Genomic DNA, 69,553 nt, shown 5'->3' on the forward strand with positions numbered 1-69,553 from the left:
TCCACCCTTTCCTGCATCCCAGAGCATCCTGCCATGCAAGGGTGCCTGCGAGGCAACCCTCAATGCACGTGAGTGCCTCAGAACCGTGAATCGAGGGTCTTTGTCCCTCCTTTGCCCCTGCTCTTCCCTCCCCAGGCCGTGCTCTCTCAGGGGCTGGCTCTGCCTCCACTAAGCCCTTTGTCTCTCCTCCCTTCCTCAAACAGATCTTAGGGAACTTTGAAAACTATGGCAACGATGAGCCCACAGATTTCAACCTGCGCATCCCCATCCTGGGCAAGCTGCTGGGCCACCTCTTGCTTTTCAGCAGTGGCGATGATTCCATGAGACACTCAGCTTTGGAAAGTCTTCATCGCATGTACACAGTCGTCAGAGAAGGAAGAGGTAAGAAGGTGGGGTAGGCAATGTCCATCTGCACACAGACATCTGCTGGTTTGTCTGCCTGTTCTCCCTGAGTATTGTGAAGGATTGTTTTTGTGCTTGGTGGAGGCTGCCCACGGAATTCTGCCAGGTTCCCTGGCCTCCTCTGCTCCTCACAGCAGCTTCCCGCAGCATTCTGGCTATCGTTTTCCGCAGAAGCTAGACGCTCACCTGCCGTCCAGGAGCAGTTCTCTGCTGCTGTCCTTCCCAACCCTCCCCAGATCACCTACCACGCTGTTTTGTGGTCTCCCCCAGTCTAAGCCATCAATCGATGAGCACTTCCCAAACCGCATCTTCCCCGAGGAGTGAACAGCAGAGCCAGCCGTGCATCACCAGGGATGGTGACGCCCTCCAGAATGCTCCCTGACTGTTTGCTCCCTGCCGTCTTAAAGGCAGGTGTCAGGGGGCTTCCTGCACATCCTGACCCCGAGCAGAAGGGGGTCTGTGACACGCTGCTACCCCCACGGCACCCAACACCATTGCTTCTCCTCCTTCTGCATCATCCCTGAGGTCCCTCTTGCTCCCAGCACTCCTCACCTTGTGCTTTACATCCCTGCCCACCACTCTCCTCGCCGTGGGTCTGAGCCTCCCTCCTCAGCCATTCCTAGTGAAAGTGCTTTTCACCATTTGGCAAGCTTGTTGGCAAAGATGCTCTTCCCTACTGACTCTTCGCTGTTTCCCCCTGTTTAGAATGCATATTGAGAGAGGACATGGTAAATTATGCAGAGAGACACAAGAAATTGGAGTATGCAAAACTTCCATTTTCTATAACATCAACTCCGTGTGAAATTGCCAAGGTAATGAGCTCTGGCCTTGCTGGGGATCTTGTCCGCAGCATCAGCAGGCATCTCGTGTGAGCAAAGGGGTCCAGAACCGGTGGGGCTGGCACGGCCTCACTCGCCCTGCTGAGAGGGTTCCTCTTGTCCCCAGGCTGGGGCTATGCGAAGGCTGCTCCCCTGTGTCCCGGCAGCAGCTCCAGCCCTCCTGGCCACCAGCAAGCCCTGGTTACCTGCAGGGCCAGCACTCTGGCCCCATATGCCCCATCCTCACCCCTTCCCCCGAGGGCCCTCTCTCCAGAGCTGCCCTTGCTGCTCAGCTAAGCAGCACCCTTGGGACACTCAGTGAGGCATGTCTTTGCTTCTCCTTCTTCCCACAGGGGTTTGGAGGATACCTCTTCCCTGCTGAGAGGCTGGACATCATCCTCACAGCCCTTGAAGCTTTACAAGACTCCAGCATCCATGACAAGAAGAGGGCCTGCAGCGTGCTGGACGCAGCCTTGGAGGTCCCTGACTACTGGCTGACAGATGTAAGTGGCCTGTGGCCATGGCCCTGCCCTTGAGCTCTTCCAGGCGTGGTTCCTCTCTCCTTCCCTGCCTCCCTCCCTGCCTCCCTCGCACATCGGGGTCTCTTGGGCTCCAGAAGCCACCTGAAGCCAGCAGAGAGCAATGGAAGGCGCCAAAGTTTGAGTGGCAGCTGTGGCAATGGCTGCGGTCTGCTGGCAACACCATTCCCACTTTGTCCCCCAAGGTGCCAACGATCGTGGAGTGCATCAGGAGAAACCTGGGCAGCATCCACACGGCATCGGCGCGGCAGTGCCTGGACTCCCTGCTTCTCCAGCTGACCAAAAAGATGCCCTGGAGAGAAGTCAAGAACCTGCTGCAGTTCTCTCCGCCACGTGACAGGTCCTGGCCTTAACATCCTTGAGGGCTTGTTCCGCGTCGGGAGATGCACCTGGAGACTCTCTGCTTGCCACACCAATGGCAAAGGGCAGGACATCCCCAAGGAGCACAGCCCTCCTTCCCACCAATGTGTTCCAGCCCTACTGGGCCAGCCAGGGCTGCAGCAGCCCAGCTGTCCAAGGCAGCCCAGAGTCCCCCTGCCCCCAGGGAACACCAGCTCAGCCCCCTCCTGCCTGCCCAGGCTGGGCCCTCAGTGCTCCCCAAGTCACAGGGGCTGCAGGACAGCCTGGGTCCTCTGGGGCTGGCCCAGTTTGTGGCCCTGCGGCTGAGGCAGCCTCACTGACAGAGGATTCTGGGCTTGCAGCACTGACCTGGCCATGTGGGAGGTGATCCTGGCCATGCCGAGGACCTTGAATTGGGTTTTAAACTTCATGATGGGCTTCTTGCAGCTGTGCTACTGGTGCATCGGAGACACCGAAGACACCTGCATCCGTCGCTTGGCTGTGAGTTCCCAGATGAAACCTTGCTCCCAGCAGGGCTACGTGTGCCCCTTCAGGCACACAGGCACAGCCCTGTGCCCATCTACCCCCAAACTGCCAGCTCCCGCAGGACGTACGGACACATGGTCCCTGGGGCCGGCAAGCCCCCGTAGCTCCCCGCGCCTGGTGCCTCTTTGGTGCCAGCTGGCGCTGCCCCATCCCTGCCCAAAGGTGGGAGAAGAGGCTGCAGGGAGCCCTGCAGGCCCTGCCAGGCTCTCATTGCTCTTTCTTGCAGATGCTGGCCCAGAATGAAAGTTATGAGTTTGGTAACCCGGTGCACCTCCAGAGCTACCTGAGGCACCCAAGCCCAGAGATGCGCTTTTTGGTTCTGAAAGGGCTCTGCACCGTGTCAGAGAGCCCTGAGAAGGTGAGCGGGCCATCGTCAAGCAAAGCCATGTTGGCAGCCTGGGGCTTTGCTCTTCTGCCCTCCCGTCCCTCCCCGCTGCCAGGAAGCAAGGCAGGAGGCTGGTGCTCAGGAACCAGAGCCCTTTGCCCAGGGTGGTCTCTCACTGCCTCACGGAAGGGAAATGGTGTCTTTCCTACAGGCAAGGAAAATTCAGGTCGTGCTGCCAGACATCCTGGAGGCTCTGCAGGACACCAACACAGACGTGGTGCTGAAGGCCCTGCTTGTGCTGAGAAACGTGATGGCTCATGTGGAGAGGAGGGAGGCCAGTGGCCCGGCTCTGCAGCTGGCTGAGAAGCTCCTGCCATTCTTTGACCGCGTAAGTGTGCTGCGGGAGCCCGAGCCCTCAGCTGGGCCCCCTGTAACGAGGGCTGCCCTTCAGCCCGGCCCTGTGGGCAGCACTCAGGCAGGGCCTTCCCAGTCTCCTCGTCAGCCCAGGCGCTGGGGAGCTCTGCTTGGGCATGGCTGGTGCGGCTGGTGGCGAAAGTGGGGTGGCTGGCGGGCAGCCTGCGATGGCAACCGATTGCGTTGCCCTTCACGGGCACCAGGCCTTGCAGCTGCCCCTGAGCAGCTCCTCTGGGAAGGATCCAGCGCTGAAGCATCTCACAGTGCTGGGAGCTCCCTTCACATCGGCCACGCTAATGCTGAAATTCCTCCTGTCCTGCTCCCTGCCAGGCGTCCAGCCAGGTGCGGGAGCACTCCATCTGCCTCTTCCAAGCCATGGTGGAGGCTGTGCTGCGGCAAAGGAAGAAGGAAATGAAGAGGAGAGTGCACAGGAGCCTTCTCCCACTCTACTTTCACATGAGAGACCAGAGTGAGAGCGTAGCAAAGGTACAGATCTCAGAGCTGAGCAGTTATGTGGGCAAGGGTGTGCTGATGCCACAGGGTTGCTCTGGAGGATCTCTGGCCGGCAGCATGAGCTGCCTCCGATGGTGGCTGTCCCGTGGCCTTGCCTTGGCCACTGAACCCAGTGCACGCTGCCCCCCACCACAGCCTCCCATAACGCGCTGGGAAAGGCTCGCAGCCCTGCCAAGAGGAGGGGACAGAGGGTCTCCTTCCCAAGGCTGTGCTGCTACCTCCCAACCTCTGCTGCTCCGCAGGCCTCTGGGGAAGCTCTCGCCGTGACTGCAGAGTTTCTGCGATGCAAGGAGCTGAAGCGCTTGGCCCAGACAGAACAGACGTGGAGGATCGGGGAGTGCTTGGTAAGGACCCAACTTGGTTTGCCCCAGCTGGGCAAACGCGCCCGGCCAGAGCCCGCTGCCTGCAGCCGCATCCTCGCTCCCTTCCTGCCAGCACAGAGCCCCAGGGGGCTCTTCTGCAGGCCCCTCTGCCCTCCCTGCCCCCAGGATGCTGGAGGAGACCCTGGAGAGGGTGTGCAAGTCCCGTGACCCTGCGTTCTCTCTCTCTCCAGCTGCAGCAGGACAGAGGCAGAGTAGAAGAATACCTGCAGCAGAGCCAGCCCTACCTGCAGGCCACTCAGACCCTTTTGCGACTTGAGGCCGTCAGATTCATTGGTGAGCCCAGCCCCTGGGTCCCTCTTGGGGCAGCCTTTGGCAGCCCCAGGCACTGCCCTGTTGCCCCCAGAGCCCCCCGACTGGGCCCTTGCTCCAGGGTGCAGGAGGGGGCACAGCCTGGCTGGCCAGGCCAGGGGCTGCGCTGCTGGGAGCGTGCTGGGGAGCGGGGCTCTGATGGGATCTCTGTGTCTAGGTCTTGCTGCGCGCTACTGCGAGGACCAGAGCGAGGAGAAGCAGAATGAAATCCTCAGAGGTGAGTGAGGGCAGTGGGGGGTGTGCTAGGGCTGGGGGGACAGCGGCAGAGGCCCCCGTGCCTTGCCCTGCTCCAGGGAAATGCTTCGGGGCGGAGGAGCAATGCAGCCATAGGAACGAGGGAGAGGAGACGGGGTAGCCTGTGGTGTCAGGGAATGGCCTCCCAGCCTGGAGCTGGGCAGTGCCGCTGAAAGGGTTGAGTGTCCCTGAGGAAGAGTCAGGGGAAAGGGCAGTAAGGCTGACAGAAGGTGGGAGCCTGTTGTAGAGCACGCAACCAGGACGAAGAGGGAGATGAGACAGCCTACAAGCAGCTAGGAGCAGGGTCACGATTGCTAGCCCTTGCTCTCATGGGGAAGCACAATAGCGAGAGGAAAGAGTCCAGGAGATTCCTGGAGTGTGTGAATCCTCCCAAGGGATGGAGGCAGGTGGTGAGGGAACCAGCTTGTGAAGGTGCCCCACTTGACCTGTGGTGCGCAGGTGGGGAAGGACTGGTGGCTGCATTTGGGACATTGCTGAGCAGCAGCTTTCAACGGATTCCTTTGTCCCTCTTGCTCCTCCTGGCCTGGGGAAGAGTCGAGTGGGGCTGGCATGGTCTGCAGGGGATGCCTGGGGATCTCTGCAAGGAGTGGGTTTTCATCTCTGCTCTTCTTTCTTTTGCAGTCCTCCAGCCTTCATATAAAGACCCGGAACCCATGGTCCGTTCCCTGGCATTTCAAACCATCCTGATCCTGGCGTCAAGGCATAACGCAATGTCAGGACGGAGATTTCCACTGCCGTGGTGCCGCTAGCCCCGCAGCAGTCCTCAAAAGAGCAATATATATTTTAATAGAACTAGGTTGTTGTCTCGTTATTCCAGCAGCTCCTTCACAGTGACTCGGTGCCATGACGCTGAGCCATGACGTCTTTTCCCTGGGCCCGGTGACTGCATGGCGCCTACTGAACCAGTGAAAGAGTCACAGAACCCTTGCGCTTGGAAAAGGGCCTTCAGCTCAAGTCCAAGCGTCAGCTAACACCACCAGGCCCACCACAAAACCACGGCCCTTAGCACCAAGTCCACGCATTTCTTTAATAGCTCCAGGCCTGGGACTCCAGCAGTGCCCTGGGCAGCCGGTTCCACCCTTTGCATGAAGAAATTCTTCCTGACATCCCATCCTGTGAGTCCACCTGTGGTAGGTGCGCCCAGGTAGAAGAACTGCTCAGCCTCCTGGCAGAGCTTCGGGAGGAGGTGGGCAGGCTGAGGAGCACCAGGGAGTCGGAGAAGGTTGAACTGTACTGTGCCAGCCCTGGGACAGATGCGTCAGGCAGACACAGCAGAGGAAATGGAGGATCCCCTACCCTCTGGCCATCAGGCAGAAGGAGTGCATCTCAGTGACGAAGGGATGGAAGTTTAGATCTGCTCGGGGCAGCAGGCGAACCCCTCCTTGCCTACCTCACCTTCCTTTCAGGTGCCCTGAAACAACAGACTCTGGAAGTAATGGACACACAAACGATGATGTGCATGAAGGTCCATCCAGGTTGGAGGGGTTTTCTAGGGCAAGTCAGCCTTCCCCAGTATCACGACCACCTCCATCAAGAAGAAGAGAAGGGTTACTGTCATAAGTGACTCCCTTCTGAGCAGAACAGAGGGCCGCATATGCCGACCTGACCCAACCCATGGAGAAGTCTGCTGCCTCCCAGGAGATCAGGGTAAAAGGTGTTTCTGGAAAGCTCACTTGCCTCGTAAGGCCCTCTGAGCATCATCCATTATTGTTCTGTCCTGACAGAATCTTCTAAGTGGCACACCAAAATGGGAGGGAGTGTGCGCTAGCGAGATCCTTCGGCCTGCTCCATGCCACGCTGGGTACACTGGAGCACATTTGGAATGTTTCTGCACCGATGCACCCAGCATGAGGGACAAGCAGGAGGAGCTGGAAGCTTCAGCTCCATCCCAGAACAAGCGAGACTTGGTGTGCTGTGATGGACGGGTATGGGCTCTTCAGGAAGGATAGGCAGGGCAGGCGAGGCAAGGGGCTGGCACAAGGATGTGGCCGAGAGCTTCTGGGTAAGGATTAAGGGAGAAACCAATCACTTGGATGTTGCAGTGGGAGTTTGCGATACCAATGAATTATTCGCTAAGGAACTAAGAGAGACCTCTCTTAGCTCAACTGCCCTTGTCCTGATGGGGGACTTCAACTTGCCAGACGTTAACTGGGAAGACCACACAGCTGATACAAGCAGGTCCAGGAGATTCCTCACACACCTTGATGACAACTCCTTGGTACAGCTACTGAGGGAGACAACAAGGAAAGGTGCCATCCTAGACCTGTTGCTTGTGTTATAAATGGCTCAGTCTTCAAAATAGGATTATAATCAAAGTTTACAATTTATTAAAGGAATAGAGGTAAGCAAACAGCGCTGGGTGCGCCGGGAGTCTCTGCTCCACCAGGACGCACACCAGTTACATCAAGCAGCTGATTTTTATGCTCCTAGGCTGATACATATTCATTACTACTTCTAAAAAAAATGGGTTATTATAATTAGCTTCCGGGATCCAAACCCTCCTACTGGAGCATGCGCATCAGTCTCTGGTGGTCCCCCTGGGGGTCTCTGGGGGTCTTTCATGCTGAAGGCTCGTAGTCTTCCTCTCCGTTTTTTTTCTTGTCCTTCCCCTTTGTACTCCTTGGCAGCATGTCAAAAGCTTACACAGCGTTCCCTGCAAGTTTTGTCTTCTAGCCATCCTTCAGCTTCTTTCTTCTCCTTAATCTCCTGGCCGCCTGGCCAGATATCAGGGGCTTGCATAGTGTCCCATTCAGAAGTCATAACAGTTACTAGTTGTTAGCAGTTGTTCTGAAACCCCCAGACAGCAGAGACTTCAAAGAAAGAACATACAAACACAAATAGCTCTCTGTTGACACTTCACATTTAAAAATCTTTGGCGTTTGGAGGAAAACTGCCAGTACGCCTGCTTTTGGCAGGGGGGTTGGACCCAATGATCTCTTGAGGTCCCTTCCAACCCCTCCAATTCTGTGAACTTTGGACACGGGGAGGGCAGAGTTCAGGCTGCTCAGGGAACTAGTTCGGAAGATCCCCTGAGAAGCTGTTTTGGAAGGTATCGGGGTCCATCTTTTTAAGCACGACCTCCTAAGAGCACAGGAGCAGGTGATTCCAAAATGTTGGAAGTCAAGGAGGCGGGGCAGGAGGCCAGCTTGGCTGAGCAGGGATCTTCTTCTAGAGCTTAAGTGGAAAAAGAAAGCGTGTGGCCACTGGAAGCGAGGTCGTGTGACATGGCAGGGCTACAGAGGTGCTGTTTGCCTCTGTTGGGAGAAAATTCGTGTAGGCAAAGCTCAGGGGTGACGCTGGCTAGTAGTGTGGGCAACAACGCAGATATATACATTAATATGTGTATTGAAGATGTGAACTGCTAAAGGAGGGCTAGAGGAAACATTGGTCCGTTACTTGCTGAGGATGGTCACCTCACAAACACAGACATAGGCGAAGCAGAGCCATTTAATGTCTCTTTTGCCTCTGTCTTCAAGAGCAATGATGGGCTCTGGGACCCAAGGGGCCCAGAGTTGGGGGGCCATGAGTGCGGTAACAAAAACCTCCTAGCCAAACCCACACTGGATGCATATGAGTCTACGGGGCCTGAGGGGATTCATTCCAGGGTTCTCAGAGGGCCGACTAATGTCCTTGTGAGACCTCTCTCAATTATTTTTCAATGGTCTTGGGAGCCCAGAGAGGTCCAAGTTGACTGTAGGCTGGCAATCATTGTGACAGGTTTCAAGAAGGGCAAGAAAGAAGAGCCCAATAATTACAGACCCGCCAGTCTCTCTTCAGAGCCTAGTAAAAATACGGAGAAACTCTTCTGGGCATTACTGAAGAACACCGGAAAGACAACGCAGTCGTTGATCACAGCCCACCCAGGTTCATGAGGGGAAAGTCCTGTTTAACAAACTTAATTTCCTTTTATGACAACATCACCCGTCTAGTTGAGCAAGGGATGCCAGGTTTTGGATTTCCATCAAGTTTTCAGTACTGTTTCTCTCAGTATCCTTCTGGACAAAATGTCCATTGTACAGCTAGATAAATACATGCTGTTTAGGGTGAAAAGTTGGCTGATGGGTTGGGCTCAAGGGGTTACAGAAATGGGGTTGCATCAGGCTGTTGACCAGTCCCTAGTGGGGTTCCCCAGGGTTCCACTTAGGGCCAGCAGAAGAGGCTGGAGAGCAGCCTTGCAGAAAGGGATCTGGGGGTTTTGGTCGACAGCAAGTTGAATACGTGTCAGAAAAATAAAGTGTGTGGCCACTGGAAGCGAGGTCGTGTGACATGGCAGGGCTACAGAGGTGCTGTTTGCCTCTGTTGGGAGAAAATTCCACCACACACCAGCCACAGGACTCATCCCACCAGGTTTCACTTATGCCGATGATGTCGTAGCTGTGGGACAGGGCCAAGACTTCTAGCTCATCCATTTGATTCCTCATAGTGCCTGCGTTTGTGTAGAAGCACTTCAAATGCGCCTCCCTACACACTGCGCCTTGTGGAGCTGACCGCAGGACCTCACTAGCACACCGTCCCTCTGATTCTAGCGCACCATCCCTCAGCTTATCAGCGGTGTGTCTGGTTTTATCCCCTTCCTCCTTCGACTCTAGTTTAAAGCCCTATCTATCAGCCCTGCCAAGTCCTGAGCAAAAATCCTTACCCCTCTCTGAGAGAGTGTGGTGGTTTTACTTGGGTGGGCAGCCGAGCTTCACCCCTCCTCAAAGAGGAACGGGGAGAAAATACGATGAAAAGAGCTCAAGGGTTGAGATAAGGACGAGGAGATGGCACAGTAATTATCGTGACGGACAAAACAGACTCAGCATAGGGAGATGGTAAGATTTATTGCTTATTACTAACAAGCTAGAGAAGTGAGAAACAAAGGAGAGAAGCCAAAAGCACCTTCTCCCCCGTCTACCCTCTTCCACCTCCTCCCCCCGAGCAGTGCAGGGGAACGAAGGAACGGGGGTTATGGTCAGTCTATAGTGCTTCTTCTCTGCCGCTCCTTCTCGGTCACTCTCGCCCCCTGTGCTGTGGGATCCCTCCCACGGGATGCAGTCCTTGATGAACTGATCCGGCGTGGGCTTCCCACAGGCAGCAGCTCTTCCAGAACTGCTCCAGATATGGGTCCGTAGCACGGGGTCCATCCCTCAGGAGCAAACTGCTCCAACCTGGGTCCCCCATGGGCAGCAGCTCCTGCCAGACCCCCTGCTCCTGCGTGGGCTCCTCTCCACGGGCTACAGGTCCGACCCAGAATCTGCTCCGGCAGGGGTCTTCCACAGGCCGCAGCCTCCATCCGTGCAGGGCCACCTGCTCCACCGTGGTCTCCTCCACGCGCTGCAGCGTGGAACCCTGCTCCACCGTGGTACTCCATGGGCTGCAGGGAGACAACCTGCTTCACCAGGGTCCTCACCACAGGCCGCAGGGGACTTCTGCTCCGGCGCCTGGAGCACCTCTCCCCCTCCTTCTTCACTGACCTTGGCGCCTGCAAGGCCGTTCCTCACTCCTCTCACTCTCCCAGCTGCTGTGTGGCGCAGCGTTTTTTTTCCCTGTCTTAAATATGCTTTCACAGAGGCGCAAATCGTGGGACCAGCAGGGCTAGGGAGATGATTGTCCCCCTGTACTCGGCTCTGGTGAGGCCGCACCTCAAGTACTCTGTTCAATTTGGGCCCGTCGCTACAAGAAGGACATTGAGGTGCTAGAGAGAGTCCAGAGAAGGGCGACAAAGCTGGTGAGGGGCCTGGAGAACAAGTCCTACGAGGAGCGGCTGAGGGAGCTGGGCTTGTTCAGCCTGGAGAAGAGGAAGCTCAGGGGCGACCTTATCGCTCTTTACAGATACCTTAAAGGAGGCTGTAGTGAGGTGAGGGTTGGCCTGTTCTCCCACGTGCCTGATGACAGGATGAGGAGGAATGGGCTAAAGTTGCGCCAGGGGAGTTTTAGGTTAGATGTTAGGAAGAACTTCTGTACCGAAAGGGTTGTTAGGCACTGGAACAGGCTGCCCAGGGAAGTGGTGGAGTCACCATCCCTGGAAGTCTTTAAAAGACGTTTAGATGTAGAGCTTAGGGATATGGTTTAGTGGGGACTGTTGGCGTTAGGTCAGAGGTTGGACTCGATGATCTTGAGGTCTCTTCCAACCTAGAAATTCTGTGATTCTGTGATTCTGTGACTTATTGGCTCAGCTCTGGTCAGCAGAGGGGCCCTTAGCAAACATGGGGCAGCTTCCAGATCCTTCTCACAAAAGCCACTCCTATGGCCCCGTGCTACCAAAACCTTGCCAGGTAAAACCACTACAGGGAGGCGCATCTCATCTGGTGGTAGCAGGCCAGTGTCACATAGACCCTCCCATGATCAGCAAGCCCAAAGTTCTACCAGTTGCACCAGTCCCGAAGCTACGTGTTAATGTGGAGTCTGCTTGTCAGCATCGATCCCCCCTATCGGAAGGACAGAGGCAAACACAACCTGTGCCCCTGATCCTTTAAGTAGTCGCCCCAAAGCCCTAAAGCCCCTTTTTTTACTAGGCATTAGTAACAAAAACTTGAACAAGGTGGAGATAAATTAACTTGGCTACAGCATTAAAGATGAGCTTTGCATAGTGGTCAATTGCTGGCTGGCTTGAGGCGCGTGGCTGAGGGTCTCTAATGAATTGTATGACTGATTCAGGCGCGTGGACAGCGCAAGTGGTTACGGGGAAAGTATATGTAGCAGAGAAAAATGGCAATAAAGGCCTTCTGCTCAAGAGGCATCGGGAGACCGTGTCTTTCATCCCTTCAGGTCTGCCCCCTTCCAACTCAGGATATTCTATGATTCCAAGTGTGGAACCCAGCATTTGGCCTTAAGTGCCACGCAGCTGGATGCGGCCCGTTGATCCAGCCTGTCCAGATCCCCTTGCCCAGCTTGGTGTCGCCCACGAACTTACAGCGCCCGGTGGGGCCCATCCAGCCCAGAAACGTGTCACATGGGACCCTTGGTGACCTCCCTTGGTGACACCCCAGGGGTCCGCCTTATATGACTGCAGCTGTGGCTCGGACCCTCAGCGTCGGTGCACGGCAGTGACGGACAGGGCAGGAGCACTGGGCCTTCGAGGAGTCCCCGAGCATAGCCCACGCCTGCCCGAAGGAGCCTCCGTTTTCTATTTGAGAACTCTCCCACTCCAGAGGCTCCTTCTGAATCTGATGAGGAGGGAGGCATGCCCCCCAGGCAGCCCAGGCTGGCCTGGCAGGAGACCTGGTCTTCTGAGGGCAGCAACCGGCCAGCAGAGGACAGCTTGCTGGCAGAGGACAGCACCCCGGTAGAGGACATTTTGCCGGCAGAGGACAGAAGCCCAGCAGAGGACAGCTTGCTGTCAAAGGGCAGCAGCCCGGTAGAGGACAGCAGCCTGGCAGAGGACAGGAGACCAGCAGAGGACAGCTTAGTGGTAGAGAACAGAGGTTTGACAGAGGACAGCAAGAAGGAGTCGCAGTTGCTGGATCCCAGTGAGTCGTGAGTCCTCTCTGTACCCCTCCCTGCCACTGTAGGGGTGGACAAAAACACCACCTGAACTCCCACTCCATCCACTACCCGTCCCAGTCCCCTAAAGTCCCGCTTGATAGTCTTCAGGCTTCTATCTTCAGTACTATCACTGCCGGCCTGGACTATCAAAAGACGATAGTAATCAGAGGGGAAAACCAGGTTGGGAAGCTTTCTGGCAACGTCCATGACCCTAGCCCCAGGGAGGCAGCAGACTTCCCTACGGGTAGGGTCAGGCTAACAAATAGGGCCCTCTGTTCCCCTCACAAGGAAGTTGCCTTCTCAGGGCAACAGAGGGAACTTCTCAGGGTCCTTGGTGGCCTCCAAGTTAGCTCAGCGTCATGGCACCGAGTCACTGTGAAGGAGCTGCTGGAATAACGAGACAACAACCTAGTTCTATTAAAATATATATTGCTCTTTTGAGGACTGCTGCGGGGCTAGCGGCACCACGGCAGTGGAAATCTCCGTCCTGACATTGCGTTATGCCTTGACGCCAGGATCAGGGTGGTTTGAAATGCCAGGGAACGGACCATGGGTTCTGGGTCTTTATATGAAGGCTGGAGGACTGCAAAAGAAAGAAGAGCAGAGATGAAAACCCACTCCTTGCAGAGATCCCCAGGCATCCCCTGCAGACCATGCCAGCCCCACTCGACTCTTCCCCAGGCCAGGAGGAGCAGGAGGGACAAAGGAATCCGTTGAAAGCTGCTGCTCAGCAATGTCCCAAATGCAGCCACCAGTCCTTCCCCACCTGCGCACCACAGGTCAAGTGGGGCACCTTCACAAGCTGGTTCCCTCACCACCTGCCTCCATCCCTTGGGAGGATTCACACACTCCAGGAATCTCCTGGATTCTTTCCTCTCGCTATTGTGCTTCCCCATGAGAGCAAGGGCTAGCAATCGTGACCCTGCTCCTAGCTGCTTGTAGGCTGTCTCATCTCCCTCTTCGTCCTGGTTGCGTGCTCTACAACAGGCTCCCACCTTCTGTCAGCCTTACTGCCCTTTCCCCTGACTCTTCCTCAGGGACACTCAACCCTTTCAGCGGCACTGCCCAGCTCCAGGCTGGGAGGCCATTCCCTGACACCACAGGCTACCCCGTCTCCTCTCCCTCGTTCCTATGGCTGCATTGCTCCTCCGCCCCGAAGCATTTCCCTGGAGCAGGGCAAGGCACGGGGGCCTCTGCCGCTGTCCCCCCAGCCCTAGCACACGCCCCACTGCCCTCACTCACCGCTGAGGATTTCATTCAGCTTCTCCTCGCTCTGGTCCTCGCAGTAGCGCGCAGCAAGACCTAGACACAGAGATCCCATCAGAGCCCCGCTCCCCAGCACGCTCCCAGCAGCGCAGCCCCTGGCCTGGCCAGCCAGGCTGTGCCCCCTCCTGCACCCTGGAGCAAGGGCCCAGTCGGGGGGCTCTGGGGGCAACAGGGCAGTGCCTGGGGCTGCCAAAGGCTGCCCCAAGAGGGACCCAGGGGCTGGGCTCACCAATGAATCTGACGGCCTCAAGTCGCAAAAGGGTCTGAGTGGCCTGCAGGTAGGGCTGGCTCTGCTGCAGGTATTCTTCTACTCTGCCTCTGTCCTGCTGCAGCTGGAGAGAGAGAGAACGCAGGGTCACGGGGCTTGCACACCCTCTCCAGGGTCTCCTCCAGCATCCTGGGGGCAGGGAGGGCAGAGGGGCCTGCAGAAGAGCCTCCTGGGGCTCTGTGCTGGCAGGAAGGGAGCGAGGATGCGGCTGCAGGCAGCGGGCTCTGGCCGGGCGCGTTTGCCCAGCTGGGGCAAACCAAGTTGGGTCCTTACCAAGCACTCCCCGATCCTCCACGTCTGTTCTGTCTGGGCCAAGCGCTTGAGCTCCTTGCATCGCAGAAACTTTGCAGCCATGGCGAGAGCTTCCCCAGAGGCCTGCGGAGCAGCAGAGGTTGGGAGGTAGCAGCACAGCCTTGGGAAGGAGACCCTCTGTCCCCTCCTCTTGGCAGGGCTGCGAGCCTTTCCCAGCGCGTTATGGGAGGCTGTGGTGGGGGGCAGCGTGCACTGGGTTCAGTGGCCAAGGCAAGGCCACGGGACAGCCACCATCGGAGGCAGCTCATGCTGACGGCCAGAGATCCCCCAGAGCAACCCTGTGGCATCAGCACACCCTTGCCCACATAACTGCTCAGCTCTGAGATCTGTACCTTTGCTACGCTCTCACTCTGGTCTCTCATGTGAAAGTAGAGTGGGAGAAGGCTCCTGTGCACTCTCCTCTTCATTTCCTTCTTCCTTTGCCGCAGCACAGCCTCCACCACGGTTTGGAAGAGGCAGATGGAGTGCTCCCGCACCTGGCTGGACTCCTGGCAGGGAGGAGGACAGGAGGAATTTCAGCATTAGCGTGGCCGATGTGAAGGGAGCTCCCAGCACTGTGAGATGCTTCAGCGCTGGATCCTTCCCAGAGGAGCTGCTCAGGGGCAGCTGCAAGGCCTGGTGCCTGTGAAGGGCAACGCAATCGGTTGCCATCGCAGGCTGCCCGCCAGCCACCCCACTTTCGCCACCAGCCGCACCAGCCATGCCCAAGCAGAGCTCCCCAGCGCCTGGGCTGACGAGGAGACTGGGAAGGCCCTGCCTGAGTGCTGCCCACAGGGCCGGGCTAAAGGGCAGCCCTCGTTACAGGGGGCCCAGCTGAGGGCTCGGGCTCCCGCAGCACACTTACGTGGTCAAAGAGTGGCAGGAGCTTCTCAGCCAGCTGCAGAGCCGGGCCACTGGCCTTCCTCCTCTCCACATGAGCCATCACGTTTCTCAGCACAAGCAGGGCCTTCAGCACCACGTCTGTGTTGGTGTCCTGCAGGGCCTCCAGGATGTCTGGCAGCAAGACCTGAATTTCCCTTGCCTGTAGGAAAGACACCATTTCCCTTCCGTGAGGCAGTGAGAGACCACCCTGGGCAAAGGGCTCTGGTTCCTGAGCACCAGCCTCCTGCCTTGCTTCCTGGCAGCGGGGAGGGACGCAAGGGCAGAAGAGCAAAGCCCCAGGCTGCCAACATGGCTTTGCTTGACGATGGCCCGCTCACCTTCTCAGGGCTCTCTGACACGGTGCAGAGCCCTTTCAGAACCAAAAAGCGCACCTCTGGGCTTGGGTGCCTCAGGTAGCTCTGGAGGTGCACTGGGTTACCAAAGTCCTCCTCATAAATGTGATTCTTTGCCAGCATCTGCAAGAAAGAGCAGTGAGAGCCTGGCAGGGCCTGCAGGGCTCCCTGCAGCCTCTTCTCCCACCTTTGGGCAGGGATGGGGCAGCGCCAGCTGGCACCAAAGAGGCACCAGGCGCGGGGAGCTACGGGGGCTTGCCGGCCCCAGGGACCATGTGTCCGTACGTCCTGCGGGAGCTGGCAGTTTGGGGGTAGATGGGCACAGGGCTGTGCCTGTGTGCCTGAAGGGGCACACGTAGCCCTGCTGGGAGCAAGGTTTCATCTGGGAACTCACAGCCAAGCGACGGATGCAGGTGTCTTCGGTGTCTCCGATGCACCAGTAGCGCACCCGCAAGCCTTCCATCATGTCGTTTAAAACCCTCTTCAAGGTCTTCGGCATGGCCAGGATCACCTCCCACATGGCCAGGTCAGTGCTGCAAGCCCAGAATACTCTGTCAGTGAGGCTGCCTCAGCCGCAGGGCCACAAACTGGGCCAGCCCCAGAGGACCCAGGCTGTCCTGCAGCCCCTGTGACTTGGGGAACACTGAGGGCCCAGCCTGGGCAGGCAGGAGGGGGCTGAGCTGATGTTCCCTGGGGGCAGGGGGACTCTGGGCTGCCTTGGACAGCTGGGCTGCTGCAGCCCTGGCTGGCCCAGTAGGGCTGGAACACATTGGTGGGAAGGAGGGCTGTGCTCCTTGGGGATGTCCTGCCCTTTGCCATTGGTGTGGCAAGCAGAGAGTCTCCAGGTGCATCTCCCGACGCGGAACAAGCCCTCAAGGATGTTAAGGCCAGGACCTGTCACGTGGCGGAGAGAACTGCAGCAGGTTCTTGACTTCTCTCCAGGGCATCACGGCGGTCAGCTTGAGAAGCAGGGAGTCCAGGCACTGCCGCGCCGATGCCATGTGGATGCTGCCCAGGTTTCTCCTGATGCACTCCATGATCTTTGGCACCTTGGGGGACAAAGTGGGAATGGTGTTGCCAGCAGACAGCAGCCATTGCCACAGCTGCCACTCAAACTTTGGCCCCTTCCATTGCTCTCTGTTGGCTTCAGGTGGCTTCTGGAGCCCAAGAGACCCCGATGTGCGAGGGAGGCAGGGAGGGAGGCAGGGAAGGAGAGAGGAACAACGCCTGGAAGAGCTCAAGGGCAGGGCCATGGCCACAGGCCACTTACATCTGTCAGCCAGTAGAAAGGGTCCTCCAAGGCTGCGTCCAGCACGCTGCAGGCCCCCTGCTTGTCATGAATGCTGGAGTCTTGTAAAGCTTCAAGGGCTGTGAGGATGATGTCCAGCCTCTCATCAGGGAAGAGATGTCCTCCAAACCCCTGTGGGAAGAAGGAGGAGCGAAGACATGCCTCACTGAGTGTCCCAAGGGTGCTGCTTAGCTGAGCAGCAAGGGCAGCTCTGGAGAGAGGGCCCTCGGGGGAAGGGGTGAGGATGGGGCATATGGGGCCAGAGTGCTGGCCCTGCAGGTAACCAGGGCTTGCTGGTGGCCAGGAGGGCTGGAGCTGCTGCCGGGACACAGGGGAGCAGCCTTCGCATAGCCCCAGCCTGGGGACAAGAGGAACCCTCTCAGCAGGGCGAGTGAGGCCGTGCCAGCCCCACCGGTTCTGGACCCCTTTGCTCACACGAGATGCCTGCTGATGCTGCGGACAAGATCCCCAGCAAGGCCAGAGCTCATTACCTTGGCAATTTCACACGGAGTTGATGTTATAGAAAATGGAAGTTTTGCATACTCCAATTTCTTGTGTCTCTCTGCATAATTTACCATGTCCTCTCTCAATATGCATTCTAAACAGGGGGAAACAGCGAAGAGTCAGTAGGGAAGAGCATCTTTGCCAACAAGCTTGCCAAATGGTGAAAAGCACTTTCACTAGGAATGGCTGAGGAGGGAGGCTCAGACCCACGGCGAGGAGAGTGGTGGGCAGGGATGTAAAGCACAAGGTGAGGAGTGCTGGGAGCAAGAGGGACCTCAGGGATGATGCAGAAGGAGGAGAAGCAATGGTGTTGGGTGCCGTGGGGGTAGCAGCGTGTCACAGACCCCCTTCTGCTCGGGGTCAGGATGTGCAGGAAGCCCCCTGACACCTGCCTTTAAGACGGCAGGGAGCAAACAGTCAGGGAGCATTCTGGAGGGCGTCACCATCCCTGGTGATGCACGGCTGGCTCTGCTGTTCACTCCTCGGGGAAGATGCGGTTTGGGAAGTGCTCATCGATTGATGGCTTAGACTGGGGGAGACCACAAAACAGCGTGGTAGGTGATCTGGGGAGGGTTGGGAAGCACAGCAGCAGAGAACTGCTCCTGGACGGCAGGTGAGCGTCTAGCTTCTGCGGAAAACGATAGCCAGAATGCTGCGGGAAGCTGCTGTGAGGAGCAGAGGAGGCCAGGGAACCTGGCAGAATTCCGTGGGCAGCCTCCACCAAGCACAAAAGCAATCCTTCACAATACTCAGGGAGAACAAGTAGACAAATCAGTAGATGTTTGTGTGCAGATGGACATTGCCCACCACACCTTCTTACCTCTTCCTTCTGTGAGGAATGCGTAGAAGTGATAAAGAGCATCCAAAGCTATGATTCTGGTGGTATCTTTGCCACCGCTGAAAATGAAGAGGTGGCCCAGCAGCTGTCCCAGGATGGGGATGTGGACCTCTTTGTGGGTGCCAGGGCTGCCCTTGCATTTTCTAGCAGTGAACAAGGTCTGGGCGAGGGAGGGAGGAGAGAAGGGTTAAGTGGAGGCAGAGAGCAGGACCTGGGGAAGGAAGAGCAAGGGCAAAGGAGGGACAAAGACCCTTTCTTCAGGGCAGAGCTCTGCTGAGGCCCCCACCTGTGCCCGGTCTTGCTGCACAGGCACCCCCAAGCTGCAGGATGCTCTGGAATGTAGGGAAGGGGAGACAGGCTGGCTGAAGGGTTCCTGGCATCTTACCTTCCCCAGATATGTGACCAGGAAATCACTCATCCTCTCAATATTCTGCAGGGCAATCTTGCGCACAGCTGTGTTATGGGAGTTGGCATAGTGCAGCAGCGCCTGTGAGCAGAGAAGCTGCTGGTCTGCCCTTGGAGCTGATGCCTTCTCCAGCAGAAGCAGCACTGCTGAACCCCTGGCTGTGCTCACGCCGTCCATCAAAGCTTCCCCCAAGGTGGAGCAAAGCCCTCAGCAGGGCTCCTGCCCCTGCGTTCCTGCCCTTGCAGGCTTGCCACAGATCCACCAGCCAACTTTGTGGTCAGGCAGACAGGCAGATGCCACCTGCCAGCGCAGCCTCAGCTCCTTCCTGCGCCCTCCCCCAGAACGCGGCCCTCTGTCCCCCCTCCGTGAAGGCTGGCTTCTGTGGCTTGAACCAAGGGTCCGCAATGGGGCAGGGATACAGCCACTGGGCAGCCAGGAGATCAGGGCATCAGGGCCACGCTCCCGTGCAGGATGGGCATGTCCCTGGGGATCTCTGCCCCATTCACACCTGGCAAGAGAAGACTGGAGGGACTGGGGGAACGGAGGAGAGCAGCTCCAGCTGCCGCCACTGTGGTGCCCAAGGAGTGGGCTAAAATTCTCCCACTGCTTTGGCACACGGTGATCTCTTGGGGTCTGCAGGGGCTGGCCCAGAAGTGCCATGGGCAAGGTTTTGCTGTGACATGAGAGGATTCTTCAGAGGGGAAAGGGTCTTTGACCACAGCCAGGGGATGCCAGGCTCCCAGAAGAACTTGGTGGGCTTCCCCAAAGGAGGTGGGCGCCTGCCTGCAGTATGCTCAGTCCTAGCACTAGGGGTGGGCCATCCACTGCAGCATGGACATTCATTACCCCCCCAGCTGTGGAACCACTCCTGGGAAACCGACTATTTGCAAATGCCAGACCTGCAAAATATTCTGCAACTCCTTGCCGACACTGGAGATTGGACAGTTGCGTACAAAGGCCTGCAGCATGATTTCCATGGCGTTCATGGTCTGCAAGGAGGACAGAGGATCAGAGAAGCATTTCTGAGCTCCTTCTCACCCCCAGGAGCTGACTGAACCTCCAGCAGCAAGGGAGGACACATGCACCGCCTCACAGAGCCCGGGGGTGACTTTGGGGCTAAACAACTCCTGTGTGGAGACCTCCTGGATCAGGCCAGAGAAGGGGAAGGGGAAGAAGAGATTAGGCTGGGAAAGCAAATCTGGGCCCCGGCCCTGCATTCGTTGTCCGGTTGCCTCAGCACGTGGGAGCATGGCAGCAGCCCAGCAGGACTGAGGGTGTCACTACCTCACCCAGCACATACCTTGGTGTAGAGATCTTTTTCTGCCGCTGACATGTCCAAATAGGGAGGCAGAAAGAAGACGCTCTTGAAGCAGGCATGCAGGAGACTCTCCTTTTTGCCATCCAGTGCTGACTCCACTGTGGCGCTAAGAAGGGAGATAGGAGCTTGTTGGACGTTGGTGCTGGAGTGGTGCCTCAAGGCTTAGGGAAGGAGGACAGGCATCCATGGGAGGACAGGCATGTCCCTGGGAGGACATGTCTTCCCATGGACAGGCATCCCTGCGAGGGATGGGAAACCTTCCTGTCAGCTTCAGGGCCACCAGGACATTGCCCAGGGATGTGCTGGCCAAAGTAGGGGCTTAGCAGGTACCTGAGCGTGGCAATAGTTAGCATGGCTTTCATTCGAAACGCTGTGTGCAAACTGTCTGTGGGCTCCTCTTCCAGCAAAACCTGCAAAGCACAACCAGGATGGGACGTGGCAGACACCAGCCCCCCGTGCCTGCTGCTGAAGGCCCAGCAGCACACCCAGTCCTGCCTTGGGCAGCTTGGTGTCTGTGCATGGTTTGTCTCCACCTCCCCCTGCCCCAGCCTCACAGGGGGCTGGCGCTCAAGGGGCCTTGCCCCTTCCCCAACCTGCCATGCGTCCCCTCACCTTGATGTTCTCTGCCAGCTCCATTTCGCGGCAGAAGGCATCCATGTCCTCCAACAAGGAACAGTCTCTGCACATGGTGCAGATGCTCTCCAGGAACTTCATTTTCTTTTCCTCATCCTGGCAGCCACAAAGAGAACCACGGGGAGCGTGAGGGGGGAGAACCAGAGCCCACAGCACCGGAGTGCTGCGACGTGCGGTGCTGTCTGAGACACACAGAGGGCAGCAGCTCTGCCCAGCCAGCAGCGCTCCTGCTGCCTGGCAGCAGGGCCAGGGCCCTGTCAGGACACACCAGCACAGCCACGACAGAAGTGGCTGCCCTTACCTTCTTTGTGCTGACAAAAATCTGGATGAAGTTCTTGGCTTCCTCTTTGCCAAAATCCCATAACCAGGCATCTAGCAATGGAGAAGAGCGAGGAGTGCTGCAGTGAGGGGCTGAAGGCAGGAGCGAGGAGAGGAAGGGCCCCCAGCACGAGAGACACACGGACCTGCTGGAGCAGGTCCAGAGGAGGCCCTGATGCTGATCAGAGGCCTGCAGCACCTCCCCTAGGACAGGCTGAGAGAGCTGGGCTTCTTCAGCCTGGAGAAGAGGAGGCTCCAGGGGGCCCTTAGAGCGGCCTTCCTGTACCTGGAGGAGGGCCTGGCCGACAGGATAGCTGGGGAGGGACTCTTTATCAGGAGTGCTGTGACAGGACAAGGCCTAACAGATTTAACCTCACGGAGGGTAGATTTCAATTAGGTATTCAATTAGCAACAAATTCTATACTCTGAGGGTGCTGAGGCAGCAGGATCTGGGCCCCCTCTAAGCTCCCTCCCAACCCGGGGCGAGGCCATGCTGGGTTGGGCTCCCAGCACCCCCAGCATCCAGGTGCCATTCTGCCCCCCACCCACAGGATCCCACTGCTGCCGTGCCAGGAAAGACGTCCTGGCTTCAAGCAGGGATGCTTGCCTGGCCCCAACCTTCCCAACCCCACGGGATGCTCACTCACTGGGATTCGGTGGCAGGAAATCCAAGGAGTGCAGCGGAAATCTGCTCTCCTCAGGAGACCAGGTCTCCTGCCAGTTCGTCCTGGAGCAGGACTGGATTCTCCTTACCGCCCTGCGGCATGGAGGAATGAAGCGATGGTTGCAAGGATACCTCCCCAGGACAACACGGTGTCTTCTCCAGTGGCGGCAGCGTCGGAACCACATTTTGGGACGTGGGCTGTGCACTTAGACTCCTTAAAGGCTCTGTGCTCCTGCCCTGTCCCGTCACTGTCCTGCACGGACACTGAGGGTCTGGGTCACAGCTGCATATTTGGTAGCAGATGGGGGCGTCATCAAGGGAGGTCACAAAGGGTTCCACTGTGACACGCTTCTGGGCTGGGCGGGTGAGCAGCTCAGCACTGCACAGCCACTTGCCCACCCTGTCCCAGCAGGATGGCGATGGGAATCAGAAGGGCAACGATGAGAAAGCTCATGGATCGAGATAAATATAACATTCTAGGAAAAGCCAAAGATGCACATGCAAGCAAAGCAAAAGAAGGACTCCATTCACTACTTCCCATTGGCAAGCAGGTGCTCAGCCACTTCCAGGAAAGTAGGGCTGCTCAAACCTCGGGGTTTCTTGGGAAGACAAATGCCATCCCTCTGAACTTCTGTCCGTCCTCCTTTTTTCTCCCAGTCTTATGGCTAAGCATATTCTCCAATATTCTCCAAGGGACAGTACCAAAGTACAGGGAAGATAGCAAATTCAAGGCCCAAATGCAATATTAGGCTCAAGCACAGTGATCTGAAAAAACACACGCAGCCTTAGCAAACTCTCAGATCTCATACATAGTAAAAGGAAATACATGTTATGGACCATAAAAAACAGGATCACAGAAAAATATTAAGTGCAAAGCAGACAAAATTGTGACTACTGTTAACTAAGTATGATAACTGTAAATTCCCTCTGAAGTGCTCTGGTCAAATCTACTGTTATCTCAACCCTTTGAGCACCATGTTGGGCACCTAAAAGGACTGTGGTGGTTTTACCTTGCTGTGCAGCTAAACTCCACCACAACCACTCTCACTTCCTCTCCTCAAAAGAAGAGGGGCAGAACAATGTATGATGGAAAGAAAAAAGCTCACAGGTTGATATAAGGATAATTTAATTAAAGGGAAAAGTAAGAGAAAGAAACATATTCTCTACTTCCCATCAACAAGCAATGTTTGGCCATGTCTTGAGAAGCAGGGCTCCGATGTATGTAACAGTTGTCTGGGAGGACAGATTCCTCCAGATTCCTCCCAGCCCCAATCCACCCCTTCTCCTTACCATTTCCCACCCTTTATTGCTGAGTGCAACATCATATGGAATGGAATATCCCTTTGGTTGGTTTGGCTGCCCTGGTGATGTCCCCTCTCCGCTTCCCGACCACCCTCAGCCTACTGGCTTTGGGGGATTTTGGAGAGTTTTAATGCTGTGCCAGCACTGCTCTGAAATAGACAAAACACTGGTGTGGTATCTGTGATAGCAGGGCTGTTTTAGCTACAAGTGCAGAGCACAGCACTGTATGGGCTGCTGCAGGGAAAAGCTGACTCCATCCCAGCCAGATCCAGCACACCCCCCCCTTCATCCCAATTTTGTTGACCCTGTGATCCCTCCCCATCACATCACCCCAGCCCTGTGCATTGTTCCTTCACACAGCTGCTGGTTGCCCTCTCTCTCCTCTATTTTTCATAGTTTAAAGTCTTCCTTAAGAGGTCTTAAAAGTCTTCCCTTGCCATCCATTCTATTGGCAAAAATGTCTTTGCCCTGCTTAGAAAAGATGCACCCCATCTCTCCATGGCAGACACCGGTCCTCAAACTGGATCCAGTTGTCATCAATACCAGTTCAGCAGCCAATTGTTGAGCTGTCCTACCAGTGCCGTCCTTTTCACACCTTTCCCCTCACCGTCAAGATTGAGGGGAATAGCACCTGGGTCCCTGTGCACTTGACTACTGCCCTCAGAGCTCTGTAGTCCATTTTGATACTGCCCAGGTTTCCCCTAGCAGTATCATGTGTGCCCATTTTTGGCAATGAACAGATGGTTCTCCTGATCTCCATGAGCTTTCCAAGATGGTACAGAATGGTCTGTGTGTCATTGATCTGTTCTTATATCACCCTTGGATGCAGCCCTTCCAGACCATGGTCTCCTCATGGCTGAGAGCTCAAGTAGCCCCTGAATTGATCCTCATCCACTGCATTTTTCTCTTCCTTGAGTCTTCTGTGTAAGAACAAAAGCCTGAAGGACCTGGCTGGTAAAGACTGAGGCAAGGACACTGAGTACCTATCTGCATCTCCCCCTGCTACATTCTGCATCCCATCTAGCAGTGCACCCACATTTTCTTTGTTTCCTCTTTTACTGTAAAAGAAACACTAGCAGCTCATATGCACACCATGGATGTCCTTTGCAAGTGCCAGCTCTAGGAGAGCTTTGGCTTTCCAAATTCTGTGCTCAAACAGTGGTTCTCAGTTCCTCTTTTTCAGCTGTTCCCTGCATCCACCTCCTATAGATTGCCCTTTTGCACTGGAGCTCAGTCATGAGTTTCCTGTTTAGCCAAAAGCTGTCTCTGGAGATGAAGGCTGTCAGTATCTTAACAAATGCACCAGAGTGCTTATTAAAACACACACACACACACACACACACACAAAAAAAAAAAAAAAAAGTCCTAATTAGCTACAACTCTGCCCATAATTGCCTTCAAGTCCTGTGTGGCCAATTGGAGAAATATCAGGAGAGTAGCTAAAAAGGGAAGATATCAATGCATATACAAACCAAAACCAAAACAAGCAAACAAATAAACAAAAACACTTCTCTGTCTTTGTTAAATATCTTTATTTTACAACTTAAAGAATAAGCAATACCAGCTTTCTATAATTGTTATTGATTCATAGTATCTCCTGCTGAATTCTGAATGTGGAGGAAAAGGAGGACCCTCGCCACTGGACAATGTATGGGCACTCTTTAGCCACCCCTTCACCCCACTTTTATCATCCACCTGCAACTCAGAGAACTCTCTCACATCTGTGCATTTTCTACTGCAGTCCATAGCTGAGAGTTACAGCTCTATATGCCTGTTCTTACCTTACTTAGAGAACTACCTGCACACAGAAGGATTTCTCTTGGCTGTGAATGAACAAGGAGAAAACATGGTATAGCTGAATAAAATGTAAGGTGCATTCCTCAATGGTACATGAGGTACAAATTGTCTCCATGGAAGGCCACTTTCCATGGGGAATAACAGTACTGGAAATGTTTTAGAGGTGGGAAGAGGAGAGGAGAGGCAAGATGAGGCGAGGTGACGAGAGGAGAGAGACCTCATTGCATCCTTTTAGTAATCAAAGGTAGTTTGTAAAAAAGATGGAAAGTGATTTTTCACATGGGCAGATAGTGACAGACACCCAGCCTCCTGGTGCCTCCTTGCAGCTCAAAGCAAATGCCTCTAAAGCTCTGCCCGAGCAGGACGAGTTGTAGGTACAAATGTGTCCATGTGCAGGGCTGGGGCGAGGAAGATGCAGGAAGAGTCTAAGGTAAAGAAACAGAGACCTTTTCACTGCTGTATTTCATTATGCGGAATCCAGATTAGAGAAGTGTTAGTGAAGACTGGAACAGCCCTGACATGGATAAGAGGCAGGATAACGCACAGAAGCAGGTCCTCTGGTACATCCCTCTAAATATGGAGGGTAGCTCCCCTTCTGCAGTGCCCTTCCTACTTCCACAGCAGCACCTGGAGGACAGCGAGTCCTTGACATGCTCCTGTGTGGGACAGAAGTTGGCTTTTGAGGCTGTGGTCTTGGGTGAGAAGTCCTTTCCACCCAAGAAGGTATGTTAGTCGCTCAATGAGATTTGAGCATGGGACATAAAAGACGTGGGTGGCAGAAGTCTAAAGGTTTTATCTGATGTTTTGCTCTGCCTCTTCACGCTGGACAGTCTCTCCTTCCTCCCCGAGAATACTGAGATGCCCATGCAAATGGCTGTAAATAACACAGGGGAATCTGCTGCCACATCAGAGACCACCTACCCCACTGGATCTTGCAAGTGTTAAAAGGAGGCAGCTTCCTCATCTGTTTTCACAGAATGACAGAGCCACGGAATGGTTGAGGTTGGAAGGGACCTCTGGAGGTCATCTGGTCCAACCCTGCTGCTCTAGCACCAGCACCTAGAGCAGGTTTCCCCGGACCATGTCCGCACGGCTTTTGAAGATCTCCCAGGAGGAGACTCCAGCACCTCTCTGGGTAACCTGTTGCAGTACTCCACTACCCACACAGCACAGAAACACTTCCTGACATATACACAGAACCTCTTTTGTTGCAGTTTGTGCCCAGTGCCTTTTCTCCAGGCACTGGGCACCAATGAAAAGAGCCTGGAATCTGTGTTCTCTGCACTCTCTTCAGGTATTTAAGGACATTGATAGGAGCCTCCTTTTCTCCAGTCTGAGCAGCCCCCACTCCCTCAGCCTCTCCTCTTCATAGGAGAGGTGCTCCAGTCCCTCAATCACCTTGGTGGCCCTACATGGGGCTTGTTCCAGTATAGCCACATTTCTCTTTTGAATTTGATAGGGGAACAGTGTCAAAGGTCTTTCTGAAGTCCAGGCTTTTCTTTGGTGAAAGAATTTCAGAAAACAATCATAGAATGCCTTGTGATTGGCATATCACCATGCAAAGACCAGGAAAATTTCCATTTTCAGGAAGCTGTAAATAGGCATCCATAAGCAAGAAAATGGTTGTAGGTGGCCAGAGAAACAGAAGGCCAAATGCTAAGGTATGTCCAGAACAGCACCTTCCACAATAATTATAGTGAATTAAAGCAAATCTCAAAATTAGGATGAAACTTTACTTGATGAAGTAGGAAATGGACTATGAGATGGATATGAAATTCGATGTTACAGGAAAAGGACAGTACCAGAAACAAGGACAGCATCTTGGTCCCTGCTTCGAGGGCAGATCTCTCCCAGGGCCAAGCTGTAGCTGTTTGGTCCCAAGGGTAAATGAGATGTGTGTCTGAGTGCCCACCACTGCCATCAGTGTCTGCCCTTTGCAGCAATGCCAGTGTTAAGAAGGGAGGATGTGAGTTTTATAGTCCTAAAGTCCATATAAAATGCAATACAAAGACAGTCGGTGCCTGTTTAGAGCTAGATTGACCAACCTGTGCCTTGCACTGGATTTCTGTGCAGGCAGAAACCAAAGTAGAAAGCTGTTTAAAAAACAAATAACAAAGAAATAAATCATCAAACTACAACAAAAACTACCAACATGTGCTATGCCACGTTTATTTCTATGGATGTAAAGGATAAATATTTCCGTCTGAATCACCTTTCATCTCTGCTGGGAAGCACAGGCACAAGCAGCACAGGAGCACTCGTGGCTGCTCCAGCAGAGGCCTGGTGCAATGGGAACTCTAGCTGGTAATGTCTGTTTCTCAGGGGGTTCTTCAGGTGGTTCTGCTGAGCTTGACGTTTTAAAGCCAGCTATAAGCAGGGACATGGCCAAGCTCTGGCATGCAATCAGCCAGGCACAAAGTGGAACGTGCCAACATGGCCAGAGCCCTACTCCTACCTCCCCATGCTCCAGCCCCTGTCCACCTGTCCAAAAGGCCAAGGGCAGACCTATCCTTCAGATCTGAGCTCAGCAGGCTCCTGGACTTTCTTTTTAAACAGAGTCCTGTCAGATTTGCACAAAGCAGGCTGAATTTTCCAGGGCAGCACTGGCACACCCCTGTCCAAAGCTCCTCTTCTCCTGACTATGCTCACTGCCTGTCGGTATCAGGCTACTTTGATGGGTTTTTCTCTCTTTCTTATCCTTCCCTTCTGAGATCTGTCTCACCAAGGGTTCCTGTGCACTGATGGGATGAAATGGGGAGACAACAACCCCACACAACCTTCCTGACATCTTTCTGTGCATTTCTTTTTGTACATCATTGTCTTGGTCCCTATGAAATCAGTGTAGTGTTTCATATCCTGGATGTTAGACCCTGGAAGTCTGCCTGTTCCTCAAGCTATGGCTGGGCCAACAAATATATCTACTGGTCTGTGCAAAGTACAATGACTTTTACCCAGTATTTGTTTGTTGGTTTGTTTTTTTTTTTTTTTTTCTTAGTTCTGTTGAAAGCACATTCAAGTGGTGTCCTCTCACTTGCAGTAACAATCATGCACAAATGTGCTACTACTGAGCAACACTTCCTTCATTTTTCATTCTGAGTACAGAAGAGCACTGGTAAGTTAATTACTTATTACAAAGCTATTAATTAAAGCAAGTGGATTCAGAGATGTCCCTGTCTTGTGTCTGGAGCCCTGGGAGAGAACACAGTCCTGCTGAAGTTACACGTATGTCATGGGGGGAGAAATTATGCCTGAAAATCAGTGTTCAGAAAAAACGAGGTATTTTATGATTTTGCACCTATCCAGATGTAGGAAAACTGTTTAAATGCTTGCTTGTTTTTGCATAAACAGGAGTGCAAATACCTGGAGAAATAAATAAATAAATAAATAAATAAATAAATAAATATTTTTATCTCAAACAAAATCCTTATACTCTAAAACTACCTTTTTAAATCCACACCTAAATTCCTTAGAGAAGGGAGTTTTTCAAAACAGCAGAATAGTAAAACGTGTTTGTCTTCAAGCGAGCACTTATGAGTTTGCAAATTGTCAAAAGCTGAACAAGACAAAAGGGAATCAGTCCAAAGCCTTCTCAGGCCAGCTTCACAGTCAGCACCAGAAGAGACAAAGTCATGCTTAGAGGATCAGTCAGAGTGCCTATGGTGGGGACAAGAGCCTACTGCACCAGGTCTCAGACAGTCACCTGCTGCTCCTCAAGAAGTGGCTCGTGTCTCCCCTGGGAGTGTTGAGAGCTTTGTCCACTCTTGCTTCTGCATGACGCTGAATTTTCAGCATTAAAAGTTACACCTAGGTGCTCCAGCCAAGCCTTGCAGTGCAGCCTGTGATGCCCACTGAGTGCAAAAGGTGTCACATCTGCAGGAATGAATCATTTGCCTGGAAAAAAAGTATGGCTATTCTTTCGAAAGCAGCAAGGAACTACCAAAGGAAAATAAATAAATAAAAATTAGCAATAATCACTCCTGTAACTGAAACTAGATCCTGGACAAATATTTGCATTCCTGATGATGAAGCTTTTCTTCAGAGATTTCCAAAAGGCATTTTTTAAATCTTTGTTTCGCAGACTAAAAATGATGGGGCTCAGGAAGGGGGTGAAGACAGTGTAAGACACATCAATCAGAACACTAGCTCCTGCAGCACGGGGTGACTGGTGTTTCAAATAGATGACAGAGGCACAGCCATAGTGCACCACCACTACGGTGATGTGGGAGGCACAGGTGGAGAAAGCTTTGTGCCTCCCCTTGGCTGATGGCATCTGCAGGATCCAGCCAAGGATAAAGGCGTAGGAGAGAAGGATGAACAGAAAGCATCCCAACAAGGCAGTAATGCAAAAGATGCCAACTACAGTGCCAACCACCTCGCCACCAGCACAAGCCAGCTGGAGTATGGGGGGCACATGGCAGAAGAAGTGGTCAATGCGGTGGGACTGGCAGAACGGTAACTGGAACACAGCGCTGGTCACCAGCAGCCCCAGGAGACCACCCCCTGCCCATGAGGCAGCCACCAGCTGGGTGCAGGCTCGGGAGGTCATCACGGTGCTGTAATGCAAGGGCTGACAGATCGCCACGTACCGGTCATATCCCATCACCGTCAGGAGGAAAGAGTGCGTGAATCCAAACATGAAGGAGAAATGCATCTGTGCAGCGCAGCCCAGGAAAGAAATGGTTCTAGTTCCCAGCACTAATCCGGACAGCATCTTTGGGATGATGGAGAAGGTATAACAGATTTCTGAGAAGGACAGAGCACTTAGGAAAAAATACATGGGCATGTGCAGCTGCTGATTCAGCCTGATAACAAACATTATCATAACATTTCCAACTAGGGTCACCACGTGCATGAGGAGAAACAGCACAAACAGCACAGCCTGGAGTTTAGGAAAGTAGGAAAACCCAATAAAAACAAACCCTGGTGGAACGGTTTGATTCTCCCTTCTCATTTGTGCTTTGTCTGAGAAGAGCACAAGAAGAGCAATATTTTAACAGCAGCAGCTGTATCTTGGTGTGAGGACGGCAGTGGTGAAGATTTTGAGCATTCCCCTTTCTCTCTGCACTCTCAGTCCTATGCCGAGCACAGCATGCCTTTTTGTTCTCCACTGCTGCTTGCCTTCAAGGGTTGTGCTGCATTAGCTAAAGGAGTACACTGGCCTATCGGTGTGCAGCAGCACTGATTGCAGCTGGAAAAGAAAGAAGAGAACAGAAGTGGCATTAGTTCCTCAGCAGGCTTAGGGCACACTGCACACAAGGGAGAAGTGAGGATTTCTTACTGGCATTCATCCAGGGAGGAGCAGAATTGAACCCTGGCCACCATGGGCTGCAGCTCCAAGGGCTTTGCATGGACTGAGAGGGATGAACCTACCTGCAGACACCTCAGGCAGACAGCTCACCCTCCCTCCCGCTCTCTCCCGAGATGTTTTGGCCTTGTTCTCTCCTAGGATCTGCACCCACTTGTAGCTAACCATGGGTCTTGATGGAGAGGACAAGGGTAGTCGCCTGATTTATCCTGAGCTGTAATGAAAGCGTCTTTCATCTCATTAGCAGATCTGGGCATGGTTAAGGGAAGAGCAGCATGTTCAGCACTCCCACAGGACTCTAGGAGAGTCAACCGAGCTGTATCTTAAGGGGAAACTTGTCTCACCTGCCTCTGGATGTCCACCATTCACGTATGTGTGTTTTTCTCCTAGATGGGGACAGACATTTCTTGCGATGTCTGATCACATCAGTCTTTTACCTTCAGAGGGTGTGACCCGTACTGCTCCAGGGGTGCTCGTGCTCCAGGAGGTGCAGCTCCGGGGATGCCTAGAGACATTGGTGGTGCTGGAAATTGGGGGAGATGCCATTTGATGTGATGGCCTTGGAACTGTAGGGATACCTTCCTAGAGCTGTGTTGTTTCAAGGTGCCCCCCTAACACGGATGGCATGTGTGGGGTGGTCTTGATCTCAGTGAGAACAGTGGGATATTACCCTGGCTTCTTCAAACAAGGTCTGACCCAGGCTTTAACACAGGACCGCACCTGCACTGTCGGCTCCCAGCTCTGTCCCGTTCGCTGGACATTTTGCACTGCTTCAGTTTTTAATGCGTCGTTAACCACAAGTCAGTGCAATCCCGGATCAGACAAGACGCAGCAAGAAAGGGTGAGGAAAATACCTTTAAAACTTCCTCCAAGTCAATGTCTCCTCCTGCTGCTTTTGACCCGCCGGCTGCAGGAGGAAGAGGTGTTCACTGACCTTCAGCAGGACTCTGCCACCTGCCCAGGCAAGCATCTCCCTTGCACACCGATGAGGAGGTGATGAGCACTCACTCTCCCAGGAAGGACGGATGCACTGCACCACACTGCAGCCTGTCAGCCCCGTGATGACCCCGTGTGCCCCTTCTCTCTGTGCTCAGCCACAATCATGGCTTTACAGAGGGTCTTAGCTTGTGGGCACCCCCGGTGGATTGAGCACCGTTATCCAGGGCAGGATTCTGCTTGGCTCTTACCTGCAGGCAGCGCAGGTGCCAGGCTGGCAGCGGGGGCTGCAGATCTCCTTCTCTCTTGGTGCAGGAATGGAGGGAGGAGTAGGAGCTCAGCCCCTGTCCCTCTTCCCCACTGCAAGCCTGGCACTGGGGCTTGAAGAAACAGGCTGGGGAGGTGGAGACTCGGCTCCCTCCTTCGTGCCTCCTGAGGGGAAGCATCCCACAGGAGGCCACGTTGTCAGGAATCCCAACACGTAGCCAAACAGAGGTCAGTGCAGTGCAGCCCTGGATTTTTAAGCAGCAGTTAAACATCTGCATGGGAAGAGGGTCTGGAGCTCTCCTCAGAAAGAAGCACAGGACTGTGCTCAAATAGCCCAGCTCGGAGGTGCCGTCCCCCATCTCTTGCCGTCTCCCCAACCCCTCATCACACAGAGCACCAGGCACTCTGCCTGCAAGGCCCGGGTCTCTCTGGGGTGGCACAGGGCCACTCCTTGTGTCTGAGGTCATTTAATACTTCGTTTTAGGACTACTTCTGAAAAACGCAATAAGAGACCCAAATCACAAGGGGGGGTTCTCACAGCTGTTTGTCTGGGCGACTCAGTACTACAGTGGAAATCCATGGATGGGCAGGCGAATCAGGCCTCTTCAGTTTCCCTCTCCTGCCATAAGGTTAGGATTCAGCGCACCTAACTCCAGAAGTCTTGCCTGGAAGTATCTCCACCTGGGCTAGATCCCCAGGTCCTCAGCCAGGTGGGAAGGCCTCGGCAGGGGACCATGGGCACACCTCCCTTCGTTCCACAGCAGGGTAGGATGCGGAGGACCTCATGTCCCTGTGCTGACTGTGTAGGGCGTGTGGGCGACCAGCTCATAAACAGACCATGTGCACAGAACAAGCCTCTGGACAGGGAGAATGCCATGGCAATCAGCATGTTACCCAGGGAGGAATATTAGCCAGATTTGTAGAGCTTAGGGATATTGATATGGTTTAGTGGGGACTGTTAGCGTTAGGTCAGAGGTTGGACTCAACGATCTTGAGGTCTCTTCCAACCTAGAAATTCTGTGATTCTGTGATCACAAATACCTCCAGTATCGGTGAGAATATCTGCTCAAGCTCTCTGGGACTGGGTTTAGTTATCCAGTGCCCTGCTAGGAATAGGACATCCTGACAACTTCTCCAAGGTTGTCACAGAATCGTAGAATCGTAGAAACATAGGGTTGGAAAGGACAACCTTTCAAGATCAAGATCACCTAGTCCAACCGTCTTCCTATCACCAATACTACCCACTAAGCTACTAAATCCTATCTCGTTAAGACCAGCTCCATTCCAGCGAGTGGTCCTTGGAAGGTGCATTCATCACTACGCCACCTTTACCGTAGACTTCATGGACAAATGACAGCATTGCTCTGTGAACCCCCCCACTGCCCAAACCTGCAGGACAGAGCTGAGAGGGAGCTGTAGGAGCTGGGCTGAGCTCCAGTCCTTCCCCTGGAACCACAAGAAATGGATTCCCCAAAGAAGGGACAGCAGCGTAGAACAAGATCTGGGCCACTGCTCATGGACAGTCCCTCTGCAAATATCTTCCTCTGTCAAAAATATATAATGGGAACGAGCATGCCGAATGCACATGTGGGGTGCCAGTCTTTTTTAGGGGTGATACAAAGAGCTGGGGAAATATTTATCATCGCAGCATGCAGGGAGCAAGCGGTTCTTCCTGAGCAGCCTCCGGCTGGGTCAGCAAGAGCAACACTGGACTGTGACGCTGTTGGTTAGCCCCGGTAGGCAGCTAAGCACCACACAACCACATCCCGTGGCACTGAGGAGAGAAGGAAAGCAACCAAAGTTGTGCGTTGAGATAAAAATTCTTAAGCAAAGGAAAAGTGGAAGAAGAAGGACACACAGCACCATAGAAGCTGCTGTGAAGACAAAGAAGTCCTTCCCAGACAGACTCAGTACAGAAGCGTTGCAAGATTTTGTCACATTTACAAATGGGTAACGCTTAAATCTTGATTCGGGAATGATTTGCTCTATAAAAGATTTTATTGATTCATTTATTTGCTTAGGACTGTTTGCTTATTCCCCCGGTAAGAAGTTAGTCTGGTAGATGGCACTGGACCAGGTTGCCAGAGAAGCTGTGGATGCCCCATCCCTGGAGGTGTTCAAGGCCAGGCTGGGTGGGACTTTGGGCAGCCTGATCGAATGGGAGATGTCCCTGTCTGTGGCAGGGGGGTTGGAGTTAAATTATCTTTAGGGTCCTTTAGGATTCTGCAATTCTGTGGATGAAATGGCATTAAATACCTGGTTGAGAAGCAGCATCCAACAGCTGCATTATTGAAACCCTTAACTAGGACTCGATGCAGGAAGACATTAAACAAGGGAAGGACTTGGCTGGTTTGATTTTGATGAACAGAAAGGAGAAGTTTTTCCTTCTGCAAGCTGTTGGGTTCTTGCTGTGTGGGTGAAATGCTGTTCCTTCACCACCTCTAGCTTGAATCATTTTTGCAGGTGCGTCTTCCTTATGCAATCCTTTCTTTTTTTTTTTTTTCTGACCGAACATGGACTCAAGTTGCTGTTGCTGGTGCCCGATTTTCACAGTGCCCTTTGTAAAGCACCCCACCAAAGGCCACCCGAAGTTCCCAGGTACCTGCCGGGGTTGTGGCACCCTGCCTGCCATTCTCCACTCCACCTCCTATTTGCTGCGTGTTCTGATTCTAGACCCACAAAGAAAAAAAAAATGAAGGTCTAATGGCTTAAAAGAAAAACACCGAAGCTACAGGATTACATACAAGAATATCCTCTGTGGGGGGGGAATGCTGGCACAAAAAGGGCTCTCTATGACAAGCAGCTGCAGTTGTGCCAGGTTAAATCCAGACAATGCAAGACTTCACAACCTCGCTGGGCAACCTGTGAGGAATGCTTGGAATGGAAAGCTGAGTATTTCCCTTGGGGGAAACGTTGACCCCCAAAAGGCTCTTTGCTCTGTGGAGACGCAATTCTGGGAGGTTAAAACGAGAAAAGTCGCAACGTGACACGCAAAGCTTTGGAGGAAGCCTGCCCGTTACACGGTGACCAACCCTAGAAATAAAAAGTCCTCAAGATCTCTGCTTGGGAGGTCACCGGAAGCTCGTGGGCAATCTCATGGATGGAGAGAGGGAAACACTTGGCTGTACACGACAGCAACTATAGGAGACGGAGCACGGTTTTATAACCCAGCCACGAAGTCTTTACCTCCTGAAAAAACTTCCTTTCCTGGGTTTTCTAACCCCACTTTTTCAGCTGGCTCCATTGATCCAGAGAAGAGGCCGTCGTTTTGGAGGAAAATCCTGCTCTTCCAGAGATCTTGGTCATTTATTTTTCTAGGAGAGCTCTTCCTGGAGGTCCCCTTCAAAGGACATCTTTGTTCTCCCTGGGGTTGCTGGACGCATTTTGCAAGTGTCTGAGGGCTGACGTTCGGGGTCAGCTTCACACAGGCCAGAAAATGCAGCAGCTGAGATTTGGTTCCTGACCGTGTGAATGAAGTCAGCCCATAGCAAAGGGCTTCCAAATTTGGGTTTCCAAATTTAGTAATAATGATAATGATAATAATAATGATAATAAATAAATAAAAATAATAAAAATAAATAATAATTATTATTATTAGATAATAATAATGATAATAATAATAAAGATAAATAATAATAATAAAGATTTCATTGAATTTCGTATTTCCAATCTCAATGGGACCGGAATTTGTTTTTTTTTCTCGGTGTCGTGGGTTTAATTGGCAAGGTTTTGGTGGCAGGGGGCCATAGGGGTGGTTTCTGTGAGAAAGATCTAGAAGCTGCCCCATGTTTGGGAATCCCCCCCCCCTCAATGCCCCCCCCCCAAATTGAGGCGGCTCCTCCCCCGCTTTACAATAATAACTTTATTTATTTTAACATCTTTAATTACAGACAGTAAAACCGCCCGGCCTGGGGGGGGGGGGGGGGACGACACAGCCGGGGGGCACGGCCCCCCCCCCCCTATTGCTTATCAGGGGGAGCAGCCCCCCTCCGGGGGGGGAGGGAGGAGATCCCAGCAGCCCCCCCCCCCCCCAAGTGCCACCCCCCCCTCCCCAGAGCAGCCCCCAAACTGGGAGCACTGGGAGGAGGTGGGGGGGGGGAGGGGAGGAATAAATACAATCTTCCAATATATTAAAAACGCCCTGGGGGGGGGGGAGGAGGAGGTGCGGTGGGGGCGGGGGGGGTGAGGGGGGGCACCCCTGGGTGCCGCGGGGGAGTCACATCATGCCCAGCTGCAGCAGGGTGTTGGCGTACATCATGGGCTTGACATTGGGGTGAGGCTGGGGGGGCGGAAAAAGGAGAAAAAATGGGGTTGGGGGGCCCAGAGGGGGCACCCCTGAAACTGCCCCCCCCTTCCCCAAATCCCACCCCCTCCTTGCACCCCCCAAAGTCACCCCCAAGCCCCCGACTTCCCCCAAAGCCCCCCCCATAGCCCCCCACACCCCCCCGAACCCCCCCCCATAGCTCCCTCTAGACCCCCCCACAGCCCCTCAAAGCCCCCCCCATGCCCACAAACCCTCCTGTGCCCCCATCGCCCCCCCCCCCCGTTTGCCCCATAGCCTGCTAACGACCCCCACGAGCATCCCCTCCCGCCCCCCCCCCAAAAAAAAAAATCACCCCAAGCTGGGAAAAGGAGGGAGAGGGGGGCTGGAAATTTTGGAGGGGGCTGGGGGGATTTGGGGGGAATTTTGGTTACCCGGGGGGGGTGTCTCAGATTTGGGGCCCCCCCCCAAAACTCACCACTGCTGTGAACTGGTGGAAGTCGGGGCGCAGGTCGCCGCCTCGCAGGTGGATGTAGGAGCCCATATTGCCCATCTGGTCACTGGGGGGGGGGGGACACAGAAATTGGGGGACACCGAGAGGACCCCGCAGAGGGGGGGCAGCGAGGCCGAGCGGTGCTGGGGGTGGGTGGGGGCACGAAACCCACCCAATCCCCCAAAAAATAGGGACACGAGGACACGGGATGGGGACTCCGCCACCCCCCTGGGCAGCCCATCCCAATCCTAATATCCGTAATCCAGGGGTCCTAATATCCAAAATCCGGGGTCCTAATATCCAAAATCTGGGGATCCTAACATCCATAATCTGGAGGTCCTAATATCCATAATCTGAGGGTCCTAAAATCCATAATCCGGGGGTCCTAATGTCCATAATGTGGGGTCTTAATATCCGTAATCTGGGGGTCCTAATATCCATAATCGGGGGGTCCTAATATCCATAATCGGGGGGTTCATAACATTCATAATCTGCGGTCCTAATATCTGTAATCTGGGGGTCCTAACATCCATAATCCGGGGTCCTAACATCCACAATTTGGGGTCCTAATATCCATAATCCAGGGTCCTAACATCCACAATTTGGGGTCCTAATATCCATAATCCGGGGTCCTAATATCCATAATCCGGGGGTCCTAACATCCATAATCCGTTTTTTAACCCAATTAAGAAGTCCCAGCCGAGAGCAGCCCCTTTTTTGAGGACAAAACTGCGGGAAACGGTGCCAAAACCCTTCCCGAAACCAAGGACTCCACGCCCGCAGCCTTTCCCTCACCCACCCAGCCCCTTGCTATCCCAGGAGGAGCTCGGGGGTCTCCGCGGGTCCCCCCGGAGCTGGAGGGGGGGGTGGCACTGCCCCCCCAGTGCCACTCACCAGTAGTTGGGCGCGGAGAAGACGGTGACACACTTGCCATCGTGGGCCACCTCGTAGCCCTCGGGCTTGACCTCGTGGCTCTGGATGATGTAGTCGAGGCGGTTGCGCTCCAAAAAACTTTTGGTGACGTCCGGCCCGAATTGGCAGCTCACCCCCCTCTTGCTGGTTCGCCCGTTCTGGAAAAAGGGGGGGGGGGCGTCACCGTCACGCAACCCCCCCCCCAACAAGGGTTATTTTGGGGGGACCGAGCCCCGAGGTTGTAGGGTGGGGATCGACTCACCTGCGGCTGCGGGTCCGACCACAGCAGGTCGCACATGGGACCTGCAGGGGGGGTGTAGGGTTAGGGACCCCCCCCCCAAAACCCCACAGCGGGTGGGGGGGGGGACGACACAGGGGACACCCCCCCGCTAAGCCCCGAGTCCCACCTGAGTCTGGGGGCTGCCGGTTCCTCTCGATTTTGCAGATGTCGTCGAGGGTGACGCCGTCCTCGCTGAAGAGGCCGCCGTGCATGATCTGGGGGGGGGGTGCAGGCAGGTGGGCACAGGGACACCCCCAGACCCAAATGGGGACAGCCCCCCCCCCCGAACCCACACAGGGACACCCCCAGCCCACACGGGGACAGCCCCCTGGATCCAAAGGGGGATGACCCAAATGGGGACAGCCCCCAGACCCACGTGGGGATGCCCCCCAGACCCAAACTGGGATGCCCCCACCCCACACAGGGACAGCCCCCACGGACCCACATGGGGACACCCCCAACCCAAACAGGGACAACCCCCCAGACCCAAATTGGGACACACCTGACCAACAAAAGGGAGGCCCCCGCCCACATGGGGACGGCCAACAGCCCCCGACCCAAACAGGGACACCCCCAACCCAAACGGGGACAACCCAAACAGGGACACCCCCCAGGACCCTGACCCCAACAGGGACATCCCCCAGACCCACATGGGAACAGCCCCCCAGACCCAAACTGGGAAACACCAGACCAACACAGGGGAGGCCCCCAACCCACACAGGGACAGCCCCCCCAGACCCCGACCCCAACAGGGACAACCCCAGACCCACATAGGAACAGCCCCCCCAGCCCCAAATGGGGACAGACCCCCCAAGACCCTACACGGGGACACCCAATGCCCCCCCGCCCACACAGGAACAGCCCCCAGGACCCAAATGGGGACAACCCCCAGACCCCAAATGGGGACAGTCTCCCCCAGGACCCTACACGGGGACACCCAATGCCCCCCACCCACACGGGGACAGCCCCCTGGACCCAAATGGGGACAACCCCTGGACCCCAAATGGGGACAGTTTCCCCAGTATTCCACATGGGGACACCCAATGCCCCCCACCCACACAGGGACAGCCCCCCAGACCCAAATGGGGATGACCCCAGGACCCCACACAGGGACACCCAATGCCCCCCCACCCACACGGGAACAGCCCCCTGGACCCAAATGGGAACAGCCCCCCCCCAGGACCTTACACGGGGACACCCAATGCCCCCCACCCACACGGGAACAGCCCCCAGGACCCAAATGGGGACGACCCCCAGGCCCCAAATGGGGACAGCCCCCCAGGACCCCAGACGGGGACACCCAATGTCCCCCCACCCACACGGGAACAACCCCCCAGACCCAAATGGGGACGACCCCCAGAATCACAGAATCACAGAATCTCTAGGTTGGAAGAGACCTCAAGATCATCGAGTCCAACCTCTGACCTAACACTAACAGTCCCCACTAAACCATATCCCTAAGTTCTACATCTAAACGTCTTTTGAAGACTTCCAGGGATGGTGACTCAACCACCTCCCTGGGCAGCCTGTTCCAATGTCTAACAACCCTTTCAGTAAAGAAATTCTTCCTAACATCTAACCTAAAACTCCCCTGGCGCAACTTTAGCCCATTCCCCCTCGTCCTGTCACCAGGCACATGGGAGAACAGGCCAACCCCCATCTCGCTAGAGCCTCCTTTAATATACTTATACAGAGTGATAAGGTCACCCCTGAGCCTCCTTTTCTCTAGGCTGAACAAGCCCAGCTCCTTCAGCCGCTCCTCATAGGACTTGCTCTCCAGGCCCCTCACCAGCTTCGTCGCCCTTCTCTGGACCCGCTCAAGCACCTCGATGTCCTTCTTGTAGCGAGGGGCCCAGAACTGAACACAGTACTCGAGGTGCGGCCTCACCAGAGCCGAGTACAGGGGGACGATCACCTCCCTAGCCCTGCTGGTCACAGTGTTTCTGATACAAGCCAGGATGCCGTTGGCCTTCTTGGCCACCTGAGCACACTGCTGGCTCATATTCAGCCGACTGTCCACCATCACTCCCAGGTCCTTCCCAGACCCCAAATGAGTACAGACCCCCCAGGACCCTACACGGGGACACCCAATGCCCCCCACCCAAACGGGAACAGCCCCCCAGACCCAAATGGGGATGACCCCAGGACCCCAAATGGGGACAGCCCCCCCAGGACCCCACATGGGGACACCCAATGCCCCCCCACCCACACAGGGACAGCCCCCTGGACCCAAATGGGAACAACCCCTGGACCCCAAATGGAGACAGTTTCCCCAGTATTCCACATGGGGACACCCAATGCCCCCCACCCACACAGAGACAGCCCCCCAGACCCAAATGGGGATGACCCCCGGGCCCCAAATGGGGACAGCCCCCCCAGACCCCGACCCCAACAGGGACAACCCCAGACCCACATAGAAACAGCCCCCCCAGCCCCAAATGTGGACAGCCCCCCTAGGACCCCACATGGGGACACCCAATGCCCCCCCACCCACCCGGGGACAGCCCCCCCAGCCCCCCCCGGGGTGACCCACCAGCACTTTGCCGTTGATGCACTGGGCCAGGGGCAGCCACTCGAAGACCTCGCTGAAGAGGGCGAACATCTGCGCCGTGTACTTGGCCTTCACCTCCCCTTCGAAGCCGTAGATCTGGTTCATGTTGTCTGTCTCGTGGTTCCCTGGGGGGACACGAAGCGGGGGGGCCCCCAAAATCAGCCCCGAGGATTGGGGACACGCCAGGCAGCCGGGACAGGGGGCGAGGCGCTGAGGATGTGGGATGGGGGAGCCAGGGGGAGCGAGGCCTCTCGGTGGAGGACGGGGACGTGGGGCAAGGACGAGGCACCGGTGACATCGGCTCAGGGAATCCTGGGGATGGGGCAGCCCCAGGATGACCCCAAAAGGGACACGGGGCATGGCGCTGCGGCAGGGGACGTGTGGCAGCCCTACAACCAAGGACAGGGGACGAGGCCCCAAAACATGGCCCCGAAACCCAGGACAAGGGGCAAGTCCCCAAAACCCAGCCCCACAACCAAGGACGGGGAACGAGTCCCCAAAACCTGGCCCCACAACCCAGGACAAGGGGCAAGTCCCCAAAACCAAGGATGGGAGATGAGTCCCCAAAACCCAGGAGAGGCGATGAGTTCCCAAAACCCAACACCACAACCAAGGACGGGGAACGAGTCCCCAGAACCTGGCCCCAAAACCCAGGACAAGGGGCAAATCCCCAAAACCCAGCCCCACAACCAAGGATGGGGTACGAGTCCCCAAAACCTGGCCCCAAAACCCAGGACAAGGGGCAAGTCCCCAAAACCCAGCCCCACAACCAAGGATGGGGAACGAGTCCCCAGAACCTGGCCCCAAAACCCAGGACAAGGGGCAAGTCCCCAACACCCAGCCCCACAACCAAGGACAGGGAACGAGTCCCCAAAACCCAGGACAGGCGACGAGTCCCCAAAACCCATCGCTGCAGCCAAGAGCGGGGCACACAGCCTTGTGGCCCCAGGCATGGGACCCAATCCCAGGATGTGGGGACAAAACCCCACAGCCAGGGCTGCTCAACGTAACCCCACAACCTGCCCCATTACACCCAGCACCCGCGGTGGCCCCGTTACCTCGCAGCAAGTGGAAGTGATCGGGGTAGAGCAGCTTGAAACCGAAAAGCGTGAGGATGACCTCGACCGAGAAGGAGCCGCGGTCCACGAAGTCCCCGTTGAATATCTGCGGGTGGTTCAGGAAAAAAAAAAAAAACTTTCCCCCCCCCCCCCTTTTTTTTTTTTCCCCTTTTCCCCACCCCGCCACCCGTCCCCTCGGCCGGGGGGGGGATACGTAGGGGTTGGACTCGGAGGGTAGCCCGTTGAGCTCGAAGATGTTCAGCAGGTCGTAGTACTGCTCGTGGGTGTCCCCGTACACCGTCAGCTTCTCCGTCTGCGTTTGGGATCAAACGTCACCACCCAGAGTTTTTTTTTTTTGGGGGGGGGAACCTCCACATGGCCCCCCCATCCCCACAAGGTGGTCCCAGCACCCGGCGAGGGGGGCACCCACCTCCTTCAGCGTCGTTTCTACCAAGGTGGGCAGCTTGGCCAGCACCTCCTTCACCTGCACCAGGATCTGCTGGGGCAAACGGGCAGCGGGGACAGGGGGGACACACAACGGGGGACATGTGGCACTCCGGGGACGGGGTTGTCCCCACCGAGGGGCTTGGGGGGGGGTTGGGAGAAGTGGGGCACCTGGTAGGCGCATTTTCTGTGGAGTTTCTTCTGCTCCTTGTACCACTGCATCAGGTCCTTCATGAAAGCAAGCGTGACTTTGCCATCCTCCAGCTTGGGGCCGCTGTACTCGTCCTCGATGGCTGCAAAACAAGCCCCCCCCCCCAAAAACCCCCCCCCGGCAGCTGGTGACACAAGGGGACAACGGGGACAAGTTGGGGTGCTCGCAGGCACCCCAAGGCCCTCCTGAGGACCCCAAAACTCTTCTGGTGACTTTCGCGGGGACTCCGAGACCACCACGGGGACCTCGTGGGTCCCTCAAGAACCTTCAGGACCCCCCCCCTGCAGTTCCTCAAGGTTCTCACTTGTCCTGGTTTCAGTTAGAACAGAATTAATTTTCTTCCTAGTAGCTGGTGGAGTGCTGTGTTTTGGCTTAGGATGAGAAGAGTGCTGATAACACCCCGATGCTTTAATTGTTGCAGAGCAGTGCTTATACTAAGCCAAGGACATCTCAGCCTTTTGCTCTGTCCTGCCAACGGGCAGGCTGGGGGTGCAGTAAGAGCTGGGAGGGGACAGACCCAGGACAGGTGACCCAAACTAGCCAAAGGGGTATTCCATACCATCTGACGTCATGCTAAACAATATATAGGGGTGGCTAGCCGAGGGAAGGGGGCCGGACTGCTCGGGGTTAGGCTGGGCATCGGTCAGCGAGTGGTGAGCAATTGCATTGTGCATCACTTGTTTGTACATACTATTATTACTTTCCTATTATCACCATTGTATCATTATTATTATTATTGTTATTATTATTTTTGATATTATTATTTTCCTGTCTTATTAAACTGTCTTTATCTCAACTCACGGGCTTCACTCTCCATTTCTCTCCCCCGTCCCAGAGAGGGAGGGGGGAGGGTGAGCGAACGGCTGCATGGTGTTTAGCTGCCGGCCGGGTTAAACCACGACAGCCTTTTTGGCGCCCAACGTGGGGCCCGAAAGGTTGAGATAATGGCAGATCTGATCAGAGTGTGTTAAACTAAAATTGGTGTAAGGGTTAGACCTGCTTAATAGTCACTTGTCATGATGCTGATTGCTTTAATCTCAACTCTGCTGCGCCTGTTTTCCAAATTGAGTATTATAGTACATTATTTTCCGTATTTGCTCTCTGTAGTGTTGTTTATCCTCTCCGGGCCCTGGTTTCAGGTCATTATGGTACTGAGTGTTATAGCAATGGCTTATGAGACGATGAGATATCTGGTCATGACTCTAACTTGGTATTTATACTCAGTAACATCGTGGACTCTGTACTTTGGAAACAGTATCTTGGGAACTATTAGCAATTATACCTATTGTTTTTCTCCATTAGAGAGTCAATCTGTGGAGGGGAAAGGGGAAGATATTTTTTCTTACTTGATTACTCTCCCTTTCTCCTTCACCACCCCTGTATCCTCCTGGATCACTCTGCCTTCCTCCTTCACCACCCTCTTATCCCCTGAGCTTGTCACAATAGCTCTCCAAGATATTGAATATTCTTGGGATACTCAGACCACCATAGTCTTGTTGTTCTGCCTCATGAATGCACTTCAGATTCTGCTTAAAGTTAAACAATTACTTAGGAAGCTCATTCGGAGACCTGCCCGGAGGCAGGATAGTTGTGGGTGGCAGGGAGTATGGGTGGATATGGGCAGGCATCTAGAGCAGTTGGCACCCCCAGTGTGTTGGAAATTCACCCCTGAACAATGGCAAAATCCTCAAAAACTGGCAGAATGCTTGAAAAAAAGGTGTCATGATTCTGGCAGTTCCAAAGTAACACAAATCATTGTAACGTGCTGGGGCCTGGCTCATGCCTATCGAGCTGCCATTGATACTGCTATCAACTTAGTGACAGACCCTGCGGCCACTCCAAGCCCTGTGACAGATCCAACGGCCACTGTGACCCCTACGGTGGATTCTACAGCCGCTCCAGTCCCAGCTCCTGCAGCTGCTCCAGCCCCAGCTCCTGCAGCTGCTCCAGTCCCAGCTCCTGCAGCCACTCCAGATCCGGTTCCTGCAGCCGCTCCAGTTCAAGCTCCTGCAGCCGCTCCAGTCCCAGCTCCTGCAGCCGCTCCAGTCCCAGCTCCTGCAGTCGCTCCAGCTCCAGCTCCTGCCGCTACTCCAGTCCTAGCTCCTGCAACTGCTCCAGCTCCAGCTCCTGCAGCCGCTCCAGCTCCAGCTCCTGCCGCTACTCCAGTCCCAGCTCCTGCAGCCGCTCCAGCTCCAGCTCCTGCAGCCGCTCCAGCTCCTGTGGCCGTGTCAGAGAAACGAGCTGTAGCAGTGCAAGTTGACCCTGCAGAGGGTATTCCAACCCCTGTAACGGGGTCAGAGAAACGAGCAGTAGCAGTGCAAGCTGCCCCTGCAGAGGGCATTCCAACCCCTGTGGCAGACCCTGTAACAAAGTCAGAGAAACGAGCAGTAGCAGTGCAAGCTGCCCCTGTAGAGAAGGTGAAAATATGGTATAGAAATTCAGGTCGTTTAGAACGCAGAGAGTCTTCTGCCAATCCAGGTAAGGCTTCTGCCAAAACTAGGTATAAAGATGATGAAGATGACGACGACGCTGGGCCATCAAGGATTCAGGAGGAGGAAGATGAGGATGCCGAAAAAGCAACAGTAACTACCCGAAGCCTAAACGAGCGTGAGCTACGAGATGTGCGAAAAGATTTTGGTCGCTGTATAGGTGAGCAGCTTGTCACCTGGCTGCTCCGGTGCTGGGACTCTGGAGCCAATTGTGTGGAATTAGACGGCAGGGAAGCCAGACGGTTGGGATCCCTTGCTCGAGACGCCGGCGTTGACAAAGCAATTGCAGATGGAGCACAACCCACCAGCCTCTGGAGGCGTCTCCTCTCAGCTGTGAGGGAAAGGTATCCCTTCAAGGAAGAACTTTTATGTCTACCAGGCAAGTGGACCACTATGGAGAAGGGAATCCAGTACCTGAGGGAATTAGCCGTACGGGAAGTGATTTATGAGGATCCGGACCTCAGACAAACATCCAAAGACCCAGATGAAGTCAAGTGTACACGACCCATGTGGCGGAAGTTTGTACGGAGTGCACCATCATCATATGCCAGCTCATTGGCAATAATGGCCTGGAAAGAGGATGAGGAACCCACAGTGGATGAAGCGGCTAAACAACTCCGGCAGTACGAAGAAAGTCTCTCCTCTTCCTTACAGGCCTGCGTCTCAGCTGTGGAGAAACTTTCTGAAGAGGTCCACCAACTTAAAGAGAATCTATCTTCCCCCCAACCTGAACCAACCAGTGTCCAACGACCGAAAGAGAACACCTGGGAGAAAACACTTTCTGAAAAGTTTCACCAACTTGAAGAGAAATTATTCTCCTCCGTACCTGTACAAAGCAGTGTCTCAGCTGTCAGGGGCAGGCGTTCACCCACACAAGGAAGACGATATGGTGGGTACTCACCCCGTGCCACCCTGTGGTTTTACTTACGAGACCATGGAGAGGACATGAGAAAATGGGATGGAAAATCTACCGCGACCCTAGAGGCACGGGTACGTGAGTTGCAAAAGAAAACAATCAGGAAAAAGGGATTCTCTGAAAAGTTTGCTGCTCCAACTTCCAGCAGACAGTCCTTCAAACACAGAACCGAGGAAGATTCTGACCAGGATTAGGGGGGCCCTGCCTCCAGCCAGGGGGAGGAAAGGGACAATCGAGTTTATTGGACTGTGTGGATTCGATGGCCTGGCACATCACGTGCACAGAGGTATAAGGCTTTAGGAGACACCGGTGCACAATGTACTATAATGCCATCGAGCTATAAAGGACCAGAGCCCATCTATATTTGTGGAGTGACAGGGGGATCTCAGCAGTTGACTGTATTGGAGGCTGAAGTGAGTCTGACTGGGAATGAGTGGGAAAAGCACCGCATTGTGACTGGCCCGGATGCTCCATGTATCCTTGGCATAGACTATCTTAGAAGAGGATATTGCAAGGACCCAAAAGGGTTCCGGTGGGCTTTTGGTATAGCTGCCTTAGAGACAGAGGGCATTAAACAATTATCTACCTTGCCTGGTCTCTCAGAGGACCCCTCTGTTGTGGGGTTGTTGAGGGTCGAAAAACAGCAAGTGCCAATCGCTACCACAACTGTGCACCGGCGGCAATATCGCACTAACCGAGACTCCCTGATCCCCATCCATAAGCTAATTCTTCAATTGGAGAGCCAAGGAGTGATCAGCAAGACCCATTCACCTTTCAATAGTCCCATATGGCCAGTGCGAAAGTCTAATGGCGAGTGGAGACTAACAGTGGACTATCGCGGCCTGAACGAAGTCACGCCACCACTGAGTGCTGCAGTGCCGGACATGCTGGAACTTCAGTATGAACTTGAATCGAAGGCAGCCAAGTGGTACGCCACAATTGATATCGCTAATGCATTTTTCTCCATCCCTCTAGCAGCAGAGTGCAGGCCACAATTTGCCTTCACTTGGAGGGGAGTCCAATATACTTGGAATAGGCTGCCCCAGGGGTGGAAACACAGCCCTACCATTTGTCATGGGCTGATCCAGTCTGCGCTAGAGCAGGGGGAAGCTCCTGAACACCTGCAGTACATCGATGACATTATTGTGTGGGGTGACACAGCAGAGGAAGTTTTCGAGAAAGGGAAGAAAATAGTCCAAATCCTTCTGAAAGCCGGTTTTGCCATAAAACAAAATAAAGTCAAAGGACCTGCACGAGAGATCCAGTTTTTAGGAATAAAATGGCAAGATGGACGTCGTCAAATCCCAATGGATGTGATCAACAAAATAACAGCTATGTCTCCACCAACTAACAAAAAAGAAACACAGACTTTCCTAGGTGTTGTGGGGTTTTGGAGAATGCACATCCCAAATTACAGTCTGATTGTAAACCCACTCTACCAAGTAACCCGTAAGAAGAATGAGTTTGAATGGGGCCCTGAACAACGACAAGCCTTTGAACAAATCAAGCAGGAAATAGTCCATGCAGTAGCCCTTGGGCCAGTTCGAACAGGACCAGATGTAAAGAATGTGCTCTACGCTGCAGCCGGGGAGAACGGCCCCACCTGGAGCCTCTGGCAGAAAGAACCTGGGGAAACTCGAGGTCGGCCCCTGGGGTTTTGGAGTCGGGGATACAGAGGATCTGAGGCCCGCTATACTCCAACTGAAAAGGAGATATTGGCAGCATATGAAGGAGTTCGATCTGCTTCGGAGGTGGTCGGTACTGAAGCGCAGCTCCTCCTAGCACCCCGATTGCCGGTACTAGGCTGGATGTTCAAGGGAAGGGTCCCCTCCACGCATCATGCAACTGATGTTACATGGAGCAAGTGGGTTGCACTGATTACTCAGCGGGCTCGAATAGGAAACCCCAGTCGCCCAGGAATATTGGAAGTGATCATGGACTGGCCAGAAGGCAAATACTTTGGGATATCATCAGAGGAGGAGGTGGGTCGTGCTGAAGAAGCCCCACTGTACAACCAGTTGCCAGAGAATGAAAAGAAATATGCCCTGTTCACTGATGGGTCCTGTCGTATTGTGGGGAAGCATCGGAGATGGAAGGCTGCTGTATGGAGTCCTACGCGACAAGTTGCAGAAGCTGCTGAGGGAGAAGGTGAATCGAGTCAGTTTGCAGAAGTGAAAGCCATTCAGCTGGCTTTAGACATTGCTGAACGAGAAAAATGGCCAGTTCTCTATCTCTACACCGATTCATGGATGGTAGCAAATGCCCTGTGGGGATGGCTACAGCAATGGAAGCAAAACAACTGGCAGCGTAGGGGCAAACCCATCTGGGCTGCTGCATTGTGGCAAGATATTGCTGCTCGGGTAGAGAACCTGGCTGTGAAAGTACGCCACGTAGATGCTCATGTGCCCAAGAATCGGGCTACTGAAGAACATCAAAACAACCAGCAGGTGGATCAGGCTGCTAAGATTGAAGTAGCTCAGGTGGACCTGGATTGGCAGCATAAAGGTGAATTATTTGTAGCCCGATGGGCCCATGACACCTCAGGCCATCAAGGTAGAGACGCAACATACAGATGGGCTCGTGATCGAGGGGTGGACTTGACCATGGACGCTATAGCACAGGTTATTCATGACTGTGAAACATGTGCTGCAATCAAGCGAGCCAAACGGTCCAAGCCTCTTTGGTATGGAGGACGATGGCTGAAATATAAATATGGAGAGGCCTGGCAGATTGATTACATCACACTCCCTCAAACTCGCAATGGCAAGCGCCATGTACTTACAATGGTGGAAGCAACCACCGGATGGCTGGAAACATATCCTGTGCCTCATGCCACCGCCCGGAACACCATCCTGGGCCTTGAAAAGCAAGTCCTATGGCGACATGGCACCCCAGAAAGAATAGAATCAGACAATGGGACTCACTTCCGAAACAACCTTATAGACACTTGGGCCAAAGAACATGGTATTGAATGGGTGTATCACATCCCCTATCATGCACCAGCCTCCGGGAAAGTTGAACGATACAATGGCCTGTTAAAGACTACCTTGAAAGCAATGGGCGCTGGGACGTTCAAAAACTGGGATACGCATTTGGCAAAGGCCACCTGGTTAGTCAATACTAGGGGATCTACCAACCGAGCTGGACCTGCCCAATCAAACCTGTTACGTACTGTAGATGGGGATAAAGTTCCTGTAGTGCATGTAAAAAATATGCTGGGTAAAACAGTCTGGGCTACTCCTGCCTCAGGAAAAGGCAAACCTATTCGTGGGATTGCTTTCGCTCAGGGACCTGGATACACTTGGTGGGTGATGCAAAAGAACGGAGAGGTGCGGTGTGTACCTCAAGGAGATTTAATACTGGGTGAGAATAGCCCATGAACTGAATTGTACCATGTTAAATAGTATATTATACTGTATGTTATCACTACCATGATTACTATAGGTGACTAATTAGAATGTATGGAAAAGAGTGTAACCTGAGCATGACATAAATGGTATGGAATAAGGGGTGGATAGATGTCCTGGTTTCAGTTAGCACAGAATTAATTTTCTTCCTAGTAGCTGGTTGAATGCTGTGTTTTGGCTTAGGATGAGAAGAGTGCTGATAACACCCCGATGCTTTAATTGTTGCAGAGCAGTGCTTATACTAAGCCAAGGACATCTCAGCCTTTTGCTCTGTCCTGCCAACGGGCAGGCTGGGGGTGCAGTAAGAGCTGGGAGGGGACAGACCCAGGACAGGTGACCCAAACTAGCCAAAGGGGTATTCCATACCATCTGACGTCATGCTAAGCAATATATAGGGGTGGCTAGCTGGGGGGAGGGGGCCGGACTGCTCGGGGTTAGGCTGGGCATCGGTCAGCGGGTGGTGAGCAATTGCATTGTGCATCACTTGTTTGTACATACTATTACTTTCGTATTATCACCATTGTATCATTATTATTATTATTGTTATTATTATTTTTGTTATTATTATTTTCCTGTCTTATTAAACTGTCTTTATCTCAACTCACGGGCTTCACTCTCCATTTCTCTCCCCCGTCCCAGAGAGGGAGGGGGGAGGGTGAGCGAACGGCTGCGTGGTGTTTAGCTGCCGGCCGGGTTAAACCACGACAGCCTTTTTGGCGCCCAACGTGGGGCCCGAAAGGTTGAGATAACGGCAGATCTGATCAGAGTGTGTTAAACTAAAATTGGTGTAAGGGTTAGACCTGCTTAATAGTCACTTGTCATGATGCTGATTGCTTTAATCTCAACTCTGCTGCGCCTGTTTTCCAAATTGAGTATTATAGTACATTATTTTCCGTATTTTCTCTCTGTAGTGTTGTTTATCCTCTCTGGGCCCTGGTTTCAGATCATTATGGTACTGAGTATTATAGCAATGGCTTATGAGACGATAAGATATCTGGTCATGACTCTAACTTGGTATTTATACTCAGTAACATCGTGGACTCTGTACTTTGGAAACAGTATCTTGGGAACTATTAGCAATTATACCTATTGTTTTTCTCCATTAGAGAGTCAATCTGTGGAGGGAAAAGGGGAAGATAATTTTTCTTACTTGATTACTCTCCCTTTCTCCTTCACCACCCCTGTATCCTCCTGGATCACTCTGCCTTCCTCCTTCACCACCCTCTTATCCCCTGAGCTTGTCAAAATAGCTCTCCAAGATATTGAATATTATTGGGATACTCAGAATACCATAGTCTTGTTGTTCTGCCTCATGAATGCACTTCAGATTCTGCTTAAAGTTAAACAACTACTTGGGAAGCTCATCCGGAGATCTGCCCGGAGGCAGGATAGTTGTGGGTGGCAGGGAGTATGGGTGGATATGGGCAGGCATCTAGAGCAGTTGGCACCCCCAGTGTGTTGGAAATTCACCCCTGAGCAATGGCAAAATCCTCAAAAACTGGCAGAATGCTTGAAAAAAAGGTGTCATGATGCTGGCAGTTCCAAAGTAACACAAATCATTGTAACGTGCTGGGGCCTGGCTCATGCCTATCGAGCTGCCATTGATACTGCTATCAACTTAGTGACAGACCCCGCGGCCACTCCAAGCCCTGTGACAGATCCAACGGCCACTGTGACCCCTACGGTGGACTCGGCAGCCGCTCCAGATCCGGTTCCTGCAGCCACTCCAGATCCGGTTCCTGCAGCCGCTCCAGATCCGGTTCCTGCAGCCGCTCCAGATCCGGTTCCTGCAGCCGCTCCAGTTACAGCTCCTGCAGCCGCTCCAGCTCCAGCTCCTGCCGCTACTCCAATCCCAGCTCCTGCAGCCGCTCCAGCTCCAGCTCCTGCAACCACTCCAGCTCCAGCTCCTGCCGCTACTCCAATCCCAGCTCCTGCAGCCGCTCCAGCTCCAGCTCCTGCAGCCGCTCCAGCTCCAGCTCCTGCCGCTACTCCAGTCCCAGCTCCTGCAACTGCTCCAGCTCCAGCTCCTGCAGCCGCTCCAGCTCCTGTGGCCGTGTCAGAGAAACAATCTGTAGCAGTGCAAGTTGACCCTGCAGAGGGTATTCCAATCCTTGTAACGGGGTCAGAGAAACGAGCTGCAGCAGTGCAAGTTGACCCTGCAGAGGGTATTCCAACCCCTGTAGTGGGGTCAGAGAAACGAGCTGTAGCAGTGCAAGCTGCCCCTGCAGAGGGTATTCCAACCCCTGTAACGGGGTCAGAGAAACAAGCAGTAGCAGTGCAAGCTGCCCCTGCAGAGGGCATTCCAACCCCTGTGGCAGACCCTGTAACAAAGTCAGAGAAACGAGCTGTAGCAGTGCAAGCTGCCCCTGTAGAGAAGGTGAAAATATGGTATAGAAATTCAGGTCGTTTAGAACGCAGAGAGTCTTCTGCCAATCCAGGTAAGGCTTCTGCCAAAACTAGGTATAAAGATGATGAAGATGACGACGACGCTGGGCCATCAAGGATTCAGGAGGAGGAAGATGAGGATGCCGAAAAAGCAACAGTAACTACCCGAAGCCTAAACGAGCGTGAGCTACGAGATGTGCGAAAAGATTTTGGTCGCTGTATAGGTGAGCAGCTTGTCACCTGGCTGCTCCGGTGCTGGGACTCTGGAGCCAATTGTGTGGAATTAGACGGCAGGGAAGCCAGACGGTTGGGATCCCTTGCTCGAGACGCCGGCGTTGACAAAGCAATTGCAGATGGAGCACAACCCACCAGCCTCTGGAGGCGTCTCCTCTCAGCTGTGAGGGAAAGGTATCTCTTCAAGGAAGAACTTTTATGTCTACCAGGCAAGTGGACCACTATGGAGAAGGGAATCCAGTACCTGAGGGAATTAGCCGTACGGGAAGTGATTTATGAGGATCCAGACCTCAGACAAACATCCAAAGACCCAGATGAAGTCAAGTGTACACGACCCATGTGGCGGAAGTTTGTACGGAGTGCACCATCATCATATGCCAGCTCATTGGCAATAATGGCCTGGAAAGAGGATGAGGAACCCACAGTGGATGAAGCGGCTAAACAACTCCGGCAGTACGAAGAAAGTCTCTCCTCTTCCTTACAGGCCTGCGTCTCAGCTGTGGAGAAACTTTCTGAAGAGGTCCACCAACTTAAAGAGAATCTATCTTCCCCCCAACCTGAACCAACCAGTGTCCAACGACCGAAAGAGAACACCTGGGAGAAAACACTTTCTGAAAAGTTTCACCAACTTGAAGAGAAATTATTCTCCTCCGTACCTGTACAAAGCAGTGTCTCAGCTGTCAGGGGCAGGCGTTCACCCACACAAGGAAGACGATATGGTGGGTACTCACCCCGTGCCACCCTGTGGTTTTACTTACGAGACCATGGAGAGGACATGAGAAAATGGGATGGAAAATCTACCGCGACCCTAGAGGCACGGGTACGTGAGTTGCAAAAGAAAACAATCAGGAAAAAGGGATTCTCTGAAAAGTTTGCTGCTCCAACTTCCAGCAGACAGTCCTTCAAACACAGAACCGAGGAAGATTCTGACCAGGATTAGGGGGGCCCTGCCTCCAGCCAGGGGGAGGAAAGGGACAATCGAGTTTATTGGACTGTGTGGATTCGATGGCCTGGCACATCACGTGCACAGAGGTATAAGGCTTTAGGAGACACCGGTGCACAATGTACTATAATGCCATCGAGCTATAAAGGACCAGAGCCCATCTATATTTGTGGAGTGACAGGGGGATCTCAGCAGTTGACTGTATTGGAGGCTGAAGTGAGTCTGACTGGGAATGAGTGGGAAAAGCACCGCATTGTGACTGGCCCGGATGCTCCATGTATCCTTGGCATAGACTATCTTAGAAGAGGATATTGCAAGGACCCAAAAGGGTTCCGGTGGGCTTTTGGTATAGCTGCCTTAGAGACAGAGGGCATTAAACAATTATCTACCTTGCCTGGTCTCTCAGAGGACCCCTCTGTTGTGGGGTTGTTGAGGGTCGAAAAACAGCAAGTGCCAATCGCTACCACAACTGTGCACCGGCGGCAATATCGCACTAACCGAGACTCCCTGATCCCCATCCATAAGCTAATTCGTCAATTGGAGAGCCAAGGAGTGATCAGCAAGACCCATTCACCTTTCAATAGTCCCATATGGCCAGTGCGAAAGTCTAATGGCGAGTGGAGACTAACAGTGGACTATCGCGGCCTGAACGAAGTCACGCCACCACTGAGTGCTGCAGTGCCGGACATGCTGGAACTTCAGTATGAACTTGAATCGAAGGCAGCCAAGTGGTACGCCACAATTGATATCGCTAATGCATTTTTCTCCATCCCTCTAGCAGCAGAGTGCAGGCCACAATTTGCCTTCACTTGGAGGGGAGTCCAATATACTTGGAATAGGCTGCCCCAGGGGTGGAAACACAGCCCTACCATTTGTCATGGGCTGATCCAGTCTGCGCTAGAGCAGGGGGAAGCTCCTGAACACCTGCAGTACATCGATGACATTATTGTGTGGGGTGACACAGCAGAGGAAGTTTTCGAGAAAGGGAAGAAAATAGTCCAAATCCTTCTGAAAGCCGGTTTTGCCATAAAACAAAATAAAGTCAAAGGACCTGCACGAGAGATCCAGTTTTTAGGAATAAAATGGCAAGATGGACGTCGTCAAATCCCAATGGATGTGATCAACAAAATAACAGCTATGTCTCCACCAACTAACAAAAAAGAAACACAGACTTTCCTAGGTGTTGTGGGGTTTTGGAGAATGCACATCCCAAATTACAGTCTGATTGTAAACCCACTCTACCAAGTAACCCGTAAGAAGAATGAGTTTGAATGGGGCCCTGAACAACGACAAGCCTTTGAACAAATCAAGCAGGAAATAGTCCATGCAGTAGCCCTTGGGCCAGTTCGAACAGGACCAGATGTAAAGAATGTGCTCTACGCTGCAGCCGGGGAGAACGGCCCCACCTGGAGCCTCTGGCAGAAAGAACCTGGGGAAACTCGAGGTCGGCCCCTGGGGTTTTGGAGTCGGGGATACAGAGGATCTGAGGCCCGCTATACTCCAACTGAAAAGGAGATATTGGCAGCATATGAAGGAGTTCGATCTGCTTCGGAGGTGGTCGGTACTGAAGCGCAGCTCCTCCTAGCACCCCGATTGCCGGTACTAGGCTGGATGTTCAAGGGAAGGGTCCCCTCCACGCATCATGCAACTGATGTTACATGGAGCAAGTGGGTTGCACTGATTACTCAGCGGGCTCGAATAGGAAACCCCAGTCGCCCAGGAATATTGGAAGTGATCATGGACTGGCCAGAAGGCAAATACTTTGGGATATCATCAGAGGAGGAGGTGGGTCGTGCTGAAGAAGCCCCACTGTACAACCAGTTGCCAGAGAATGAAAAGAAATATGCCCTGTTCACTGATGGGTCCTGTCGTATTGTGGGGAAGCATCGGAGATGGAAGGCTGCTGTATGGAGTCCTACGCGACAAGTTGCAGAAGCTGCTGAGGGAGAAGGTGAATCGAGTCAGTTTGCAGAAGTGAAAGCCATTCAGCTGGCTTTAGACATTGCTGAACGAGAAAAATGGCCAGTTCTCTATCTCTACACCGATTCATGGATGGTAGCAAATGCCCTGTGGGGATGGCTACAGCAATGGAAGCAAAACAACTGGCAGCGTAGGGGCAAACCCATCTGGGCTGCTGCATTGTGGCAAGATATTGCTGCTCGGGTAGAGAACCTGGCTGTGAAAGTACGCCACGTAGATGCTCATGTGCCCAAGAATCGGGCTACTGAAGAACATCAAAACAACCAGCAGGTGGATCAGGCTGCTAAGATTGAAGTAGCTCAGGTGGACCTGGATTGGCAGCATAAAGGTGAATTATTTGTAGCCCGATGGGCCCATGACACCTCAGGCCATCAAGGTAGAGACGCAACATACAGATGGGCTCGTGATCGAGGGGTGGACTTGACCATGGACGCTATAGCACAGGTTATTCATGACTGTGAAACATGTGCTGCAATCAAGCGAGCCAAACGGTCCAAGCCTCTTTGGTATGGAGGACGATGGCTGAAATATAAATATGGAGAGGCCTGGCAGATTGATTACATCACACTCCCTCAAACTCGCAATGGCAAGCGCCATGTACTTACAATGGTGGAAGCAACCACCGGATGGCTGGAAACATATCCTGTGCCTCATGCCACCGCCCGGAACACCATCCTGGGCCTTGAAAAGCAAGTCCTATGGCGACATGGCACCCCAGAAAGAATAGAATCAGACAATGGGACTCACTTCCGAAACAACCTTATAGACACTTGGGCCAAAGAACATGGTATTGAATGGGTGTATCACATCCCCTATCATGCACCAGCCTCCGGGAAAGTTGAACGATACAATGGCCTGTTAAAGACTACCTTGAAAGCAATGGGCGCTGGGACGTTCAAAAACTGGGATACGCATTTGGCAAAGGCCACCTGGTTAGTCAATACTAGGGGATCTACCAACCGAGCTGGACCTGCCCAATCAAACCTGTTACGTACTGTAGATGGGGATAAAGTTCCTGTAGTGCATGTAAAAAATATGCTGGGTAAAACAGTCTGGGCTACTCCTGCCTCAGGAAAAGGCAAACCTATTCGTGGGATTGCTTTCGCTCAGGGACCTGGATACACTTGGTGGGTGATGCAAAAGAACGGAGAGGTGCGGTGTGTACCTCAAGGAGATTTAATACTGGGTGAGAATAGCCCATGAACTGAATTGTACCATGTTAAATAGTATATTATACTGTATGTTATCACTACCATGATTACTATAGGTGACTAATTAGAATGTATGGAAAAGAGTGTAACCTGAGCATGACATAAATGGTATGGAATAAGGGGTGGATAGATGTCCTGGTTTCAGTTAGCACAGAATTAATTTTCTTCCTAGTAGCTGGTTGAATGCTGTGTTTTGGCTTAGGATGAGAAGAGTGCTGATAACACCCCGATGCTTTAATTGTTGCAGAGCAGTGCTTATACTAAGCCAAGGACATCTCAGCCTTTTGCTCTGTCCTGCCAACGGGCAGGCTGGGGGTGCAGTAAGAGCTGGGAGGGGACAGACCCAGGACAGGTGACCCAAACTAGCCAAAGGGGTATTCCATACCATCTGACGTCATGCTAAGCAATATATAGGGGTGGCTAGCCGGGGGGAGGGGGCCGGACTGCTCGGGGTTAGGCTGGGCATCGGTCAGCGGGTGGTGAGCAATTGCATTGTGCATCACTTGTTTGTACATACTATTACTTTCGTATTATCACCATTGTATCATTATTATTATTATTGTTATTATTATTTTTGTTATTATTATTTTCCTGTCTTATTAAACTGTCTTTATCTCAACTCACGGGCTTCACTCTCCATTTCTCTCCCCCGTCCCAGAGAGGGAGGGGGGAGGGTGAGCGAACGGCTGCGTGGTGTTTAGCTGCCGGCCGGGTTAAACCACGACAGCCTTTTTGGCGCCCAACGTGGGGCCCGAAAGGTTGAGATAACGGCAGATCTGATCAGAGTGTGTTAAACTAAAATTGGTGTAAGGGTTAGACCTGCTTAATAGTCACTTGTCATGATGCTGATTGCTTTAATCTCAACTCTGCTGCGCCTGTTTTCCAAATTGAGTATTATAGTACATTATTTTCCGTATTTTCTCTCTGTAGTGTTGTTTATCCTCTCTGGGCCCTGGTTTCAGATCATTATGGTACTGAGTATTATAGCAATGGCTTATGAGACGATAAGATATCTGGTCATGACTCTAACTTGGTATTTATACTCAGTAACATCGTGGACTCTGTACTTTGGAAACAGTATCTTGGGAACTATTAGCAATTATACCTATTGTTTTTCTCCATTAGAGAGTCAATCTGTGGAGGGAAAAGGGGAAGATAATTTTTCTTACTTGATTACTCTCCCTTTCTCCTTCACCACCCCTGTATCCTCCTGGATCACTCTGCCTTCCTCCTTCACCACCCTCTTATCCCCTGAGCTTGTCAAAATAGCTCTCCAAGATATTGAATATTATTGGGATACTCAGAATACCATAGTCTTGTTGTTCTGCCTCATGAATGCACTTCAGATTCTGCTTAAAGTTAAACAACTACTTGGGAAGCTCATCCGGAGATCTGCCCGGAGGCAGGATAGTTGTGGGTGGCAGGGAGTATGGGTGGATATGGGCAGGCATCTAGAGCAGTTGGCACCCCCAGTGTGTTGGAAATTCACCCCTGAGCAATGGCAAAATCCTCAAAAACTGGCAGAATGCTTGAAAAAAAGGTGTCATGATGCTGGCAGTTCCAAAGTAACACAAATCATTGTAACGTGCTGGGGCCTGGCTCATGCCTATCGAGCTGCCATTGATACTGCTATCAACTTAGTGACAGACCCCGCGGCCACTCCAAGCCCTGTGACAGATCCAACGGCCACTGTGACCCCTACGGTGGACTCGGCAGCCGCTCCAGATCCGGTTCCTGCAGCCACTCCAGATCCGGTTCCTGCAGCCGCTCCAGATCCGGTTCCTGCAGCCGCTCCAGATCCGGTTCCTGCAGCCGCTCCAGTTACAGCTCCTGCAGCCGCTCCAGCTCCAGCTCCTGCCGCTACTCCAATCCCAGCTCCTGCAGCCGCTCCAGCTCCAGCTCCTGCAACCACTCCAGCTCCAGCTCCTGCCGCTACTCCAATCCCAGCTCCTGCAGCCGCTCCAGCTCCAGCTCCTGCAGCCGCTCCAGCTCCAGCTCCTGCCGCTACTCCAGTCCCAGCTCCTGCAACTGCTCCAGCTCCAGCTCCTGCAGCCGCTCCAGCTCCTGTGGCCGTGTCAGAGAAACAATCTGTAGCAGTGCAAGTTGACCCTGCAGAGGGTATTCCAATCCTTGTAACGGGGTCAGAGAAACGAGCTGCAGCAGTGCAAGTTGACCCTGCAGAGGGTATTCCAACCCCTGTAGTGGGGTCAGAGAAACGAGCTGTAGCAGTGCAAGCTGCCCCTGCAGAGGGTATTCCAACCCCTGTAACGGGGTCAGAGAAACGAGCAGTAGCAGTGCAAGCTGCCCCTGCAGAGGGCATTCCAACCCCTGTGGCAGACCCTGTAACAAAGTCAGAGAAACGAGCTGTAGCAGTGCAAGCTGCCCCTGTAGAGAAGGTGAAAATATGGTATAGAAATTCAGGTCGTTTAGAACGCAGAGAGTCTTCTGCCAATCCAGGTAAGGCTTCTGCCAAAACTAGGTATAAAGATGATGAAGATGACGACGACGCTGGGCCATCAAGGATTCAGGAGGAGGAAGATGAGGATGCCGAAAAAGCAACAGTAACTACCCGAAGCCTAAACGAGCGTGAGCTACGAGATGTGCGAAAAGATTTTGGTCGCTGTATAGGTGAGCAGCTTGTCACCTGGCTGCTCCGGTGCTGGGACTCTGGAGCCAATTGTGTGGAATTAGACGGCAGGGAAGCCAGACGGTTGGGATCCCTTGCTCGAGACGCCGGCGTTGACAAAGCAATTGCAGATGGAGCACAACCCACCAGCCTCTGGAGGCGTCTCCTCTCAGCTGTGAGGGAAAGGTATCTCTTCAAGGAAGAACTTTTATGTCTACCAGGCAAGTGGACCACTATGGAGAAGGGAATCCAGTACCTGAGGGAATTAGCCGTACGGGAAGTGATTTATGAGGATCCAGACCTCAGACAAACATCCAAAGACCCAGATGAAGTCAAGTGTACACGACCCATGTGGCGGAAGTTTGTACGGAGTGCACCATCATCATATGCCAGCTCATTGGCAATAATGGCCTGGAAAGAGGATGAGGAACCCACAGTGGATGAAGCGGCTAAACAACTCCGGCAGTACGAAGAAAGTCTCTCCTCTTCCTTACAGGCCTGTGTCTCAGCTGTGGAGAAACTTTCTGAAGAGGTCCACCAACTTAAAGAGAATCTATCTTCCCCCCAACCTGAACCAACCAGTGTCCAACGACCGAAAGAGAACACCTGGGAGAAAACACTTTCTGAAAAGTTTCACCAACTTGAAGAGAAATTATTCTCCTCCGTACCTGTACAAAGCAGTGTCTCAGCTGTCAGGGGCAGGCGTTCACCCACACAAGGAAGACGATATGGTGGGTACTCACCCCGTGCCACCCTGTGGTTTTACTTACGAGACCATGGAGAGGACATGAGAAAATGGGATGGAAAATCTACCGCGACCCTAGAGGCACGGGTACGTGAGTTGCAAAAGAAAACAATCAGGAAAAAGGGATTCTCTGAAAAGTTTGCTGCTCCAACTTCCAGCAGACAGTCCTTCAAACACAGAACCGAGGAAGATTCTGACCAGGATTAGGGGGGCCCTGCCTCCAGCCAGGGGGAGGAAAGGGACAATCGAGTTTATTGGACTGTGTGGATTCGATGGCCTGGCACATCACGTGCACAGAGGTATAAGGCTTTAGGAGACACCGGTGCACAATGTACTATAATGCCATCGAGCTATAAAGGACCAGAGCCCATCTATATTTGTGGAGTGACAGGGGGATCTCAGCAGTTGACTGTATTGGAGGCTGAAGTGAGTCTGACTGGGAATGAGTGGGAAAAGCACCGCATTGTGACTGGCCCGGATGCTCCATGTATCCTTGGCATAGACTATCTTAGAAGAGGATATTGCAAGGACCCAAAAGGGTTCCGGTGGGCTTTTGGTATAGCTGCCTTAGAGACAGAGGGCATTAAACAATTATCTACCTTGCCTGGTCTCTCAGAGGACCCCTCTGTTGTGGGGTTGTTGAGGGTCGAAAAACAGCAAGTGCCAATCGCTACCACAACTGTGCACCGGCGGCAATATCGCACTAACCGAGACTCCCTGATCCCCATCCATAAGCTAATTCGTCAATTGGAGAGCCAAGGAGTGATCAGCAAGACCCATTCACCTTTCAATAGTCCCATATGGCCAGTGCGAAAGTCTAATGGCGAGTGGAGACTAACAGTGGACTATCGCGGCCTGAACGAAGTCACGCCACCACTGAGTGCTGCAGTGCCGGACATGCTGGAACTTCAGTATGAACTTGAATCGAAGGCAGCCAAGTGGTACGCCACAATTGATATCGCTAATGCATTTTTCTCCATCCCTCTAGCAGCAGAGTGCAGGCCACAATTTGCCTTCACTTGGAGGGGAGTCCAATATACTTGGAATAGGCTGCCCCAGGGGTGGAAACACAGCCCTACCATTTGTCATGGGCTGATCCAGTCTGCGCTAGAGCAGGGGGAAGCTCCTGAACACCTGCAGTACATCGATGACATTATTGTGTGGGGTGACACAGCAGAGGAAGTTTTCGAGAAAGGGAAGAAAATAGTCCAAATCCTTCTGAAAGCCGGTTTTGCCATAAAACAAAATAAAGTCAAAGGACCTGCACGAGAGATCCAGTTTTTAGGAATAAAATGGCAAGATGGACGTCGTCAAATCCCAATGGATGTGATCAACAAAATAACAGCTATGTCTCCACCAACTAACAAAAAAGAAACACAGACTTTCCTAGGTGTTGTGGGGTTTTGGAGAATGCACATCCCAAATTACAGTCTGATTGTAAACCCACTCTACCAAGTAACCCGTAAGAAGAATGAGTTTGAATGGGGCCCTGAACAACGACAAGCCTTTGAACAAATCAAGCAGGAAATAGTCCATGCAGTAGCCCTTGGGCCAGTTCGAACAGGACCAGATGTAAAGAATGTGCTCTACGCTGCAGCCGGGGAGAACGGCCCCACCTGGAGCCTCTGGCAGAAAGAACCTGGGGAAACTCGAGGTCGGCCCCTGGGGTTTTGGAGTCGGGGATACAGAGGATCTGAGGCCCGCTATACTCCAACTGAAAAGGAGATATTGGCAGCATATGAAGGAGTTCGATCTGCTTCGGAGGTGGTCGGTACTGAAGCGCAGCTCCTCCTAGCACCCCGATTGCCGGTACTAGGCTGGATGTTCAAGGGAAGGGTCCCCTCCACGCATCATGCAACTGATGTTACATGGAGCAAGTGGGTTGCACTGATTACTCAGCGGGCTCGAATAGGAAACCCCAGTCGCCCAGGAATATTGGAAGTGATCATGGACTGGCCAGAAGGCAAATACTTTGGGATATCATCAGAGGAGGAGGTGGGTCGTGCTGAAGAAGCCCCACTGTACAACCAGTTGCCAGAGAATGAAAAGAAATATGCCCTGTTCACTGATGGGTCCTGTCGTATTGTGGGGAAGCATCGGAGATGGAAGGCTGCTGTATGGAGTCCTACGCGACAAGTTGCAGAAGCTGCTGAGGGAGAAGGTGAATCGAGTCAGTTTGCAGAAGTGAAAGCCATTCAGCTGGCTTTAGACATTGCTGAACGAGAAAAATGGCCAGTTCTCTATCTCTACACCGATTCATGGATGGTAGCAAATGCCCTGTGGGGATGGCTACAGCAATGGAAGCAAAACAACTGGCAGCGTAGGGGCAAACCCATCTGGGCTGCTGCATTGTGGCAAGATATTGCTGCTCGGGTAGAGAACCTGGCTGTGAAAGTACGCCACGTAGATGCTCATGTGCCCAAGAATCGGGCTACTGAAGAACATCAAAACAACCAGCAGGTGGATCAGGCTGCTAAGATTGAAGTAGCTCAGGTGGACCTGGATTGGCAGCATAAAGGTGAATTATTTGTAGCCCGATGGGCCCATGACACCTCAGGCCATCAAGGTAGAGACGCAACATACAGATGGGCTCGTGATCGAGGGGTGGACTTGACCATGGACGCTATAGCACAGGTTATTCATGACTGTGAAACATGTGCTGCAATCAAGCGAGCCAAACGGTCCAAGCCTCTTTGGTATGGAGGACGATGGCTGAAATATAAATATGGAGAGGCCTGGCAGATTGATTACATCACACTCCCTCAAACTCGCAATGGCAAGCGCCATGTACTTACAATGGTGGAAGCAACCACCGGATGGCTGGAAACATATCCTGTGCCTCATGCCACCGCCCGGAACACCATCCTGGGCCTTGAAAAGCAAGTCCTATGGCGACATGGCACCCCAGAAAGAATAGAATCAGACAATGGGACTCACTTCCGAAACAACCTTATAGACACTTGGGCCAAAGAACATGGTATTGAATGGGTGTATCACATCCCCTATCATGCACCAGCCTCCGGGAAAGTTGAACGATACAATGGCCTGTTAAAGACTACCTTGAAAGCAATGGGCGCTGGGACGTTCAAAAACTGGGATACGCATTTGGCAAAGGCCACCTGGTTAGTCAATACTAGGGGATCTACCAACCGAGCTGGACCTGCCCAATCAAACCTGTTACGTACTGTAGATGGGGATAAAGTTCCTGTAGTGCATGTAAAAAATATGCTGGGTAAAACAGTCTGGGCTACTCCTGCCTCAGGAAAAGGCAAACCTATTCGTGGGATTGCTTTCGCTCAGGGACCTGGATACACTTGGTGGGTGATGCAAAAGAACGGAGAGGTGCGGTGTGTACCTCAAGGAGATTTAATACTGGGTGAGAATAGCCCATGAACTGAATTGTACCATGTTAAATAGTATATTATACTGTATGTTATCACTACCATGATTACTATAGGTGACTAATTAGAATGTATGGAAAAGAGTGTAACCTGAGCATGACATAAATGGTATGGAATAAGGGGTGGATAGATGTCCTGGTTTCAGTTAGCACAGAATTAATTTTCTTCCTAGTAGCTGGTTGAATGCTGTGTTTTGGCTTAGGATGAGAAGAGTGCTGATAACACCCCGATGCTTTAATTGTTGCAGAGCAGTGCTTATACTAAGCCAAGGACATCTCAGCCTTTTGCTCTGTCCTGCCAACGGGCAGGCTGGGGGTGCAGTAAGAGCTGGGAGGGGACAGACCCAGGACAGGTGACCCAAACTAGCCAAAGGGGTATTCCATACCATCTGACGTCATGCTAAGCAATATATAGGGGTGGCTAGCTGGGGGGAGGGGGCCGGACTGCTCGGGGTTAGGCTGGGCATCGGTCAGCGGGTGGTGAGCAATTGCATTGTGCATCACTTGTTTGTACATACTATTACTTTCGTATTATCACCATTGTATCATTATTATTATTATTGTTATTATTATTTTTGTTATTATTATTTTCCTGTCTTATTAAACTGTCTTTATCTCAACTCACGGGCTTCACTCTCCATTTCTCTCCCCCGTCCCAGAGAGGGAGGGGGGAGGGTGAGCGAACGGCTGCGTGGTGTTTAGCTGCCGGCCGGGTTAAACCACGACAGCCTTTTTGGCGCCCAACGTGGGGCCCGAAAGGTTGAGATAACGGCAGATCTGATCAGAGTGTGTTAAACTAAAATTGGTGTAAGGGTTAGACCTGCTTAATAGTCACTTGTCATGATGCTGATTGCTTTAATCTCAACTCTGCTGCGCCTGTTTTCCAAATTGAGTATTATAGTACATTATTTTCCGTATTTTCTCTCTGTAGTGTTGTTTATCCTCTCTGGGCCCTGGTTTCAGATCATTATGGTACTGAGTATTATAGCAATGGCTTATGAGACGATAAGATATCTGGTCATGACTCTAACTTGGTATTTATACTCAGTAACATCGTGGACTCTGTACTTTGGAAACAGTATCTTGGGAACTATTAGCAATTATACCTATTGTTTTTCTCCATTAGAGAGTCAATCTGTGGAGGGAAAAGGGGAAGATAATTTTTCTTACTTGATTACTCTCCCTTTCTCCTTCACCACCCCTGTATCCTCCTGGATCACTCTGCCTTCCTCCTTCACCACCCTCTTATCCCCTGAGCTTGTCAAAATAGCTCTCCAAGATATTGAATATTATTGGGATACTCAGAATACCATAGTCTTGTTGTTCTGCCTCATGAATGCACTTCAGATTCTGCTTAAAGTTAAACAACTACTTGGGAAGCTCATCCGGAGATCTGCCCGGAGGCAGGATAGTTGTGGGTGGCAGGGAGTATGGGTGGATATGGGCAGGCATCTAGAGCAGTTGGCACCCCCAGTGTGTTGGAAATTCACCCCTGAGCAATGGCAAAATCCTCAAAAACTGGCAGAATGCTTGAAAAAAAGGTGTCATGATGCTGGCAGTTCCAAAGTAACACAAATCATTGTAACGTGCTGGGGCCTGGCTCATGCCTATCGAGCTGCCATTGATACTGCTATCAACTTAGTGACAGACCCCGCGGCCACTCCAAGCCCTGTGACAGATCCAACGGCCACTGTGACCCCTACGGTGGACTCGGCAGCCGCTCCAGATCCGGTTCCTGCAGCCACTCCAGATCCGGTTCCTGCAGCCGCTCCAGATCCGGTTCCTGCAGCCGCTCCAGATCCGGTTCCTGCAGCCGCTCCAGTTACAGCTCCTGCAGCCGCTCCAGCTCCAGCTCCTGCCGCTACTCCAATCCCAGCTCCTGCAGCCGCTCCAGCTCCAGCTCCTGCAACCACTCCAGCTCCAGCTCCTGCCGCTACTCCAATCCCAGCTCCTGCAGCCGCTCCAGCTCCAGCTCCTGCAGCCGCTCCAGCTCCAGCTCCTGCCGCTACTCCAGTCCCAGCTCCTGCAACTGCTCCAGCTCCAGCTCCTGCAGCCGCTCCAGCTCCTGTGGCCGTGTCAGAGAAACAATCTGTAGCAGTGCAAGTTGACCCTGCAGAGGGTATTCCAATCCTTGTAACGGGGTCAGAGAAACGAGCTGCAGCAGTGCAAGTTGACCCTGCAGAGGGTATTCCAACCCCTGTAGTGGGGTCAGAGAAACGAGCTGTAGCAGTGCAAGCTGCCCCTGCAGAGGGTATTCCAACCCCTGTAACGGGGTCAGAGAAACGAGCAGTAGCAGTGCAAGCTGCCCCTGCAGAGGGCATTCCAACCCCTGTGGCAGACCCTGTAACAAAGTCAGAGAAACGAGCTGTAGCAGTGCAAGCTGCCCCTGTAGAGAAGGTGAAAATATGGTATAGAAATTCAGGTCGTTTAGAACGCAGAGAGTCTTCTGCCAATCCAGGTAAGGCTTCTGCCAAAACTAGGTATAAAGATGATGAAGATGACGACGACGCTGGGCCATCAAGGATTCAGGAGGAGGAAGATGAGGATGCCGAAAAAGCAACAGTAACTACCCGAAGCCTAAACGAGCGTGAGCTACGAGATGTGCGAAAAGATTTTGGTCGCTGTATAGGTGAGCAGCTTGTCACCTGGCTGCTCCGGTGCTGGGACTCTGGAGCCAATTGTGTGGAATTAGACGGCAGGGAAGCCAGACGGTTGGGATCCCTTGCTCGAGACGCCGGCGTTGACAAAGCAATTGCAGATGGAGCACAACCCACCAGCCTCTGGAGGCGTCTCCTCTCAGCTGTGAGGGAAAGGTATCCCTTCAAGGAAGAACTTTTATGTCTACCAGGCAAGTGGACCACTATGGAGAAGGGAATCCAGTACCTGAGGGAATTAGCCGTACGGGAAGTGATTTATGAGGATCCAGACCTCAGACAAACATCCAAAGACCCAGATGAAGTCAAGTGTACACGACCCATGTGGCGGAAGTTTGTACGGAGTGCACCATCATCATATGCCAGCTCATTGGCAATAATGGCCTGGAAAGAGGATGAGGAACCCACAGTGGATGAAGCGGCTAAACAACTCCGGCAGTACGAAGAAAGTCTCTCCTCTTCCTTACAGGCCTGTGTCTCAGCTGTGGAGAAACTTTCTGAAGAGGTCCACCAACTTAAAGAGAATCTATCTTCCCCCCAACCTGAACCAACCAGTGTCCAACGACCGAAAGAGAACACCTGGGAGAAAACACTTTCTGAAAAGTTTCACCAACTTGAAGAGAAATTATTCTCCTCCGTACCTGTACAAAGCAGTGTCTCAGCTGTCAGGGGCAGGCGTTCACCCACACAAGGAAGACGATATGGTGGGTACTCACCCCGTGCCACCCTGTGGTTTTACTTACGAGACCATGGAGAGGACATGAGAAAATGGGATGGAAAATCTACCGCGACCCTAGAGGCACGGGTACGTGAGTTGCAAAAGAAAACAATCAGGAAAAAGGGATTCTCTGAAAAGTTTGCTGCTCCAACTTCCAGCAGACAGTCCTTCAAACACAGAACCGAGGAAGATTCTGACCAGGATTAGGGGGGCCCTGCCTCCAGCCAGGGGGAGGAAAGGGACAATCGAGTTTATTGGACTGTGTGGATTCGATGGCCTGGCACATCACGTGCACAGAGGTATAAGGCTTTAGGAGACACCGGTGCACAATGTACTATAATGCCATCGAGCTATAAAGGACCAGAGCCCATCTATATTTGTGGAGTGACAGGGGGATCTCAGCAGTTGACTGTATTGGAGGCTGAAGTGAGTCTGACTGGGAATGAGTGGGAAAAGCACCGCATTGTGACTGGCCCGGATGCTCCATGTATCCTTGGCATAGACTATCTTAGAAGAGGATATTGCAAGGACCCAAAAGGGTTCCGGTGGGCTTTTGGTATAGCTGCCTTAGAGACAGAGGGCATTAAACAATTATCTACCTTGCCTGGTCTCTCAGAGGACCCCTCTGTTGTGGGGTTGTTGAGGGTCGAAAAACAGCAAGTGCCAATCGCTACCACAACTGTGCACCGGCGGCAATATCGCACTAACCGAGACTCCCTGATCCCCATCCATAAGCTAATTCGTCAATTGGAGAGCCAAGGAGTGATCAGCAAGACCCATTCACCTTTCAATAGTCCCATATGGCCAGTGCGAAAGTCTAATGGCGAGTGGAGACTAACAGTGGACTATCGCGGCCTGAACGAAGTCACGCCACCACTGAGTGCTGCAGTGCCGGACATGCTGGAACTTCAGTATGAACTTGAATCGAAGGCAGCCAAGTGGTACGCCACAATTGATATCGCTAATGCATTTTTCTCCATCCCTCTAGCAGCAGAGTGCAGGCCACAATTTGCCTTCACTTGGAGGGGAGTCCAATATACTTGGAATAGGCTGCCCCAGGGGTGGAAACACAGCCCTACCATTTGTCATGGGCTGATCCAGTCTGCGCTAGAGCAGGGGGAAGCTCCTGAACACCTGCAGTACATCGATGACATTATTGTGTGGGGTGACACAGCAGAGGAAGTTTTCGAGAAAGGGAAGAAAATAGTCCAAATCCTTCTGAAAGCCGGTTTTGCCATAAAACAAAATAAAGTCAAAGGACCTGCACGAGAGATCCAGTTTTTAGGAATAAAATGGCAAGATGGACGTCGTCAAATCCCAATGGATGTGATCAACAAAATAACAGCTATGTCTCCACCAACTAACAAAAAAGAAACACAGACTTTCCTAGGTGTTGTGGGGTTTTGGAGAATGCACATCCCAAATTACAGTCTGATTGTAAACCCACTCTACCAAGTAACCCGTAAGAAGAATGAGTTTGAATGGGGCCCTGAACAACGACAAGCCTTTGAACAAATCAAGCAGGAAATAGTCCATGCAGTAGCCCTTGGGCCAGTTCGAACAGGACCAGATGTAAAGAATGTGCTCTACGCTGCAGCCGGGGAGAACGGCCCCACCTGGAGCCTCTGGCAGAAAGAACCTGGGGAAACTCGAGGTCGGCCCCTGGGGTTTTGGAGTCGGGGATACAGAGGATCTGAGGCCCGCTATACTCCAACTGAAAAGGAGATATTGGCAGCATATGAAGGAGTTCGATCTGCTTCGGAGGTGGTCGGTACTGAAGCGCAGCTCCTCCTAGCACCCCGATTGCCGGTACTAGGCTGGATGTTCAAGGGAAGGGTCCCCTCCACGCATCATGCAACTGATGTTACATGGAGCAAGTGGGTTGCACTGATTACTCAGCGGGCTCGAATAGGAAACCCCAGTCGCCCAGGAATATTGGAAGTGATCATGGACTGGCCAGAAGGCAAATACTTTGGGATATCATCAGAGGAGGAGGTGGGTCGTGCTGAAGAAGCCCCACTGTACAACCAGTTGCCAGAGAATGAAAAGAAATATGCCCTGTTCACTGATGGGTCCTGTCGTATTGTGGGGAAGCATCGGAGATGGAAGGCTGCTGTATGGAGTCCTACGCGACAAGTTGCAGAAGCTGCTGAGGGAGAAGGTGAATCGAGTCAGTTTGCAGAAGTGAAAGCCATTCAGCTGGCTTTAGACATTGCTGAACGAGAAAAATGGCCAGTTCTCTATCTCTACACCGATTCATGGATGGTAGCAAATGCCCTGTGGGGATGGCTACAGCAATGGAAGCAAAACAACTGGCAGCGTAGGGGCAAACCCATCTGGGCTGCTGCATTGTGGCAAGATATTGCTGCTCGGGTAGAGAACCTGGCTGTGAAAGTACGCCACGTAGATGCTCATGTGCCCAAGAATCGGGCTACTGAAGAACATCAAAACAACCAGCAGGTGGATCAGGCTGCTAAGATTGAAGTAGCTCAGGTGGACCTGGATTGGCAGCATAAAGGTGAATTATTTGTAGCCCGATGGGCCCATGACACCTCAGGCCATCAAGGTAGAGACGCAACATACAGATGGGCTCGTGATCGAGGGGTGGACTTGACCATGGACGCTATAGCACAGGTTATTCATGACTGTGAAACATGTGCTGCAATCAAGCGAGCCAAACGGTCCAAGCCTCTTTGGTATGGAGGACGATGGCTGAAATACAAATATGGAGAGGCCTGGCAGATTGATTACATCACACTCCCTCAAACTCGCAATGGCAAGCGCCATGTACTTACAATGGTGGAAGCAACCACCGGATGGCTGGAAACATATCCTGTGCCTCATGCCACCGCCCGGAACACCATCCTGGGCCTTGAAAAGCAAGTCCTATGGCGACATGGCACCCCAGAAAGAATAGAATCAGACAATGGGACTCACTTCCGAAACAACCTTATAGACACTTGGGCCAAAGAACATGGTATTGAATGGGTGTATCACATCCCCTATCATGCACCAGCCTCCGGGAAAGTTGAACGATACAATGGCCTGTTAAAGACTACCTTGAAAGCAATGGGCGCTGGGACGTTCAAAAACTGGGATACGCATTTGGCAAAGGCCACCTGGTTAGTCAATACTAGGGGATCTACCAACCGAGCTGGACCTGCCCAATCAAACCTGTTACGTACTGTAGATGGGGATAAAGTTCCTGTAGTGCATGTAAAAAATATGCTGGGTAAAACAGTCTGGGCTACTCCTGCCTCAGGAAAAGGCAAACCTATTCGTGGGATTGCTTTTGCTCAGGGACCTGGATACACTTGGTGGGTGATGCAAAAGAACGGAGAGGTGCGGTGTGTACCTCAAGGAGATTTAATACTGGGTGAGAATAGCCCATGAACTGAATTGTACCATGTTAAATAGTATATTATACTGTATGTTATCACTACCATGATTACTATAGGTGACTAATTAGAATGTATGGAAAAGAGTGTAACCTGAGCATGACATAAATGGTATGGAATAAGGGGTGGATAGATGTCCTGGTTTCAGTTAGCACAGAATTAATTTTCTTCCTAGTAGCTGGTTGAATGCTGTGTTTTGGCTTAGGATGAGAAGAGTGCTGATAACACCCCGATGCTTTAATTGTTGCAGAGCAGTGCTTATACTAAGCCAAGGACATCTCAGCCTTTTGCTCTGTCCTGCCAACGGGCAGGCTGGGGGTGCAGTAAGAGCTGGGAGGGGACAGACCCAGGACAGGTGACCCAAACTAGCCAAAGGGGTATTCCATACCATCTGACGTCATGCTAAGCAATATATAGGGGTGGCTAGCTGGGGGGAGGGGGCCGGACTGCTCGGGGTTAGGCTGGGCATCGGTCAGCGGGTGGTGAGCAATTGCATTGTGCATCACTTGTTTGTACATACTATTACTTTCGTATTATCACCATTGTATCATTATTATTATTATTGTTATTATTATTTTTGTTATTATTATTTTCCTGTCTTATTAAACTGTCTTTATCTCAACTCACGGGCTTCACTCTCCATTTCTCTCCCCCGTCCCAGAGAGGGAGGGGGGAGGGTGAGCGAACGGCTGCGTGGTGTTTAGCTGCCGGCCGGGTTAAACCACGACAGCCTTTTTGGCGCCCAACGTGGGGCCCGAAAGGTTGAGATAACGGCAGATCTGATCAGAGTGTGTTAAACTAAAATTGGTGTAAGGGTTAGACCTGCTTAATAGTCACTTGTCATGATGCTGATTGCTTTAATCTCAACTCTGCTGCGCCTGTTTTCCAAATTGAGTATTATAGTACATTATTTTCCGTATTTTCTCTCTGTAGTGTTGTTTATCCTCTCTGGGCCCTGGTTTCAGATCATTATGGTACTGAGTATTATAGCAATGGCTTATGAGACGATAAGATATCTGGTCATGACTCTAACTTGGTATTTATACTCAGTAACATCGTGGACTCTGTACTTTGGAAACAGTATCTTGGGAACTATTAGCAATTATACCTATTGTTTTTCTCCATTAGAGAGTCAATCTGTGGAGGGAAAAGGGGAAGATAATTTTTCTTACTTGATTACTCTCCCTTTCTCCTTCACCACCCCTGTATCCTCCTGGATCACTCTGCCTTCCTCCTTCACCACCCTCTTATCCCCTGAGCTTGTCAAAATAGCTCTCCAAGATATTGAATATTA

The 69,553-nt window shown here is 52.8% G+C and overlaps 4 protein-coding genes across 4 annotated transcripts; all 4 read right to left on the bottom strand.

Annotated features, from left to right (window-relative positions):
• Positions 1-12,646: 12,646 nt before the first annotated feature.
• Positions 12,647-15,641, bottom strand: LOC140000289 (maestro heat-like repeat-containing protein family member 7). Its single transcript, XM_072030133.1, has 7 exons — positions 15,353-15,641; positions 14,998-15,174; positions 14,486-14,641; positions 14,115-14,216; positions 13,803-13,905; positions 13,550-13,609; positions 12,647-12,890 (listed from the first exon to the last, which is right to left on the bottom strand). Exons 1-7 carry the CDS (start codon positions 15,488-15,490, stop codon positions 12,763-12,765), a joined length of 864 nt encoding a protein of 287 aa, XP_071886234.1. The 5' UTR covers positions 15,491-15,641; the 3' UTR covers positions 12,647-12,762.
• Positions 15,642-17,849: 2,208 nt separating this feature from the next.
• LOC140000288 (maestro heat-like repeat-containing protein family member 7) lies at positions 17,850-22,090 on the bottom strand. Its single transcript, XM_072030132.1, has 7 exons — positions 21,320-22,090; positions 20,656-20,726; positions 20,334-20,450; positions 20,052-20,131; positions 19,704-19,827; positions 19,303-19,392; positions 17,850-18,484 (listed from the first exon to the last, which is right to left on the bottom strand). The coding sequence occupies exons 1-7, from the start codon at positions 21,519-21,521 to the stop codon at positions 18,185-18,187; spliced, it is 984 nt and encodes a 327-aa protein (XP_071886233.1). The 5' UTR covers positions 21,522-22,090; the 3' UTR covers positions 17,850-18,184.
• A 6,306-nt stretch (positions 22,091-28,396) lies between these two features.
• On the bottom strand, positions 28,397-29,386 carry LOC113841753 (olfactory receptor 10H1). Its single transcript, XM_072029960.1, has one exon. The coding sequence runs from the start codon at positions 29,384-29,386 to the stop codon at positions 28,397-28,399; it is 990 nt and encodes a 329-aa protein (XP_071886061.1).
• Positions 29,387-34,857: 5,471 nt separating this feature from the next.
• Positions 34,858-42,714, bottom strand: LOC140000177 (serine/threonine-protein phosphatase 5-like). Its single transcript, XM_072029961.1, has 11 exons — positions 42,702-42,714; positions 41,114-41,235; positions 40,929-40,994; positions 40,713-40,811; positions 40,499-40,604; positions 39,423-39,565; positions 37,017-37,104; positions 36,872-36,912; positions 36,592-36,767; positions 35,683-35,764; positions 34,858-35,222 (listed from the first exon to the last, which is right to left on the bottom strand). Exons 1-11 carry the CDS (start codon positions 42,712-42,714, stop codon positions 35,160-35,162), a joined length of 999 nt encoding a protein of 332 aa, XP_071886062.1. The 3' UTR covers positions 34,858-35,159.
• Between the last annotated feature and the right edge of the window lie 26,839 nt (positions 42,715-69,553).

Source organism: Anas platyrhynchos, chromosome 33 (assembly GCF_047663525.1).
Source record: "Anas platyrhynchos isolate ZD024472 breed Pekin duck chromosome 33, IASCAAS_PekinDuck_T2T, whole genome shotgun sequence".
NCBI classification, from domain to species: domain Eukaryota; kingdom Metazoa; phylum Chordata; class Aves; order Anseriformes; family Anatidae; genus Anas; species Anas platyrhynchos.

Coding starts and splice junctions, on each gene's coding strand:
- LOC140000289 (XM_072030133.1), bottom strand. CDS start 15,490: ATGCTGGCAAAGAATCACATTTATGAGGAGGACTTTGGTAACCCAGTG. Junction 13,906..14,114: donor GGAGGATCGGGGAGTGCTTG/GTAAGGACCCAA, acceptor CTCTCTCTCCAG/CTGCAGCAGGACAGAGGCAG. Junction 13,610..13,802: donor TGAGGCCGTCAGATTCATTG/GTGAGCCCAGCC, acceptor CTCTGTGTCTAG/GTCTTGCTGCGCGCTACTGC.
- LOC140000288 (XM_072030132.1), bottom strand. CDS start 21,521: ATGTGGTTCCGACGCTGCCGCCACTGGAGAAGACACCGTGTTGTCCTG. Junction 20,132..20,333: donor AGCTGGCAGAGAACATCAAG/GTGAGGGGACGC, acceptor TGTGCTTTGCAG/GTTTTGCTGGAAGAGGAGCC. Junction 19,828..20,051: donor CTAACTATTGCCACGCTCAG/GTACCTGCTAAG, acceptor CTCCCTTCTTAG/CGCCACAGTGGAGTCAGCAC.
- LOC113841753 (XM_072029960.1), bottom strand. CDS start 29,386: ATGAGAAGGGAGAATCAAACCGTTCCACCAGGGTTTGTTTTTATTGGG.
- LOC140000177 (XM_072029961.1), bottom strand. Junction 40,812..40,928: donor TAGAAACGACGCTGAAGGAG/GTGGGTGCCCCC, acceptor TCCCAAACGCAG/ACGGAGAAGCTGACGGTGTA. Junction 35,765..36,591: donor TTCTCCGCGCCCAACTACTG/GTGAGTGGCACT, acceptor CCCCCCCCCCAG/TGACCAGATGGGCAATATGG.